We start from the raw sequence: 61,598 nt of genomic DNA, 5'->3' as shown, positions 1-61,598 counted from the left end.
CACTACAGTGACTCTTTGTGAGTTAACAAAGGCCTTCATTGAGTTTATCAGGAGTATGCCTAACGGCTGTTTCAGTTTTTCTTTTTTAACTCGTTCAGTTTTTCAGCATGTCGAAAGGTTCAATTCTAACCACTCATGCTAACTTTCCACTCAGAGTATCTCAGTGTTTCCGGGAGTACTTGAACACATCAGCAGACCAGATTTGAACCAGAAGAAAAAACGAATCCAGGGCAGCTGCTGAACCACAGCTGCACACGCTCTGATTCAAACCAGGAGGGCGCGTCCTGAAGTGTGTTCCTATTGGAGGAAAAACATCAACAGTTCATATTGAGTTTGTTAACATTAACTCTATCAGAACTAATCCTGAACAATTGAGTGAAAATTAACTTTAAGTAGGCCTACCTGTATCATCTTTGAAAACATGCTACTAAAATCTGATAGGCACACACAAAAAAAGAATGACTGTATTGTTCGTTTTTGTTGTTTTCTCTTGCATTTCCTCCTTTTCTCAAGGCTACCAAGTTCAGCAAGCTGCAAGGATTATAGTGAAAGGTTCCTGTCTCTTTTTTAGACGTCATCCAACCTAAAGTGTCTCAAGAGTCAAGAACAGCAGAATGTCAACAGGAATGTATTTTCAAATCTTAACAGAGGTTTAATCACCTTGCTGTCTCCCAATGTGTTCCCCTTCCTTTTAGGTCCAATCCTCTTTTTCTTTTCTAGCGATGGAAATCACAAACAGACCTAACAGTACATTTATTCAACCTGCAGTGGGCGTGCAGCCAAACTGAAGGTTATGTGAGGTCAAGATGTAGCCATTCCTGCTGCATAGGGTTTATTCTATTGTTGATTCACTACATTAAAGGTCTCATATTCTCCTCCTCTTCAACCAGTTTAAATAAGTCTCAGAGCTCCCCAATACATGTCCGTGAAGTTTCTTGTTCTAAATCCACTCTGATCCTGTATTTGATCATGCCTATAAACCCCTCTATTTCAGCCCTGCTCAGAACAGGCTGTTTCTGTGTCTGTACCTTTAAATGTAAATGAGTTATGTCTGACCACGCCCCCCTTTCTGGAAGGGCTTGGGTGTCTCGGACTTTCTCGCTCCATGCTCTATTGTTTACGGTGAGAAGGCAGACTCAGAGGGCAGAACAAACACCTAGCTGTGGGAGTGTCACCCACCTGGGGGAGGGGTTACTGCCCTTTGTGATGTCATGAAGGGAAAATCTCCAAACAGCCTGTTTGAGCACATTGTTTCTGAAAAGTGGAGCAGGCAAAAGACGAAGAGGATGGACTTTTCTAATCATTGGGGGGGATTGTAGACGGACTAGAGACAAATGTTAGTGTTAAGAAAATCATGGTAAAGCGTATTTTGCATAATTTGTACCTTTGAGGTTTAAAATACTCTTTTTTGTTATAAGATGATGTCTGCATGGGATCTGAGCAGGGATTTGGGATTGTCATGATTCTCATCATGGCAGCCCTCCCTTCTCATTTTGTTGTGTTGTTTGTCATTCCCTGTCTGTTTAATCCTCATGTGTCTCTCCCCTGTCTGGGCAGGGTTCGTGTTCCCAGGCGGCGCCAGGTGCAGCTAGTTGGTCATCAGGATCTCGACTACAAAGACTTCCCGCTGCTTCACCTCGGTGCAAGATTGTTTCACCAGCTCGCATGGTTTGTACTCTCTTGGCTTCTCTGGATGACTAGTTCTCGTGTTATAGCTTGCGTACCTAACCTAGTTTTTCTCCTCTGCCTTGCGCCAGATCGCTGTTCGTGTTTTGCTTCACCTCACCTGTGCTTTTTGGACACCACACTGGGATCACGGACACTGCCACTTGGAACCTCGCACTACCCCTTCCCCTTGCACTTTTGGAGTCACGTTTGGAAATAAACCTTTTTGTAAACTTTATCCTGCCTGTCTGAGTCGTGCTTTTGGGTCCAGAATTTGTACTAACCGTAACAGGGATACATTTAAAACAACCTGCTGAACAATGTTCTTTGGTGAATGCTTTAGTTACATAAATGTGCTTTCACTTTACACATAAATTAATCCTCTGTGCTTTGAAATCGGGAACACTTTGAAACAGTGTTAGTCATTGTGCAATGTTATATTTTCTAAACAGTGTTTGGTTCCTTTTTTGTTCTTTGTGCTGCGTCTTTTGTTTTCTTCGAGGTGATGACAGAGCTTTTGGCACTCAGTGTTTGAAAGAGGGACTCTGAAAGTGTAGCTACACAAAGACACTGTGGGGGAGAAAAGTAGAAAAAGAAAAGATCAGACTCCAATTGAACAACTAGTTTACTCATTAAACTGAAAGATCACATGTTTCTTTAAAATACAGTGCAAGACAGGGTTCATGTAAAGCCTCTCTCATGTTTGCCAAAACAATCTAACAAAAGATCAGAAATGTCAAATTCATTATCAAAATGATGCACTCATCATGTGACTCAAATCACATCTAATGTCAGTGATGGAGGCCTGATAATTAGAGATAATGTTCCTTTTAAGCAGAAATTACATTTATGATTAGGGTTTGTTCAGGTATGGGGACGTGGAGCTGCACACCCAAAACAAAACGAGGAGTCAGAATCAGAGGTTTCTTCTATTTTCTGCATTTCTTTGTCCAAATGAAGAACTAAATGTCATTCTATAGACAATTGGTGTTCATGCTTATCAAGAAACATGCTTATCCTTTTTTATTATGATTTTTGGTCATTCTCTGAAAGACCTTGTCAGTTGTCAGTTTTTTTAATTAGTGAAGTGATCACAGCAAGACGGTTGATTTACAAATTCTTGGCAACTTCTACTATTTTGCATTCAGCTCGCCCACAAGCAGCACTTCTTTCGAGGCTGGTACCTTCAGGTTTTCCATATTCATGGGATCTTTCCGCGGATACACATCGACGGTGCAGAGATTCTGTCAGACGCTCCTCTTTGTCATAACTTAAAGCAGCATCACACTTTGTCAGCTTTCATCTCGGGGGCATGATGGTTCTGCCTCGGTGGCTCTAAAAGCGATGACTAGATGACTTCTGCACTCGCAGGACAATTATGCAGGTTTGTCTTTCCTCCTGCAGAGTAACAAAGTGCTGTGCGTGGCAATCTTTATACAAATAGTACATCAGTCATATCTCTTTGTGCTGTCTGCTTTCACCTATTAGGACTCTATAACCTGCCATTATGTGCAGTTTAAAGAATCTTTATACCAACCTTAAAACCAACATGGAGACATTTTAAGGAGTCCAGGAGTTGGATTAATGTGAAGCCATCTGTTAAATCCAGCCCACAGTTTAAGGCTGCAAATTTTACAATTAAGCCCAAGATGTTTGGAAACCAGCTGCAATTGTATAGCAGTTAGCATCCATCCATTATCTATGCCGCTTTTCCCGTTTGGGGTCGTGGGGACTGGAGCCAATCCCAGCTGACATCGGGTGAGAGGCGGGGTTACACCCTGGACTGTTCTTCAGTCAACCACAGGGCTGACATATAGAGACAGACAACCAGACACACACTCACACATACGGACAATTTAGAGTCATCAGTTAACCTAACAAGCATGTCTTTGAACTGTGGGAGGAAGCCGGAGTACCCGGAGAGAACCCACACATGCACAGGGAGAACATGCAAACTCCACACAGAGAGGCTCCTGTCAGACGGGGATTCAAACCAGGAACCTCCTCGCTGTGAGGCCACAGCACCCCAATGCAGCCTTCAAAATGACACGCGAGGTAGAATGACTGATTCTGTGAATGGAGTCTGGGGGCTGTGAGAGGAGTGATGCAGCTGTTTTTGTTTACTTGAAGGTGCGGTAACACACCTGTCGTATCGTACCGAGTCTATTTCCCAACTCCGTTACATATTTGATATGTACAGCTGGAGAGATAGTCTCTTTACTCAGAGAACCATGGTTACATATAGTAACGTTTGTTTCAGCATCTAGTTGCTGTATATGCTTCATTTAGAGACTTTTTTTAAAGGTTTATTTTTTTTACTGTCTACCTTTATTTAGAGAGAGGACAGTGGATAGAGACAGAAATCGGAACGAGAGAGTTGGGAATGACAGGCGGGAAAGGAACCACAGGTCGGATTTGAACCCGGACCGCCCGCCTGGAGGACCACAGCCTCCGCACGTGGGGGCTTGTGCACTAACCACTGCTCTACCGGCGCCCCCATGGAGAGCCTTTTTAAGAATAAGTCTTCCACAGCTGATCGTAAAGAACACTTGAGTTTTATTATTACAGCTTGGGTTCACAGTCTTAGTTACATTAAAGTACTCAATCATGTTCATCCAAGAGCCTTTATTTTTCTTTCTTTGCCGTTACTCATGTTAGCTTACAGTGATACCACCAAATCTCCACACCACAACACGCTTCATGTTTAATGGAAACAGCTTCCAAAAAAAAAAGAAGGAACCAGTACTTTAAATTTGCATACTTCCAAAGAGTGTGGACATCAAACATCATTAATCAAATCATCAATCACATTTTCGGGCCAACAGTGTTCAAATAATGAAAACCTGTCAAACTGTTGTGTTTGTATAAATCATTGTTTAGTTGATCTATAAATGGCGACACACACACATACAAAATAAATAGATTTTTTAAAAAGCGTATAAATACTTTACATCGTCACAATACATTCTTTAGCACAGCCATCCTGTATGCTTCAAATGTCTCTGATTCAAAGGAAAAACATCTATATTATATATTAGATATATTTTAGAGCTTTGGGGCTAAAACTAGGAAGCCCTCTGAGGACATTCACCCTTAGGCCCCGTGTCCACCACGCGTTTGTTTCTGAACGCCAGCGTTTTTTTTTCAATTGGTTTCAATGAGGAGTGAGCGTTCACAGCAGCAGGCGGATGCTGGGAGAAAAAGGGGAGCGCCCAGCATCTTTTTTCCGAGCGCTCCTCTGCTTTCTTTATGCGGCCGTTCTGAGCACTTGAGTTGAAACTCTTTCAACTTTTCAGAAAGGGGCTTTTTTACTGTAAAACATACAGTAAAAAAGTGATGTCATACAGCGGCCGTTGTCCACAGACGGTTGTCATAGAGATAGAACGGACGTGCAGCGCTTTTCTGCCTGGAAAAAAACACCAGGTGGACATTACATTTTATTTTACTACATTTTTCTATTTTAATAGTTTCTTGTCGTTTTCTCGAGATCTTGACTCGTTATTTTGGGATAACCACGCTGGTTTTACCATGATAACTGGTTAAATTCAGTCTCTTGCTCCAAATGTCAATAAATGAAGTCGTTATCAGGGGGAAGCTTGTGTTGTTATCTCGAGATAACAACGTTAATACGTCAAGAAAAACAGAGCGAAATAAAACGTTTGGATTTATGACCGCTCAGGGCTTCCGTAGAAAAGAACTGTAAATGTGAGTTGGCTTCAGATATTTGTTTTTGTTTTTCCTTATTACACACAGATAAATTACCCCAGATAATAAACGGTACTTTACAATTTACAGGAATAGTTTCACATTTGTACCTCCATATGAGAAAATCAAGATGTAATGTATGTGCTGCAGATGGATATCATTTTTTTGTCACTTTAGTGCATTGGCCCTGAGGTGCAAAACACAAACATGTGTACACAGGTGGAGCACCACATCTGGGCTCCACCCTTTACCCTGCAGGGGGGAAGTCAGAGTGTTAGGAAAATGAACTTTTCTTCACGCTACATCAGAAAATAAATACTGAGAGAGCATGACTCTTAAGAACCCAGAGGATGACATGAGCTGGTTTCCTTTTCATCCTCTAAAGCTGATTTAACTTATTTTCATATTTTTGTGCTCTTAAGATCAATGGCAGTGCTTCGCTAAAGGGAATACATGAATACACAGTGTGGCAGTGAATCAAACTTCAAATAAAGAACACATCCTGACTGAACTTGGAACAGAAACGGATCTCTCTCCCTCTCTCTCTCTCTCTCTCTCTCGACCAAACATTTCATAACACCAACGAATACTCAAAATTGTCGCAGGCTTTCATCAGAGGACGACCGGCTCGGTCACCGTTTTGTTTAGTCAGAGAAAGCCGGAGAAAGAAAAATGAACAGACATTTAAACAACTTTAAATGTCTGTTGGTGGAAACCATAGACTGTATAAAAGAAGGACGGCATGACAGCTCTCCAACATTGAAGTCAAAACATTTGGCGCTCCCCCTACTGACAGCTGCAGTGTAGGTCATAGGCCCCGCCTCCTCTAAGTTAACAAATGGGACATGACTCAAACTATAAAATCAAATAAATATTTTCTCTGACGGTTTCTTTATATTTATCTTAGTTCTTATGATGCTGATTTATGTCCAATGTCTGCAAAGTTTACCTTTTCATAAGAATAGGGCGGGTATAACACATTGACTGACAGCTCTGCTGACCAATAAGGCTCCTGCAGCACTGTGTCAGAGTAAAGGAGGAACCATGAGAGGAAACATAACGTGCACTAACCAAAGAGTCATTGAACTCTCTTAGCATGAGTGTCTGCTCCTGTTTACTGTGGAATATCCACCTGATGGATCTGTGATGCCTAATCGGTAAGTCAAAAGTGTGTTTTGGTTAGAGGAAGGGGCGGGACATCAATACTGCAGCTTCATCAACTGATCCCATACTGCTCCAACTCTGGAACCACATGAGCAGTATGTTTGCTCCTGTCATAGGGGGTATTCAGGTTTAAGTTTTTAAGACATTTTTGTGCTGAGGCTTTTTGTACATGCCATCACAATGTGTGCTTTTAAGTGAGTGGGGTCATTTTCCTCTTACAGCGTGCTCTCTCAATTTGAAAGCATCACTCACTATCTCACATTCACCTCCTTGCCCTCACCGTCACTTAAACAGTCACTCCTCAGAGTTGATTTTCTCTGCTTGTGCGCAAACTGTCTGCTTACACTGACTTCCTTTGCTCCAGCGTCAGCCCGTTTTGCTGCAGAAGGAGAAGGGATAAAATGGTAGTGCAGAAATTCAGTGCAAAAAAAACCCAATGTATCTGAGAGAAAGTGCAAGCATAACGTTTGAATACAAACGGAGCAAATTGTAGTGCAAGCAGGAGCTGTTTGAGAGATCTTTATCTTTAGATTTGGAACCATTTAAACTTTGAATTGATAGCTTTACATTATGTGTACTCACAGTTTATATATTTTCTGTTCTGGTTACCTCTGGGATGCATGTTTGATTTTTGAGCAATGGAGAGAGAGCAGGATATGTGTTTTTTTGTGTGGCTGAAATGGAAAAATATGTAAATATGAAAAAAGAAAGTGGGGCAAAGTGTAATGCAAAGAGGCTTAGTGAATAAATTACCACGTACATGAAGCTTGCAAACGTCCACTGAAGCTTCAAATCCTCTGAGGAAATAAAGAATAGCAGCAGAACAAACAACAGGTTCACACAGAGACTTAAGAAACGTCCTCTTAAAATCACGTTTTTGACACATTTGACGAGAGTTGCTTCAATAATTTCATCTCATTCAACCAACTGTAATATAGTTGAATGAAACCTCACTGTAGAATATGAACCTTAAACTGTTTAGCTTTAATATTCCACATGGAAAGATGTGCAATAAATCTATTTTTCTTCACAGTTTACTGTATTTGGGGGGTTTCGCTAAGATATGTGCTCCACTCAATAGCGGCCTTACAAATATCCATGCTGAGAGAAGGAACTTAGCGATGACATCCTCTCTGACAGGCCATGACGTATAACATACCTGATGTACTCAGATGCATTAAAGTCATCAGAAGAAAACAGTCTGAATCCATACTGTGGTGGGGCTCTGGGGACGGTTCAGGGATGTTACTTTGGTTCAGACTTGATGGATTGTCATAACATTTTCTGCAGACATTTATTTTGTCCAAAAGGTTCACTGACTTCAGCACCACCGTGAGGTCGATGATTTTGGTTTTGATTGAAATATCTGGGGATAGATTATCATAAAATTTGGTTAATGGTGTTTTTTCGTCCTCAAACTTCGTCTTGTGCCAGCAGCAGGTTGACATTTTTATTTGCTTTTGCAAAATGTCTCAGTTGAGTAAATGTTAATTTACCGTCTCTACAAACACTGATTAGATTGCCTTAAACTTTGGAACAGAATTGTAATTGAATGTACTTTGGTGATTCAGAGTTTTCATTCAGTGCAAAGATTTTATTTTCCCACTTCATGACCAGACACAAAGTTAGTCCCCATTAGTCCTAACTGTGCTGGTAAATGTTTGCATGTTAAACTAAGATTGTAATCATGATAATCACTAAGTGCTTAACATAGTCAGCCTGTTAACAAGCTGACTGTAGCATTTAACTCAATGCATTACAGAGCTGCTAATTGGCTGTGCAACTTGAAGTGTGTTCAGACCCAAAGCGGAACAAATTTGTTGCATGACGCTTTTAGATATAATCACTGCAAAAAGGCAGATAAACAGCAATTTGCACAGGTAATGCAAATGAGGCAAAAATATGAAATTAGTTGAGTTACATTTTTCCAGGGTGAGGGATAAACTCCTGTTTGGTTGTGTTACTAAAGCATTTTAGCTTTGACGTTCACCACACACCAGATAAGGTTCCAAACTCCACTTAAAAGTAGTCTGCGTGTGAGCATGAATCTTTACTTTATGATGTAGTTGTTTGGAGAGATGGACAGGCGCTTCACAGCTACAACAGAACTCTGGTAGTTGGTGTCCATCAGGGAAATCCTGGTACTGATCCTAGCTAACAGGTCATCATACTGGGACCTGGTACTGATCCTAGCTAACAGATCCTCAAACTGAGACCTGGTACTGATCCTAGCTAACAGATCCTCAAACTGAGACCTGGTACTGATCCTAGCTAACATGTCATCAAACTGGAAACAGCCGGAAAGTTCATCCAGACACAGTTCATGGAGGAGGAGGGAGATGGACCCAGCTTTGTCAAATTCCAGATGTTTTTATGAAACAAGATACGACCACAAACAATATGAAAAATCTACACTGCCTGAGTGACGCCACCCCTTGGTTTCTAAAGAGGCGTTATGAAGCTGAACGATGGCAGTCCCCATATTGGAAGTGCTGACTGCTGTACCTGATCCATCTAGAAACAGACAAAGAGATGTAGCTCAGGGAGGCCTTCAGCCTCCTGGCAAACTACAACTCACCCACTTATCAATCAATTCAGCCATGGCCCTAATTATACACATTTATGCAAAACACTTAGCTCTAATATAATTAAAAATAATTAGTTATGTAATAAATCATCCCCTCCTGTGCAATGTGTACCACTAAAACAATGAGCTCTAATGCCAGATTTTTCTCAGCTCTCATGTCCATTTCTGCCGTAAAATGGGACCTAATGAGTATTCTTTGGCTTTTGCAGCCAGCCTCAGGTGGACGCTTGAGGTACTGCAGTTTTTTTGCACTTCCACAACGGCTTCATCTTTCAACACCAACGGCTGCAGCCTGGTTTTGACACGGTTTGGATTTTTATAGCATCTTGAAAGCCAAAAATTGTGGGTGTTGCGTTGTACTTAACCAAAGAATGAATCTGTTGTCATATTCATGCTGATAATGCAAGACAAGCATCTTCTTGGCTTTTGGTCTGAACACAGCTTAAACCATGAAATTTGGTCTCATAAAATATGGTCTATGATATAATCTTTAGATTAAGCAAATTAATTTATTACTATTTATAAGTCATGGTAGATAATTAGGCTTAGACTGATGGTGATACTAAGCTGTACTTTTACTACAATAAATTTAAAGACAGGCCAACTTAGGAGCTCACAGAAAAATGCACTCTAAGCAAATCTTATCCTTAGTTAACAGTGTTTTGATTCCAATATCAAGAAATCATTGTTTCCCTCCAAACTGTTGTTCATTTCAAGAAAAAAAAAGCTTTCCAGCAGCAGTTGGTGAAGCCAAAAAACACTGAGATAACGAGCCTCAGTAGTTGAAATAAACCTTTCAAGTGAATTCTGTTGAGTTTGAATTAGGTACGCTAAGGAACATTCAAAGTGCTGCATGAGGAAAAAACAAAACAAAAAAAAAGAGCTACTATAAATCCTGAAAGTCTCAGAGCTGAATCCTTGCAGAGCTTTTCTGTCCAAGGTCTTAAACCCAATGATATATCATCTCTAGACACACAGCACGCTCTTTATAAGTCCAGAAGTGTCCCGCAATGATGCAGCATAAAAACAGACAGAGTATTAATCTCTCTGGCCACAGTCCTGACTCCGTTTGTCTTCAGCAGTAGACCGACCAGTAGATCAGGTTGAAGAAGATGTACGAACCAGGAAAAAACATCCGAGAGTATTTGTCAATAGCGTGTGTGTTCTGGATGATGTTGAGGGCACGAATGCTCTTCTTCTTCTTGGTGTTGGTGGACTCACTGCTCACTGACAAGTGGACCACCATGTGTTCAGGTTTCTCAGGAACCTCGTGGAGCTCCTCCTGCTCCTCCTCGGGCAGCGGCTCCTGGGTGTATCCAGCCAGGCTGTTGGTGTCAGCCTCGCTGTACGTACCATCCAACATGGTCATGGTTCTCGTTTGGGACATACCACAGGTGCAGGGCAGGGACTGTCAGGGAGAAAATACAGTTGAAAAAATAAAATCAAGAATACAACGCATTGAAAAGCCTTGTTCTGTTCTTCCCCCAAAAAATCAACTATAACTTTAACATTAACTCACCCTACTGGACCACACTCCGTCCAGTAGTCCAGTGAATTCTCAGAGTTACACTGTAGATTAAACCAAATTTAGGAATATTTTCTTCTATTTTAGATTCTGCCAAATGGAAAGTGTGATATCATCAGCATACGGTACTATTCCAATCTGACGGTATTGGTACAGACATAAACTACACTAAAAGGAGACTGAATTAACACTTGGTGTTACCTTGCCGAACAGCAAAGACATCCTCGGGTTGGAAAGATGGAGCTCAATTAATCTTTTTGTGAACAGCTAATAGTCCAACCAATATATATCTTTTCAGGAAGAAGATATGAGTACAGAACAGTTTTAGCAGAACCAGCAGGGGTTGACTTTTGTAGATCCGACCCTAACCTTGGAACAGTTATTGAAAATAACTAAAAGTTAAAACAGGAAAATGTGATGGCTGATATTTGTTGCTCACTTTTTATTTTTCGTTAAAAATTGTGATAGTTTGGAATCAGAGTTTTTTATTGCAGTTCCTTTTTCCACCCCAAACAAAAGTCAAATATTGAAATTCACGAGGCTTTTTAGACCTGCAAGAAAACGTTTCAGTGATAAAATGCTGCATGGTGATTTGACCAATTTTCTCCTCGTAGGTAAATGTTTTATTCACGATGTCTTCTTGCTCTTTGTATTTATTTTCACTTTTCACTGCTGTTATTTCCTTTATGCTTTTACACTGATAGGTGTTTTTGTAAAGTTGGGAAATTGCACAAACTCAGGGAGATTGGCTGCAGCTTTTGAATCCGTGTGGGTCCTGTGTTGTTTAAGAGCAGAGAAGGAGAAACCTATTTGTAATAAATACAGCACGCTAACTTTGAGTTTTTCTAACAGGTGCAAGATTAAAAAAAAATGAACCTGCGATCGTGCCCGCTCTCTCAGCTTTCGCTCCCGCCGGTCCTGCACGGTGGACAGGTAGTTCACAGCGGCGTACTCCAACACAGACAAGAAGACAAAGACGAAGCTGACCCACAGGTAAATGTCCACGGCTTTGATGTAAGACACCCGAGGCATGGACGCGTTCACTCCGGTTATGATGGTGGACATGGTCAGCACGGTGGTGATGCCTGGACACAAAATACACAACGTCTACTTCAGCTACAGGAAAATGTGTTTAATCCAAAGTTTATTTTTTACTTCCAGTGTAATGGGCTGCTCTGGATAAGAAAGCTGACCTAGTACTGGGACATTAAAGTAAAGAAAGTGAAAGCAATAACATAAGCTCTTATACAATATGATGCAACATGGTCCAACAACCCTGTAATACAACCCTGTGAAACTCTCAGACAGGAAGGTGTCAATGATGTGCAGGTGAGAAGGTGTCGATTGGATTACTTGATCTAATCCAATTTTATAATCCTTTTTTTTTTCTTTTGAACAACCTGTTTTCAAGATTAGATCCAATACAATGGCTTAAATCTGAGCAGATTACTTTCAAACACATGGGACAAGGATGGGATAGGATAATGCCAGAATAGGAGTCAGAAAGGTTTCTGCTGAGATACAACTACGGACCATAACTCCAAAAAAAACAACTCTCCACATCGGCCTCTATCACCAACAACTATGCAGTTATGTTTTTCTTTGCAGCATTTGTGCAATGTTTGTGCAGGGCTTAGTTTTGGTGTGATGGTAAGTACCTGATCTAGACAGCCGTTCCCATGCTGGTTTGGGTGACTGACCTTTCTTTTTTTTGTTCTGCCAACCAGACCATCTGCCTATATTTCCTTTGATCCCTTCATTAAAACAGTATGATTTAGTCTGACTCTCTGGTTTATGTTCGACTCCGTGAAAATTAGTATTTAATTTAGAGGTCGTAACAGTGGTGCATATCACTCTCACTCTCTCTCTCCCCACATTTTCTGTCTACCTAAAGCCGTAAAGGCAAAAGCCCAAACAATACTAATAATAAAAAAAAACGACAAAAAGAACAACAGAGAGATGAATAGCTACGGGCAAACAGACATCAGCCTTGTTGTGTAGGAATGTATTACTGGATGCCTGAAGCACACACCAGACTCGGCACATGCACAGAATTTAAAGAAGGAGAGGCAGGATGTGATCATCCTGAAAGCTAACAATAGGAATACGAAGTGTTTTGGCATACATCAGACAGCACACAGTAAATTATTGCAAGCCTTCATGGAGTGACTGATGAATATACTCGGCTTCTTTAGCAAAATTGGAGATGGAACTGGATGTCATTTTCATGTTTTAATTAATATACTAAACTTGTAAACATTTGTGTTGCTGATTTTAAGATAGGAACACCAACAATGTTGAATCATGAGAAACTAAGACGACCTACAAAGAGTCGTCCTGTCAGCTTTCTGATTGTACTAAATTGAGCTTCTGTGCCAGGTGACGCCAACGTTTATTTAATATAATGACTATAGAAATGATTAAAATGCAGAAGACAAAAACAATCAAACTGCTCTTTGAAAGTTAAAATGGACACAATGAGTTTAAGAACATCCTAACCTTCAGCTGAATCTAATCAGAGCGTGAAGATGAGCCATGAAAGTATCACAGAGAGCGGAGAAAACAGGCGTCTGTCTGACAAGTACACCAACAGCCTCAGTGCAGAAAATAATTCAAAAGAAAAGTGAGACTGGAGTGTGGGAGGTTGGTGTATGTGTGTGTTTGTGTTCCCCATTGGAGGAGCTGTGTCACAGCCAGCTTTCATCATCACACACACACACACACACACACACACACACACACACACACACACACAGACACACACGCTCCTCAGGCTCGCTCAATCCCTTCAAATGGGTTTTTTTTTTTACCCAAGGAGACTCTGGCCGGCACCGCTCGTCGGTCGATCCAGAACGATACCCAGGAAAGCATCACCATAAGCGTGGCGGGGAAATAAGTCTGCAGCAAGAAGAAGAAGATGTGGCGTCGCAACGTGAAGTTGATGTAGAGACGATTGTACCAGCCTGCAAACACAACGGGCGGCCTGATTAGACAGGAGGACATGATTCAACAGTGTAGAAAACATGAGAAATAAAAAAAAACGTATTGCATGAGATTTTCTATGATACATTAAAGTGGACCCTTCTCCACCTTTTCAAACAGTCCCCTGTGGTCTAAATGAAACATCTGTGCTGTGCTTTGGTCAAAATATAACATGAATCAAGCACCAGAGGAGGTTTGTGACCCTGTATAAACCAGCTCTCTCAGAACGCTCTGTTTGGTGTGTGTGTCTCTTTAAATGCAATGAGCCCCCCCCCCATCCCTCTCTTCTGCGCGGTGTGCCGACGAGTTCAGCTTTGAGCTTCCATGGCAACTCGTCAGCGTACTCCCTAGAAAGCTTTGTAACGTTTTACAAGAACGTTTAAGTGCTTACATTCAGTGTTGGCCTTGAATCACTTGTGAATAAATACAGTTTGAGAACTGCAGAACTACAAATATAACTTCTGTTCTGGTGGTTGTGAAGTACTTAAAATCCATGTTTAGTAAGTCGAGGTCTGTACTGGTGGGCAGAAATGACAGCAGATCAAACTTTATCGGATAAAATAATCATGATGTACACAAGAACTGTGTGTGTGTGTGTGTGTGTGTGTGTGTGTGTGTGTGTGTGTGTGTGTGTGTGTGTGTGTGTGTGTGTGTGTACCTGTGCTGCTGTAGAACGCCAGGCGAGACGTCGTGTGGAACTTCTGGATGAGAAACTGCGATAAAGAGATGCGATCGTCAGTGCTGAGGGACTCGTCTCCACTCTTCCAGTACAGCATCAGGTCCTCATCAGTGTAGGCGTCTGGCGGGGGGGGGGGGGGGGAACAGAAATCACAGTCACATCAGAGTGTAGAGCATGGACTCTGCCATCTGCAGCAGAGGTTTTAAATAACTGATGTGATCTTTAGGGGAAGACGAGCAGCAACCTTGAAAACTTTTGACCATGCTGTAGATTCCTGACAGACTCAGGCTGACTTGTTTCTGCTGTTGATTTCGTTCATACCACAAACATAGAAGCAGTCTTCTTCAGTAAAGATTGATATCCTGAATGAGCTGTTGGGGCAGTGCTAAATACAGATATAAAAACATGACATCTGTGCAGACAATGGCGAGAGACAAATAAAGTGCATCATAAAGTATTGCATCGCGTCACGTCCATGGACTTTAAATATTAATGTTTGAGTGACGTCACCCGTCTGTTCCTGCAGGGGGCGCTGAAATCCCATTGATGGTGGTCTCCATGCTGGAAATGCTGTCTTGGTCTAACTTTCAGTCAACCTAACGACAGGCTGAGAGGTGGAGCTGAGGCGGGTTTTAAGCCTCCTGACAAACCATTTTATCGCACCAACCTGTCAATCAGGTCAGCTTCACGCCTTCTTGTGAATAACTTGTGTCCTTCATCAAATCAAAATGGACGAGATGTTAAAAAAGATCAACCCCCATACAGTGTGTCGATGAGCTAATCAGAACTATTTTAGATTTTTATACCAGGCTGTAAACATGTTAATCTCTGCTGTAAAAACAGGCTTTTTTTGAATGGGTGTGTATGTGACTTCCTGTGCTTTTGCAGCCAGCCTCTAGTGGACACTCGATGAACTGCATGATTTTGCACTTTTCCACATTTGCTTCATTTTTCAACAGCGGAGGTTGCTGCTTGGTCACGTCCTGTTTAAATTGTGCCATACTATTTACATAATTCATACTACTTACAAATACTTAAAGTGTAAATGTGTTTCTCAGCTTGTAGAAAGAAGATGCTTTATGAACGGTTTTTGAATTACAATAAATTGTGTTTTTGAGAATTCTTTAGCCTTCAGGATCCATGAAGCTAGCTGTTAGTGTGAGACTGAACCGTTACAAGCATTAGTATTTAAAAGATATTTAACAGCCTGATAATTTATTATCTGTTCACAACGCTGTAACGGATAATGAATAAGCGTGTTATCAGTGAGGGAGTCAAATAAACAGAACTGTGGGGACTCTGTGTATCTGTATCAGTGCTGCTGCAGTGATTAAATGGTGTAGCGGTGATTTTAATGGGATGATTAAATTAACACAGCTTTGATTAAAATCCCCCAAAAAACAATCAGATAACCTTTTTCCTCACACTCTCTGCAGCCTCTCTCTTCTTCTTCTTCTCTCCGTATAAAATAAAGACAACAATGAAAAGTCTGATCCCCTGCTGCTCTTTACCTTTCCGAGCTGGAAGTGTCTTTGTACACAGCTTTTATCTTGCTCTTTTTGCTCTTTAGTCTTTGAGTTTGAGCACACTCAAATACCCAAATGTCTACCGCCAGAAAATGGTCGATGTTTTGAAGCTGCACTTAATTCAGAGTCGAGATTAAAACATCAGAGGGAGTGTGCGTTTACTCTTAAATGTGTGTGGAAGCTGTGTGATGTGGCCTCTGGTGTGTGCCGGGTGTTTCCTGGGAATATCTTTGATGTCTCTGAAACAAAGCTGTTAAAAAGACACCGAGTGATGTCTCTCTCTCGCTCGGGATCTTTCCAGGTAATTGACCGGCCTTTACACCTCTCATTATTTCTGAGCAAGAGGGTAATAATACTTTAACTAAAGAGGCCGGCATGACCTGTTATTTTGTCATTATAAGGGGGGAGGAACATCTCATTGCTTAGGAGTCATGTGATTGGTTGCAATGAAACGTCCCTAACGCCCAGCCTCCACCATCGGACTGTGTCGTCCCCTCAACCACCGCCGTCCTCATTCATGCACGGCCTGCTCTGACCTCCACCTCAGCGGCAAGGAAGTGTGGACAACAGGAAAGCGAGGAATACAAAGGAGAAATCCTCCATGTTTTTTCACTCCCACCTGCCCTTTGCACACAGACACTGTTATGTTTTTTGGGAGGATGCAGTGTACAAGGAGACAAAACACTTGCTGTTCCAAGGCCACAAGTTCTGAATAACGAAGGATCTGCACTGGCAGACAATTAAAAAAAACATTAAACCGCATACATACTTTTTTCCATTCTGTAAAAGTGACACTCAAGTCTCTTGAGCAGATGGCTTCTGGTTGCACTCGAGGTCCTGGTTTTTAAACTGGCACTCTCTCACACACACTCAGTAACACCAGTAAACACAATCTTAGACGCAGCTCAATCATAACAAAGATTCCCTGTCAGCTGGAGGTCTGCAGATGTCTCGTGCCTACGTGTCTGTCATATTAGATTAAACAGGCATGCCTGCTGTTGCCATGGTGATTTCGGACACAGTCTGTCAGTTTGCACGATCGGGAAATACATTTCCAAAGACGAGGAATCGGGTCGTGGCTTTGATCTCACTGTTTGAGTGAGTGTGTGCAGTCGTACGATCAGAATATCAAACATGCCAGAAAACCATCTGAATAGTTGGGCCCAACTTGTTGGATACAACACAAATAAATTGTCTCAATCTGCCTGAAATCACACAGTGTACGCCAAGCTTTAGAAAGGCATCACTTCCTTTGTTCCACGTATTCAGCTACTTAACAATCTCTCTTCAGACATAATGAACTAAGGACGTCTGACTTTACAGACTTAGAAAAAACTGAGCAAATGTGCAATACTGTGTTTATCTAGAAACATGTTTTTTTATTGGTTACATCTGCACCACAAAGGACAGCCATCCAACTCAATGATGAGAAAATGTTTGTATATTTATCTACATATATCGATATCCCTCACATGTATCTATGCAATGCTTTAGTGATGTCTACATGCTGTCCTGATGTCTTTTATGTCTTTATGCTCTTGATGCAAGGCAAACTCCCTTTGGGGCGAAAAAGGTTTTATTAATACATTCAAGTTTTTTGTCTGCTGCTTTACGAGAACAGAAAAGAGTTCACAAAACTCTAGCAAATGTTTTACTTTTTTAGGAATAATTGTTATTATAGGGCCGACTGATATGAGATTTTTGGGGCCGATATTGATTTTGGCATGTAAAAAAATCTGATACTGATATATCAGCCGATATCTTTCTTAGAGCTTTGTTCAATCTGTAGAGATAGATAAACACATTTATTGAATTAATCCCTCAAATGCAGTTAATAAACACTTATTAACACACACAGACAAAGACAAGATGGTCACTCAACTGGAAAAGTAACTGCGCATGTATGTGCATCACCGCTCGGCGCTCTGGAGAGTGATGATGCTTGTTATAATCCATATAGCGCCCTCTGCTGGTGACAGCCAGACAGAGAACTGCTAGAGAAATTAAACGATACTCAAATTAAATTATATTTGTATGTTGAATAATTCTCGTAATATCTGCTCATATCTGCGATAAAATTAGCCGATTCCAATAGTCACTTGATACGCTGATAACGGACGATATTATCGTTGGGCTGATTAATCGGTCGGGCTCTAATTCTTATACGATGTATTTTAGATTTTGTTGTCCAAATGTCTCCTCATCAGGAGTATCTCACACATCTCAAATAGATTTAGAAGCACTAGATTGACAATTCCCTGATTAAAAATGTAATTTATGCTTCACCCTGCTGTGATACTCTCGCCTCGTAAGGTCGATGCAGGCGGGTTAGAGTGGGTGCTGGTGGATAATTACCTCAGGTTAATGTTTGAAGTCTATTTCAGTTTTCAAACTTAGATATCAATGATATCTGTTTTCACTTCAAAGCTGCATTCATGAATATCTGACCTCGGTGTGATACCTCACCTCTGAGATCTTTTTTTAGCGTTCTGACTTTAAACTATTTTTCTGTTGCTTTCTGAGTTTGTTGAACTCTTCTTGTCCCTGTTTTTTTTCTGCTTCAGTTCAGTGTGATGATGATAACTGACTGACTTTTTCCTCAAATATAACTTGTAACAGAGACATATGACATCTCTTTCGTAGCATCCACGCTGTTTGTCGTTGTTTTTACAACTTTCAGACTTTCTGACCTGAGAGAACGAGAACACACTGAAGTCTGAAGAATAACTTCCCAACTTGGAGACTGGGACCATCCGAGGAGTGAGCTGAGGTTTTTTTTAAACATGTGTCCGCCGTCGTTTTTTCAATGACTTCTCAACAAATAACCAGTTTGAGTTCATTCCTTAAAATTGTAAATAGATTGTCTAGAAGAACTCTTTTAGGGTCTCAATCTGTAGAAGAGAAAATAGTTCATTTTACTATTCCTCTTATTTATTGAAATCTCTAATGGATCCAGCAGTGTCCTCTCTCATGGTGTTTTATCACATCTGCTTATTTTCATGAGGTATAGACTATACTGTATAGTAAGTATGAATAAAAAGAGAACTCACAGCTCTCCAGCTCCAGCGAGCAGGTCTGAGAGTCCAGAGGGAAACGGCTGAAGTCCATGTTACAGGCGGCCGTCACTGTCACTCTGTGAAACCACACAAACAACAACAGACACATGCAGTGAGAACAGGTGTGATGCTGCAAACATTTATTCACCACATGATGGCAAGTCAAAATCTGGATAATCTGCAGGATGTTGTCGCTCGTCTTCTGTGGCCTGAATAACAAAACAAAGATTTTGTTTATTTAGGGTCAACATTTTGTGTCAATCAGGACTGGCAATCCACCAGCTCACACACGTCTGCTTTCACCATTAAGGAAGGCTTAGAGAACAACATGTTGGAACTCGGTTTGGTGCCCTTTAGCGCTCCTTTAGATGCAAAGCACAGCGGCTCTCCTCTGAGCTTCCTCACCTTATCTCTAAAGCTGAGCTCAGCCGCCCTGCCGAGGAAACTAATTTGGCCGCTTGTATCCGCAATCTCCATTCAGTGACCACCCTATAGGCTCATATCCATGACATGAGGGTTGGAACGTAGATTGAGTGGTGAGTAGAAAGCTTGGCCTTCTGGCTCAGCTCATTCTTCAGTAGTCCAGCACAGCGTTTGCAGTAATTTACTGCTGACACTGCAGCAATCGGCCTGTCAATCTCGAGATCCATTTGACCCTTACTTGAGAACAAGACCCTGAGATACTTGAACTTCTTCGCTTGGGCAGAGACGAACTTCCCATCCTGGGGCAATTAAACCATTTGGGATGAAAATCCAGATACTGTCTCAAAGAAAACACCCAAATGTGTGACAGAATTTAAAACAGGGACTTTGTCTGCAGATGATATGCTTGTTATCTTTTAAAACATCTATTTCAGTTTTTCCTAACTCTCACTCTATTGAGCATCTCATTTGGAGCCCCTCGTTGATCTGTTGATTTCAAAGTTGACAATGAACAAACTGAGGCTTTTCCTGTCACCTGATCAGAACAACCTTCTGATCTCTAATCTTATATATATATATATATGTATATATATATAATATTTCTGATCCAGGTGAGCCTACAGATTTTTGTTCATGTCGTGTAGAGATGCTCATTAAAGTGAGCTTTAAGACTGACATAAATCACATGAAATGCAGAAAACATAATCTAAAAATATTTCACAAGTTTCCACATCATGGATTTGGAGCCGTTGAGTCGAGCTGAACTACAAACAGAACTTCAAACGCTGCAGAAAACTTCTCTGTTATTCTTCCAGTCTCTGCGGCTGCACCACGCAACAGCACAGACTCGTCTCATGTGAAGAGGAATAAAAATGTAATTAAACCATTTCTGAGCAGAAAGGTTCACGAGTAAGAACGAGGATGAGTTCACCTATAGAGATTTCTCTGAACAGCAGGTGAACGTAATGTTAACAGGAAGTCAGCAGAGATTCAGATGTAGTGCTAAAACACAAATACACAGTTGAATAAATGAATGTAAATCTGCAAACAGACTTTTTCAAAAAAATTTCAAAAATCAGAGCCGGATTAAGAACAGGGGAGACAAAGGCAAAAATATATACGTGAATAATCCCTGTTCAATCACTCTGTGAGTGTCAGTATGATGGAATATCTTTTAGCTTCTGGTTTGCTGTGAGGCATAAATCATCTCAAAATGTATCTCCTTAAAAGCACTTAAAGGTCCACCCAGTAAGATATCTACTGATAGAAATGTTAAACTGACCTCACTATATGATCAGACATTAAGGAAACATGCCATGTTGAAGTGCTGGCTTCTCTGACAACAATGCAGCAGCCAGTATGTCCTCCTTCTAACTTTAGATTCTGCTCCTGAATGCTCTGGATTTGTTTGGACCAGAGAAGGTAGGCGGTTTTAAGACACCCCCACACGGAAGTTTTGGACGCCCCTCAGTTTGCCAGATATGAGAGCAGTTATCAGGTCAACAGGTGTTGCAGTGATGGAAGCGGGCAAGAGAAGTGGTTCAGATAGAAGTGATTGTACCCGACCTAAAAAGCCTCTGCATGTTTCTAATAAGCTCCACGAGCAGAAACGTGCTCAAACTAGGATCAATATTGGAGATGATTTTGAAAAATGGAGAGAGGTTAGAACACAGAAAGGTTTACAGACCGATGCAGAGCTGGATAAACACTGAAGCTTCAGTGTCCACCACATGGTGACCTGAGTGAGCATCGACTCTAGAGAGGAGGGGGGGAGACAGCTCTCTACAATGTTTAGAATTTGGACTGCAGTACCTGTTTTAAACACTAGGTGTCAGAGTTAATTTGCTCCTTTAAGATTGTGATTAAGATAAGCACTAAAAGTCATTATATTTAAGGGGCTCCATGGGTTTTCAGAGAGTTTTGGAGCCCTTCTGCATGAAAGAACTGCTAAATTATTCATACTTTTTCAGCTCTTATTTGACTTTCCCACTGCCTGGGCTGCAGCCTGCAGGTCAATGCAAACACAAAGCTGACCTAATAAGACTGATCTATGCTTTGAAATTCAGATAAACTTTATACAGATTTGAATTTGGATTATCTTGTAGCAGTGCTACTGTTTGCAGGATATTAAATCAGGCATCACAAGCGCTCTATTTCTGTCACATCTTTAACAAAAGGAATCTTTTACAAGGAAATGTTGTCGCTCTGAAGATGTTTCCATTTGTGTTACTTTGTCAGCAGCAACAAATACTACTTAAATACATTCAATCATTGCAGCCTGTTTTTCTACAACATGTATTTTGGGAGTTCAAAGTGCTCCTGACTTCCTTCTATGCATTGAAAGTGTCCTTAAGTTTTACAGACGGACAAAAAAAAGCAAGTTACTGCTCTTTTCAGTGGTGAATATTCTGCTTAATCTAAAACAAATGGACCTCTCTACGATAAGAGGTTCCTGCTCCTGAATGCATCCTGATCTTCAGCTACAGGTTAGAATTGTTTTGTGTCAACACAGTTTTCAGATGAAGCCAATTTAACAACCAAGAAATGTCAAGTGCTGACTGCTTTTATCCAAAGTGTTATTGTAGAGAAATGTCGGAATCAGAATTTGTAAAGCAACAGATGAAAACAAACAAATAAAGGTCAGGCAGCTCGTTTTGGGTTATCATCCAACAGTCGGAGTTAAAAGAGCCGAAATACATCAAACTGGACTTGGGGTCATTGAACAATTAAAAAAAAACAGAGACTGTAAATATGAATGTTTGAAGCATGAGTGACGTCACCCGTCTGTTCCTGCAGGGGGCGCTGGAGTCCCATCGATGGCGCTCTCTATGCAGGAAATGCTGCCTTTACGCTAACTTTCAGTCTACCTAACGACAGGCTGAGAGCTGGAGCTGAGGCGGGTTTTAAGCCTCCTGACAAACCGCTACATCACGCTGTCAATCATTTCAGCTATGGCTACAAATTTACTGGTGAAAAAAAAAGCTTTTCAGATTTATTTTGGATTCAGGAGGGATATGCTGCAAAAACAGGATTTTTTGTAATCATGTAAATAAACACACAAACACAATATTGAACAATGTTATCCCACGTCCCACATTTCTCTCATGCCGTAAAGGCCTCTATGATACATATCGTGCATGTGGGAAAAAAAGACTCCTAAAGACTTTTAAATTGTCTGTTACCAAGAATTACAAAGTGCACATGTAGTCCTTCCTGTTGTGTATTTGTATGAATCAGGGAAAGAAATCAACGCGGTGATGCTGGTGAACTTGTCTTCTGCTCAAATAAAGAATCAAAGATGATCTGAGGGCTTTGAGTAAAGTTGGTAAAAGAATTATGAAGCAGATAAAACCTCAGCAGCAGTGATCCTTTAAAGCAGCAGATTAATGCTCTGATAATATTTGTCATTAGGACTACAGACCTGAGACTGTAGAGGACGTGTCCGTCGGGAAACACGCGCAGCATGATGTTGTCCGTGGTGGTGTCGTGGATGAACGACCTCTTGGAGTGCACAAAGAAGACATCGGGGACCCAGATCTTCTTCACCAGGCGTCCGTCGAACGTCATGCTCTTGTTGGTGCTGCTGCTGAACGACAGGCGCTCGTCCTTCCAGTAGTGCCGCAGGTACAGAGTCATGGTGAAGTCCTGGACGAGATACAGGAGGAGAGTGTATGAAGGAGTTTGGATTTAAACAATACAAAATGAAATGACTAAAGATAATGAACTCATTATATTATCAAAACTGTGGAACTGCCTCCTCTCATTGATCAGATCTACCCCTATACGGTATGATCAGACATTAAGGAAACATGCTATGTTGAAGTGCTGGCTTCTCTGACAACAATGCAGCAGCCAGTATGTCCTCCTTCTAACTTTAGATTCTGCTCCTGAATGCTCTGGATTTGTTTGGACCAGAGAAGGTAGGCGGTTTTAAGGCACCCTCCACACGGCCGTTTTGGACGCCCCTCGGTTTTCCAGATGTGAGACCAGTTATCAGGTCAAACCAACAGGTGTTGCAGAGATGGAAGCGGGCAAGAGAAGTGGTTCAAATGTAAAAATTAGAGTTGCAGAAGAAGAATCAGAAAGCGGCCATACAGGACTTAGCCAACACTAACAAAGGATGGATAAAAATGTGTAGCAAATCTTAGGTAGATTTTTAATTTCTCTTTAAAACAATTGCATGATTTTTCTTTTACCCTGTCTCGTTTTCCTACCTCACTACTTCCTCCTTTCAGCTCATTTCAGTACATTATTATAACTGTGCATGCTTTCATTTGCTTGTGTATCTACATATTAAATTGTAAACTGTAAGTAATTCAACAGCTACGCAGTCTAGCTTCTCTTAAAAACCGAACCTTTAACTCACATGGAGACAAACACAAGTCACAGGAGCAGAAAAAGCAGAGACGTCTGTTGCCGCTGCAGACGATCAAAAAGCCAGTCAGCGGGGAGACACTGCTAACTGTTTTTGGTTGTCAGCATTTAATTAGATTTGGAGAAAATCCAGCTTTTCACAGCTTCACAGATTAGTACAGAGTCTGAAGAGAATCGTCTCCGTTCACAGATCGTGTTAAATGCTTTGAGTAGAAGTCATTATAAAATCGAAAATTATGTTTATTAAATTATCTCCACATCAGTTTGGGACTTGCTGCACTAAAATAAGCTCTTAATGAAAACACACACACATGTCTGATTGTGTGAGGATTCTGGATTATTAAATGTATGCAATAAAAACAATAACATACTGTCCATCTTACACTATCTCCACTTTGGAAAACAAGCCAACATGCTTTAAAGAGTGAGACAAGTATGCCGTTTAAAGTCCCCTACTTTCTAGTTCCTCGTCCGTCTTTGCAAGCGACAGAGAGGAAAACCGGTGTAAAACGATCGGGGTAAAAACGAAGCGGCATGTTGCGGTGGTCTCTCACAAGCGGGTAGGACACTCCAATAGGAAACAATAGAATCAAGCTGATTTGGTCGCTGACGCTTGCTGGGGTCACGTACTGTTATGACAAGCTGTAACTCTTAGTCTTAATATAATTAAACAAATATAAAAATAATCATCCCCTGTAGAGCAATACATTAGATATTCAGACCTAATTAGTTTGTTGAGCCAGGCTGTAAAAATGTTTATTTCTGCTGTAAAAATTGACCTTTCACAGCCCTAAGACTTAAAGTGGCCTAACGTGGACACTCGAGGAACTTAAGTTATCGTCACTTCAACGTTGGCTTTATTTTTCAACACTAGAGATTTCCGCTACGTGTAGGACCACAATTTTAAATCATTTTCACCAATTCATGGATTTGATTTTGCTCTTCCTTACCAAGTTATCATTTATATTGTTTATCACGTTTGTTGTTTTTATTACTTTTTGACGGCTGCTGTTTCAGTCCCAATGCACCTTATAAGGCAGACATGCATTATCCATAACTTTCACATTTATGCAGGTGGGTAATGAACAGGTACACTTACCATATCAACCTCAGAAATACTGTCCAAGCTCTCCACCTGAACGTCCACTCCTACAGGGATCGCAGGACCTGTCAGACAAAAGTTCATCATAAAGTTACTGAATTTAAGATTGATGAGAGGATATCTGAATTTAAAGAGGTGGCTGTCTTCCTTTGCTTGGTTCACAGCTACAAGGGGACTTTTAAAAGGTGGCACATCATCCATTACATGGTAATGAGTTGCAGTTTCATGTCTAACCTTAAAATCCTCATGACTCCTCAGATTTTCTGCAGCTTTTATCTTCAAGTTTGCATGTGCCTTTTGAAGTTTCCAACATGTTTCTGTCCTCATTTTTTAATGACTTCTCAATGAATAACCAGTTTGAGTTAATTCATTAAAGGAAGACCGTGCGACTTTTTGATCCAGTCTATGTCGCCCTTGAGCACCAATTATCTAGTTGCAATTACCTGTGTTCTGCATTGTTGTGTTAGCATGCTAATGTTAGCGCTCTTTAGTTAGCTCGTAGCTTCATATTGCACATAAATTGACACAGAATGAGCGTGATCTAAAGACACTTACATGACATCCAAATAATCAGTGAGTATGTTCTTCTTCTTCTCTCTAGTTCTTGACTAAAACAGTTTTTATACACAAGGGGAGGAGCCGGCCATCCCGTCCATGTAAACACGGCGCTGACAACAACACAGCCAGCAGGACTCGAGCTTCTCCCTCATTGTAGGGGTTGTTTTTTAAAATTTTGTTTTTATTAAATGTTTTAATTGGGGTCATTATGAAATCTAAAAAGTAACCTTTTACATGCCAATTTGTTTCACATAATTAACTTTCTTTTTCCACAATATGTTTTTAAAAAAATTCAACATACTAAAAGGTAATGTGATTATTCTACTATTATTATTCCTGTTAATAACAGGCATCAGCAATAATTCAGTCTGTTTCATGACTAGTCAGCAGCTAATCACAGGAGCTTTAAATTGAAGCTGACAACCATCAGACCTGCAGTGCAGAAATCTCTGTTGATGAGCAGGTATGACACAAGTTCTCATTAATCGAGACAAAAATGACATATTTTGTTTTCAATCAATACACAAACTCATTTATTGCAGCACACTTAAGTGTAGACATTCAGTTCCTTTCCACAGGATGGTAAGAGATCACTTAATCTATTGTTAAAGAACAATCTCTTCTGTACATCCTCTGTCATAAAGAGGCAACATTTACAAAGTCAGTACAGGGTGGGAAAGATTAAAGGGCAAAGGGAGATTGTTAGTGATAAAATACTAACAGACTACACTGTCTGCAATCAGAATGTCAATAATACAAAGATAAATAATTGAGCATTTCTATTTTTTTTCCGCAAAAAAACAACTGTGTTGTTAATATTTCGTAAAGGTCTCAATTCATTCTCATCCTGGGTTCAGGTCAGGTTTTAATCTATGCAGTGCAAATTCATTATTTCACAATATTAATGTTTCTGTACATGTAAATTTAAACCATTCAAAATGCACCATGTTAAAATGATTTCTTCATTCAAGATCTGTATTTTTATGTAGGCTATTTAAACAAAGACAAACTCCTTGACATCACGTCAATAATTACTTCCATAAAATAAGATTTCAAAATTGAAATTACACTTACGGCATCCAAACAGATTTCATTATGCACAAATAATATTTCAATATTTTCAGTTGGATATTTTTGTCATTTCCACGGTCCTAGGAAACAGTCTCTATGTGCACCAATATGGCATATGACACCAGATTGCCAAGAGCTATTGACATGCATGAAACCACACCAAACTGATTTAAACCACCCAAATACTGACAAGTTCAGTTAAAAGAAAATTTAGATTAAACACCCTGAAGCGTGTTGAAAACATATAAATGGAAAACAGTCTTTCCTATTGAGAATGCATCTATTTTTTCATGATAACTTCCAAATATTGCAAAAGAAAAATAGCCTGGAACACACTATACTGAAAAGAGGGTAGGGGCTCATTTACTATACTGTCTCTGTCTGTGCATTTGCCAGTGTTTTGTTTTATTAGTGCATGCAGCTTGACACTTTATTCCTCATGAAACTCAGTGCTGAACTGTAACTTCTGAACATATCTAATGGGACTCTTTGAGTTGAGCTTATCTCTCGTGGACATCCACAGAATTCCTCCATGCTTCCTCACAAATGCATTTATTAGTTTTCCTTTTTCAATTAAGTATAATCTAGAAATTATTCTAAGGCCAGAGAATGCCCTATAGCAATTTTATAGTCACCTTTTGACTTTTCAGAGTCTGAAAATTGCTTTATGAACCCTGGGTTAAAAACATGTACAGTTAGATATAAGATAAGTAAGTTATACATATAATATTTACTGTACATTCACTTAGTTTATAATTAAAATGTCAACTATGAACTTAAAACAAACAAGATCATTTATGGCACACAAATATTTTTTATGTAAAATTTTAAAAATGGAAAGAGTGAAGGGGTGGTGTTGAGGGGTTTGGGTTGGTGGGGCAGACGTAGGTGGGTCTCTGAGGCTTCTGGAGGAATGATTGGTTGTCCATTCATAGATAGAACACTGGAAACACAGAGGAGTCCTGCACTGTGAAAAAGATTCATAAGACATGTGTTAGTGTGGACATAGTATTACAACCTTTGCATGATATCTTCACCTATAATAAAAAGAAAACACATATGTAAAGTCATCTTAAGTTTATCAGCACTTACTTTGCTGTGTGACAGCAAGGTGCCTATCGCTCTCCAGCTGGTCCTGTAGTCATCCATCCTTCACATCTGCTCTGGAGTAAACATGTCTTCTGTTGCCATGGGAATCTTGGGTGTCTCGTCTTGGCCTTCTCCATCGTCTCGTCTTGTGGGGGGGTTGGTACATCTGAGAAGCAAACAAACAACAGTATAACTAAGTGTGCTAAAGACAACATTTGCTTTTTATTTTTAAAAAAAAGTGGATATGAACATTAGATTCCTAATGTTAGACAGTATAAACTTACCTCTGTCTGCTAGTCACCTACACCTAATTTATAAATCATGGTTACGTGCAACACAGTGAGGACAATAAACAGTGTTTAATTACCTGTGCATGGAATTATCAGCTGTCTTTAAAAACTATTGCTATTAAATATTACCTTACCTTTGTCTGGTATAGCCACCTGGACCGTATATAGACAAATACACAACAACATAACAAAGTAAGAAAGAGTAACTATCTCTGAGTCTGCACTATTCCAGAAGTTGATTTAAACTATCAAAAAATGTGCCTAATGCTTGTACAGTACTAACAGCATTGTCTGCCAGACATGTGGAAAGGTTTCTGGGGCTTTGAAAAGTCCTGCCAGACACAAAGATTCCACTTTTCACTTCCTGGAGTAATCAGGGTTGTCATCCAAATCAGAATAGCTGTCATCAACCACAGGGGGATACTCCCAGAATCCTCTTCTTCTGTAGGAGCCTGAGGTGGATGGAGCGGAGTCCATGTAGCTCTCCTCCCTGCTCCTCTTGGTGGAGGAGCTGAGGCCTGAAGTGAAAGTAACACACCCAGTCATACTCATACCCAGAATCCTCCCTGAACCAGCCTGAGAAGTCCTCCTCGCCCTCGTCCTCGGTTGCCTGTTCCCTCTCGTCCTCACTCTCCTCTTCACTCTCCTCTTCGCTCTCCTCTCCTCTTCGTACTCCTCTCCCCTCTCCTCTTCGTACTCCTCTCCCCTCTCCTCTTCCCACTCCTCTTCGTACTCCTCTTCGCTCTCCTCTTCATGCTCCTCTTCATACTCCTGTGGTCTCCTCTTCAACCACAGGGGGATACTTCCAGAATCCTCCTCTTCTGTAGGAGCCTGAGGTGGATGGAGTGGAGTCCATGTAGCTCTCCTCCCTGCTCCTCTTGGTGGAGGAGCTGAGGCCTGAGGTTGAGGGAGCACTCTCCTCGTAGTCACACCTGGGCCTCTTACCACTTACCTGCTCTGTGAGGATCTCCTCCCTGCTTCTCTTGGTGGAGGAGCTGAGGCCTGAGGTTGAGGGAGCACTCTCCTCGTAGCATTCCTCGTAGTCACACCTGGGCCTCTTACCACTTACCTGCTCTGTGAGGATCTCCTCCCTGCTCCTCTTGGTGGAGGAGCTGAAGCCTGAGGTTGAGGGAGCACTATCTTCTGATCTTGAAGGTGAGGTAGGATCTTCTTCCTGTGGATGTCGGACAGTCAGCAGCTGAGGAGGAGCATCAGGAACAGGAGGAGACACCTGCTGCCATCTCTGGTAGAAATCCTCCGGGAACTGCCGGTCCAAAGGGGAGAGAGATCTGTTGTCCTCCTCTTCATCCTCGAGGTCCTCTTCAGAGTTATGCATGGATTCAAACCCAGAATCCTCCCTGAACCAGCCTGAGAAGTCCTCCTCGCCCTCGTCCTCGGTCGCCTGTTCCCTCTCGTCCTCACTCTCCTCTTCACTCTCCACTTCGAACTCCTGTTCGCGCTCCTCTTCGCTCTCTTCTTCACTCTCCTCTCCATACACCTCATAGTACTCCTCTTCCCACTCCTCTCCCCTCTCCCCTTCATACTCCTCATCATACTCCTCTTCGCTCTCCTCTTTGATCACCTTATCCTCATCTTCATCCTCAGAGGACACTGGAGGAATGTCCCCTGGTCTGGCTTCCTCTTCTACTGTAGAGGAGGAATCAGGGTTGTCATCCAAATCAGAATAGCTGTCATCAACCACAGGGGGATACTCCCAGAATCCTCTTCTTCTGTAGGAGCCTGAGGTGGATGGAGTGGAGTCCATGTAGCTCTCCTCCCTGCTTCTCTTGGTGGAGGAGCTGAGGCCTGAGGTTGAGGGAGCACTCTCCTCGTAGCATTCCTTGTAGTCACACCTGGGCCTCTTACCACTTACCTGCTCTGTGAGGATCTCCTCCCTGCTCCTCTTGGTGGAGGAGCTGAAGCCTGAGGTTGAGGGAGCACTATCTTCTGATCTTGAAGGTGAGGTAGGCTCTTCTTCCTGTGGAGGTCGGACAGTCAGCAGCTGAGGAGGCGCATCAGGAACAGGAGGAGACACCTGCTGCCATCTCTGGTAGAAATCCTCCGGTAACTGCTGGTCCAAAGGGGAGAGAGATCTGTTATCCTCCTCTTCATCTTCATCCTCGAGGTCCTCTTCAGAGTCATACATGGATTCATACCCAGAATCCTCACTGAACGAGTCTGAAAAGTCCTCCTCGTACTCGCTCTCCTCTTCACTCTCATCTTCACTCTCCTCTTCGTTCTCTTCTTCATGCTCCTCTCCCCTCTCCTCTTCATGCTCCTCTCCCCTCTCCTCTCCCCTCTCCTCTTCATGATCCTCTCCCCTCTCCTCTTCATGATCCTCTCCCCTCTCCTCTTCACTCTCCTCTTCATGCTCCTCTCCCCTCTCCTCTTCGTTCTCTTCTTCATGCTCCTCTCCCCTCTCCTCTTCATACTCCTCTCCCCTCTCCTCTTCATGCTCCTCTCCCCTCTCCTCTTCGTTCTCCTCTTCATACTCCTCTCCCCTCTCCTCTCCCCTCTCCTCTCCCCTCTCCTCTTCATACTCCTCTCCCCTCTCCTCTTCATGCTCCTCTTCATACTCCTCTCCCCTCTCCTCTTCGTTCTTCTCTTCATGCTCCTCTCCCCTCTCCTCTTCGTTCTCCTCTTCATGCTCCTCTCCCCTCTCCTCTTCGCACTCCTCTTCCTGTTCCTCTTCGCTCACCTCATCCTCATCTTCATCCTCAGAGGACACTGGAGGAATGTCCCCTGGTCTACCTACCTCTTCCTCTGCTTCCATGTCATCCGAAATCCAGATTACTTCCTCCTCATCACCAGAGGACACTGAACAAATGTCCACTGGTATACCTACCTCTACCTGGTCCTCCTCCTCCTCCTCGTCATCCAAGACCCAGATGACTTCCTCTCCATCACCAGAGGACACTGGGGGAGTGTCCTCTGGTATACCTACCTCTACCTCAGAATCATCGTCGTCCACGATCCTGATGCTGATCATCTCGGGGAGGCCGTCTGCTGCAGGGCGTACCACTGAGGGAGACAAAAATAAAGCATCAGTATACCTGATTTCAAAATGTAACAACCTCTGATTAAATAACAACATCTGTGTAAAGTTAGCACTTCATTTGTCTGTATACTGACTAAGATTGCAGCCTAAACAATCCCAAACCAGCCACAAACCTTAGGCCCTTTAACAGTGATACAAAATATTGTGACGCTCTACTATGATGATTTTTTTAAGCTGCGTTCATGCAACACTTGATGAAAGCCATACTTTTTTTTCTGCTGGGAAAAACATACATACAAGGATGTTCATATACATATATACACGTCAGAAGACCCAGGTTATAAACTAGAAATCTACAATTTGGTCATTTTTTGAAGCCTTTTATAGATTAGTCCTGTTTTACTGGTGTATTTACATACATGATGGATAAACAAACATAACACTGACAAATGTTACAATTCTAGGATTTTCTAAATATAGGCAAAATAAAGTCTACTTAGAAGAATCTCCAACCAGCTCAGAGCTTTTATATAGAAGGGACTATTTTAAGGGTAGCTGGTTTGCCTCAGTTAGCAAATATTTCTGTATCAAAATTGCGTATGATGATAGGCCACTGTATCAAATTTGATTCAATTTGATTTAATAAAAAACTCAATTGAAAGCATGAATTATGACATTGAACTCAAATATAGTAGGCCTAAATGAATATAAAACCCATGATCGTAATTTGATGTAATGAGAACAGCTTGAAAATAAAAGCACAAGATAATTCAATATTATCTCCACATCAAAACAAACGTACTGAGATAAGAACGTGCCTAGTTACTGAAACTGATGTTCTGACGTCATGGATCTCGCTAACGATGGTCTCCATGGTGCAAAACAAAATAATATATTTAGCATTTTACGAAATTTGGCCTGGTCGCCATCTTTTTCAGATAATTTATATTTCATTTCTTAACAAAATTGTTGCTCTTAAACAAAAATAACAGTATTTCAAATCACTCCGACACTTCCTAATTAACTCCACAATTGGCGCGCTAAGTATTCAGACATTACAGTGATCAAAAGGTTTTTTACACAGTAAAAACAGTGAGAAAATCAAAGTTCACCTAACATTTGTTTTTTCATTGAGGCCTAATAACATCATGAGAGCTCTCGACTTTAAATCTCAAATTTAAAAAAAGGTTTGACTGATAAAATGTTAGAGCGTTTATGGAGATTAATAAATTAATCAGTGAAATGTCAATGGTAAAAAAAAAAAGGTCACATTTGACATACCTCCACCGCTGTCAGACAAGACTTGGGCGGACAGGTGCTCCTCGTCCATCACCGGTCCGCTGAAGGCGATCTCCGAGCTCTTCGGTGTCCCCGATAGGTGTCCCACTGAGTCCAAGAAGTTCTTTTCTTTCCTGTTGTTTTAGAAGATGTGTTCTTGTAGAAGATATTGATGCAGCGCTTTTAAATAGTTAGCTTTCCAGCAAGGTCTCGCAAAAGGTCAACTCTCGTCAAAGTTCAATTGCAAAAGGGGAACGTAGAACGGTCAGCGGCCCTTATATAGCCTCGGTTGGTGGTTACCATGGTGTTTGATGACGCGCGTGCGTGAGTGCGTGTAAACCAGTGCGGACAACAGCACGAGCCAGAAAGAGACGATAATGTGGCCTCTTAAGAGAAAACTTCTTCAATACTCCTTAATTGATTGAGGGACCACAATTTCCATTTTTGATCTATTCCTCTACATCAGGGGTGTCAAAGTCCTATTGGATCGGGGGCCGGATTTGTTCAAATGAGACCTCAAGTGGGCCAGACTAATTTTGCAGACATCACTATAACTCAACACATGCATATATAGGCTAATGTATGATTAAAAAAAAGACAAAAAAAGATACTTGTATAGAAAACTGCATGTTAACGCATAAAATGTAAAAGTACATTAAGCAGAGGGGTTAACTCTGTTATTGCAAACTGCACATGGAAATATTTAAATGTACACCATAACAGAAGAAAAAATCAATTATGTTTTGTTTGAGATTATTATATTATATTTAAATATTGCTGTTCAAGGTTATACAAACTTTGACACAGGTTATTCTACCTGCCCTGGGATCAGTGCATTACTAGAGAGAGAGAGAGAGAAGATCTGTGTGTGTCAGGTCACAGCACAGTTTGCACTCGTTAAGGTTCATCACAGATAAAACCTGCTCACATCAAAAAGTTATCACAAACAAACAGAGTGTCTTTGATGCAAGACTGAAGTCATCTTCAGGTATTTTAGTGTTAGGCATTATAAAATGATAACATGTTTCCAAACCAACAGACTTGAGTCCGTGTGGAGTGCAAGTTTTTCAACTAAGTAAACTCAGTTAAACGACCTTTGATATGAGTCTGGCAGTCCGTTCTTCTACATGTCCGCACTATCGTGATCTAACTCTGTCACTGACTTTTTATGCGCCATAAATCTGTGCCATCTTCGTGCGCAATTCGAGGAAGTATTTTAGCGCTGCTCCACGGTTAAACCAGCGGACCTCTGTATGATCGGACAGCCTGTGTGTGATAACGTTTTTGGATAAGAATGAAATGTTCAGTAATAGTTAGATTTTTACGTTCTGATGAAAGCTGGTGATAAAGGCGCAACAGCAGTCTACTGCATTTAGAAGTGATGTCGCACTGAAACTTTTAGGTGATCAACACAACACGTTCACCTCTGGGTGACCTAAAAATGAACCATCTGTAATTAAAATCAGTTAATATTCATTTTAATTTACTGTTTTTACAATAACCAGAGGTAAAACTAGTCGGGAGATGCATCAGGCTAAACGCCGGTATCCACAACCTACACTTAGTCTGGATGTGTGGAGACGGTCTGGGCCATTACGCATGACGGAGAGGATTGTTTTTTATTTGTACGAGCAGCTCTTTGTGGCTCACTCCATAGGAAGCTTTGTTATCATGAGTAAAACTTTTGTTTTACATCAGTCAAGACAGGAGAAACTGGTAAGAAGTGTGCACAGAACTGAAGACCGTCATGATGCGCGCGCAGTGCAGCGGTGTGCCTGTCGTTAAGTCCCGTAGCTGTGATACGATTCTGGCAACTTGTGAGCAAATAAAACTAAAGAAATATCGCTCCTTCGATCTCTCTTGAAAACCTGCATTCAGTGTCACCTCTCTCAGGTGTTCAGCCTGTTTGCTGATTAGCGTAATGCAGGAGCAGCTCGTGCGCTCGGCCACTCGTCTTTTTTATGATACTCCCTGCTGAGAAGATAATTCAAAGTGCCCCGTTTAATTCATATTCGTATCATGATATCAACATTTACGTTGCTCATTATAGGTTTTAATACAATTCGGGGAAAATATGTATTACAAATATTTAATTTATAAAAAATCTCAAAATATTTTTCAATACATTTCCTTCTTCTTCCCAAAACGTCCCGCGGGCCGGATGAAACCTGCTGTCGGGCCGGATACGGCCCGCGGGCCGTATGTCTGACATCCCTGTAGACAGTCATGACTCAGAGAGACATTTACACAGGATAGACTTGATTTATGCTGTATTTATGTGTAACATGTTGCACTATCTTCCTTTAATTGTCCAAAGATATAAATTCTGTTTTTCAGAATTGCACATCAGTCAGCTGTCAGTTCCCCATGTTTATGATAATTTGTTTCTGTTCCTTCCACACAGATTCAAGGACTTAAGTCACTCTCTTGTGTAAAGACAAACGAGCCCTGCAGGACTCGGGGTGAAGTTAAAAGAGAGTTTAGTGACAACTGGCCCATTTACAGCTGCACTGTGTGACGCATCAAGCCGGTATCGATCTCATAAATGGTCGCTTTCCAGTTGACCAAGAGTTGCTCTGAAATCCATAAAGAGCAGCACAAACAGGGGTCACTCTGGGATGAACTGTGGTGACGGCAGAGCAGTATGCAATTAGGGATAATGTGAAGCTTAGGGTCAGGAACATAGACTGTGTAAAAATAGAAACTGATCCAACCGGATCGGTTTTACCTACATCCCCTAATCCGTAAAAAGATCAAGTTTGAGTGTTTGGTCTAGTCGATGATGCAGAAAATGTGTTTATTCAAACATCTATCCATGAAAGATAATAAAAGCAAATGGCACTTTGCTGTGAAGGAACAGCGGGTACCAACACGAGTTATGAAACTCCCCCTCATCCTCTTTATGTTGACAAAATAGTTCTCTGTCAGCATGAGAGAGCAGCTCCATGCAGAGTAAAGGTGAAGATCGGCTCTCTTTTCATGTCACAATGACTGTGACTGAGAGAGAACAGGAAAAATAACTTTGTGAAAAAAGAAAAAGAAATGTGAAACATCTTTGAAATAACTTTGTTGGATTTTAGTCATCATCGCCAAGGCTACAGAGCCACAGACGGTAAGTTTTAACAGTTCACTTCCCTTGAAAAGCTGAACATCTCAGGTGGTCAGACCTTGTCAAATGAGCTAACGGTTGGAACATTTGAGGAGGCTGCAGGGTGAGCTGGTCCAGAAAATCGTCTTTTGCAGACAATAATCAGCTTCCACAACTTTTAGTAGGCTCTGCTCTCCAGAGGTTGTTGATTATACTTTTAGATCTACCTTGAAGTCCGGCCTGTGGCTCCTTTCTCACATATGATTCTCCACTCTCTTCCTCCCTTCTCATTCTATCATCTGTGCTGTATATACATAGAGGCATAAAAAGCCCCCCCCCACCAAATAAAAGAGAGAAATAATTGGGGGCCCTACAACCCGCATTTACCATCATTATGTCCACCATAGTCCTGATGCTTACTTCTCTTTCTCTTCCTTTTTATTTGGTGGCCTTTCATCGACAAACTTTGGTATTCTGAGCACGGCAACAATAGTCAGGGGGGCCCCCTACTGGTCCGGGGGCCTCAAGCAGTTGCCTCTGATAACGACCTTCTTCTGTAACTTCCCCATTCTCAGATACGACTGGCTTACCTTTTCATTTGGTCATTGACAAACACGTCTTGGATAGGACAGCTGAAGAGAGAAAGGAGAAGTTCGGGGGAGAGAGTGGGGGATGACATGCAGCAGAGGGCTTAGGCCGGATTCAAACCCAAGGCCGCTGCGACGAGGACTCCAGCCTCTGTACATGGGGTGCATGTTATAACCGCTAGGCTATCCAGCGCCCCCATTCATCCATTCTTTAAAAACAAGAAAACCCCAAGCAAGAGAGAGCCGTTAACATCAGACAAGTTCCCAAAGTAAAAACACAATCTCACAAAGAAAGCTCACTGTAATGTTTTGCCTGTGACTCATTCGATCCTATGCTCCAATGTGCCGTACATGTAGTCAGTAATGAGGTACAATTTGTTCTCATATGTTTCACATTCAGAATCACAATGGATTTCTGAAAGGGTCGATGGACCAGCATTTCGCTAAAGTTTCCAGCCGCACACAACAGTCCACGTCTCATTTCAAAATCTCAATGGAGCTGAGGAATCTTCTTCTATTACGAATCATGAAAACGCAGCATTCATGTGCTGACATCCACATAAGTCACCATAGCAATGAGAAGTATAGACAAAGCGTTGGGGTGAGTCCTCCATATTTTACAAACCTAACACGCATTTCTGCTGCATACCTCAGACGATGAGTCATTAATGACCCGGTAAACTCCACCAGATCGTCCTCTAGAAGTTCCTGTTTTTGAAACTTACAGGCTCAGATTGTAACTTGAACAGAAAGGACACACAGTGGTGAAGTGGTTCCTAAAGAAGTGGGTATTACTCTTAATTTTCCCCCCAAACATTTTTCGAAGTATCCCATCCAGCAGAGGAGAAACGGCCTCTGTCATAAACAGCGACATGTGAGACTCCATTTGCATATTTAGTCAGTGTGTAGCCAATTAGAGACTGATGAGGGAGGGTCATCCCTTCATCACCCCGGGGAAAGAAATTCCAGCATACTACTGAATATTGTCAATCAATCATTGGTGTGAATCAGACGGTATTGTATATCATGGAGACTGAACAAAAAGTGGGTATGCTCTGCACTACACCACTGCCTACAGAGACGGAACCATTTTGTTTCAGAGACTTGTTCCATAATCTAGCCACTAGAAGGGATTTGTTGCCGACAGAGACAAAAATGGAAATGTGAGCCAGAGTTGGAAAGAAGAGTTTGTTGTGTTGGATCATTAAGCATTGAATAAATCCCTTAAAGTGGACATGATTGGAACAGATTTTCAAGTTATCAGTCATTTCTACTCCTTCATTTCGAAAAATAGTGCCCAGATTTAAACTCTGGATCCTGTTCCTGCCTCCCTGTCAGCTTTTGCATGTTCATCTCTGCAGTAAAACCCCTCATCTGTTGCTTTCACCGAGTGTCTCGCTTGTGTCTGCATTTGGGTCCCATCCCTGCATCCTTGCGCTCACCAACCATCACATTTGCATCACACATTTTTTTATTTACTGTAGCTCAATGTGAAATCATGCCGTGACAATTGTGACGGCCAGGAGTGACATTTGGCCCACTTTCTGAAGTGTGATTTTCAACTTGTGTGAAATCCAGGAATTAGAAGCTGTCTCGCTTTTGCCGTGTGTGATTGAGGGATCACAACATGTTACATAAATCCACCGGAAGTGGATGAAGTGACCCAAAAACAGATGTAAATTCTGTTTCTGGGAGAACAAGTTCATTCACATTTTTTTTTACTTTTTAAAGAAGTTTTAGTTTGTGTCCTGGAGGTGCTGCTGGGGTCTTCAAGGTTTATTAAACTGTACCTGCAGGAAGCACGAGTGCTCTGTTTACATCCTACTCTTTGTTACTTTAACAGGATTTATGTCGATGTTTGATATCATGCATCACCCTATGTCGCGACCTCTTATCTCCGCAGAAAGTTAACGGCGTTACATGTGACCTCTTCTCATCTCATCTATCTCATCTGAACGCAAAGCACACTGGGAGCTTGAGTGGAGGTAAGATTTACACAGATTTGAACCACTTTGCATCACTTATGTATACAGTCTGTAATCCACAGAGATTAGCAGAGACGCTAAATGCTAGATTAGAGTCACCAAAGCTCTTCAAACGAGGGGCCGTGGAGTCCACTGTGTGTTTGGGATTACTCTTCACTTAAACTGCAACAATGCATCAAGTGTTACTGTTCTCCTCACGTCAAGGATAAATGCTCGTCTGCTCTCACAGTGAACTCATCAACCACTGCTCGGCGTTTTCAATATTAAGATATTCATCGAGGAAAAGGAGAACGGCTCTCAAAGGGGAGCTCGCTCCGTTTTGTCTCCTTATTTCTAACGCTCATCTCTTGTGCACAATCTCATCTTTAATATCAAAATGGACCCTAATGAGTTTAAGATATGGTGTACTTTTTCATGGTGACAACGTTGCATCAATAATACAAACAGCAGCAAAAGGAATAGCTGAACGCAGGAGAAATGTTGCTGTTAGTTTCTGAATGTTGAGACAGGACTGAGCATCTCTGATTTATCCCAGCAGTCTGCAGTGATTATTCAGGATATTCAGAGCAGCACTTTGCAAAGTTTAAACGTTTCGGGGTCAAAAGAAAACAAGGTATTTTTCTTTAAATAGGACAGGTAGCTTGTTGCCAAGAGAAACATTAGCTAGAGAGACGTCAGAGCAGAGAAAGAAGTCTTTGCACTATTTATTTTAAGACTACAAAAACGTTTTAAATAGGCATTATGCTGTCTACATATTGGCACCATGCATCCTGAACTCCTGTATGACGTTAGTGGAATGATAAATGTACAAACATCTACACACCATGGAAGTGACAATCAGCAGATCTCAGAGATGGAGAATGAACTAATCCAGGACTCTATCTTTCATTATCACAGACTATAGTTCCTTGTTATGAATATTGAATTTTCCCCTGAGACAACTTCTGCAAAAACAAGTTAAGCACTTGTGCTTTATGTGGACGGTGCATAGATAAATTGTGTTGTGAAAAGTATAATCTTAGTTATCATTCAAATTCATGACTTCATTTATTGTTATTAATGATCCTCAGCCGGCGTTAAGGTGTACCTTTGATTTATGTGACAGTGATGACATCATTGTCAGCGGCCAGCAAGTAGTGTCCGATAGTGTTGGAGTCAAGACCACACTAACCAAGACCAAGACATACCTGAGACCAGAAAGCTCCGAGACCAAGACAAGACCAAGACAGTTAGGGATCGATACCAGGACCAAGACAAGACCAAGACAGTTAGGGATCGATACCAGGACCAAGACAAGACCAAGACAGTTAGGGATCGATACCAAGACCAAGACAGTTAGGGATCGATACCAGGACCAAGACAAGACCAAGACAGTTAGGGATCGATACCAAGACCAAGACAGTTAGGGATCGATACCAGGACCAAGACAAGACCAAGACAGTTAGGGATCGATACCAGGACCAAGACAGTTAGGGATCGAGACCGAGTCAAGACCAAGACAAGACCAAGGCAGCTGAGTTTAAAGTCCAGTGAAGGATCGTGGTTGGCTTTGTGTCTTAAGGAATCTGAATAACTAAAAAGCTTTATAAAGGTCAGACATGGATATCCTCAGGTTTATAATGTTCATCACTTTCTAAGTGTGGTTCATCATCAAGACTTTGATTGAATGTAAGTGAATTTAAATGAAAACTAACAGGTTATTAAATCATTAGACGTCATGACAGATCTGTCTGTAAAAGGTTAAAAGCAGAGAAGAGCAGACAGCGCTGCAGGCTGAACTCTAAAAATATATTAAACAGTTACAGTCAAACTGAAGTTAATCTACAACTAAACATCCTGCAGCTGGACTCATAGCTTACTGTTTGTAGGTCATCAGCTCATTGAGACTGAAGTTGAGTCATTTTTTTCACCACTGTGCAGCCCCATCATCAGATCATGGATGTAATAAACACAATCTGAGTCACTGCTGTCATTTCAAAGCCTTGATTACCGATTGTAAAAAAAAAAATACTGTTATTTTTTTGCATCCATTCAATTGAGGGTGCAGACATTTAAAATGCAGGTGCAATGCGTGCTTCTGCACCCTTGTAGAACCGAGCCTAATTTGAAGGGAAATGTCCATTTCATGATCACTGCAGAATATTAACTGTCAATGCAATTTCCTGTTTTTCATCTATCATGTGCACGTATGTAGAATATTAAATTCCAACATGATTAAACTGTTTAATTCAGTCTACACACAACTGGCTGCATTGTGTTGGTGTGAGGACAAACAGAGTCATGGATACAGAATACAATGTGGGCATCTCCCTGAATGTTTCTCAAACCAATCTCTGAAGATAGAAACTGTAGATCCACAGGTGGATGTGATGTAGATCCACAGGTGGATGTGATGTATCTCACTGACGATCAGAGAGAAAAACAAACAAACACCTGCAGCAGATGTAGGCTAACAGGAACAATTCATGTTTCCTCTAAATAACTGATACTTGATTTATTACCTGCATGCATAATTTCTGCAGGAGACGATAAACTTTAAGGACAGGTTGTGTTTAAGCCGTGAGCATTCTTCTGCAGGAACAGGAAATTAAAGTCCCACATGTATGAATGGTGTTCAGTGATTCTGCCCGCAGCACTGTTTCCGTTTTATTCACACAAACACAGCTGATGGATTCATGTCTCCTCCGGCTCTGTAATTCAATCACACAAGAGATGTTATCAAACTGTTCCTTTTTTCTAACACATTTAACAAAGTGTCAGAATTCAAACAGCCCTGAAGGTAGAAACAGTGACAGAATAACTTACGGTTCACCGTGCATGCAGGTAAGCTACATTTAACTTAAAGCTTAGAGCCCAAATGATTAATCACAGCAGAGATGATAAAACTATTTCTGCTGCATGCTCACAGTCATTAGTGATGTGACGATGTCATCAGGAGAACACGATTTGTCATTCAGAGCATCTCCACAGAATTTCAGCCCTTCATTCAATTCATGGTTTGTTGTTGCACATAAAAAAATGCTGCTCTGTAATTTGCTGATGTTTACATTTTGGATGGTTGCCTCAAAGTTGTCAATTTAAAAAAAAAACATAATGCAAAGTTCTGGCAGCACTTCATGTTCTCTTACGTTTTAGAAGAAGTTGCTCTCCTTGGCTATGTAACTTGTCAGAAGGACTTCTATTCTTTATCTAATGTGGCACATCTCCTTTGGTCCTTCTATCTATCCATCATCTATACTGCTTTTCCCATTTGAGGTTGTGGGGGGCTGGGGCCGATCCCAGCACACCGGCTCCTGTGCTTTTGAATCAAAAATAGCAGTTTAAGCTGCATCTGACTGATTTGAGGACATGGCCCCATGTCCAAAAGGTTTCCTGTTCCTTAAGACTTTTGCAATCTGATAATTGCAAATAATCGTACAACCATTATGAAGAAGTTGGAAATAATTGCCCGTGTAAAGTCCAATATTCTTTCTTTTAGCTGCTGTCTGGTCTCCACCACATCCTGAGATAATTATGCCTTAGATGTTGTTGAAGATGTATCCCTTTAGCTGCTGAATGTTCCAGTGTATTCCCCAGCAGGTCTCTGTGACATGTCTGTCTGCTCTTAACGGCTGAGCAGATGGTGTACAGTCACTTCTGTTTTTTAAAAGGAGGTGATCGCACATCCAACTATCTCTTGACGTACGTTTGTAGGACATCAAACTATCACATTGAAAAGAAAGAGTCCTGCACACTAATCCTGCTCGACATCACCAATTTAATTGAAAAAACCACAACTTTGCGGTCCCTCTGAACCTTTGTCAACTCACTTGAGGGAAATAATACTATTTTCAACAATTTCCAGTGCTCTGGCTCTGTTAAGGACAAAAGGAAAACGCCCCAGAGGATTCCTTACTTTCCTTTTGTGGAAATAGATATTTAATCCTCGTACAAAGTCGTCATAACAGACCAGAGTATGAGTGACAAGCTGCTGATGACAGAATTTTCCGTAAATAAAGAACCACTGCTGCACTTTTACAGCCAGCTTTGGACTCCTCTCATTCCCGTGTGTGTTCTCCAGTTGGGACAAAGTGTCATTTGCAGAGTAACAGCTGTCTGATGGCGTAACAGATTGATGCCTGTGCTAATCTAAGCTGTAAACAGGAGGAACCGCTGCCAGCTTAATCTGCTCACCACTGCTGGAGGCAGGACTTGCCCTGCGGCTATAGGCTAGGCTAGGCTAGGCTAACGCTACAGGCCAGCTGAATTACACACATACACACGCTTACTGTAAGCTAAACTACTATCAACTCAAAATTAAGCCGACATCACCAGATGGTATTTGGGTGCTACTGACCTAACATCCAACACTTATAGCTTCAGCTAAAAAAAAACAGAAACTGATGATTGACACCCAGAGAGAATTATAACATCTTCAAATCTCTGCTCGTGCCACAAAAGTCACTCAGCTGTGCAGAAATGTAAAAGAAAAGGGCTTGATCCTGCTTGACAACATAAAGCAGCTGGATCTAACTCAATGAACTGTTAGAGTTTGCTTTGCTAGTTGTGACAGGCGTCATACAATCTTATAATTAAATCAGCTCACTTCTGACTTCAAACTAACAGCAGCGGCAGCAGTCACAGATGTTTGGCAGATATCAGCCCACGTTACTTTAGGACGTGCGGGGGATGACTTTCAACCCCTTCATTTTTAATATGAGTTTTTAAAAGCCTCTGTTTTGGCTGTCTGTGCTCTTAAGAGAGATGCATCAATGGTACGTTAACCTTTTCATCATGCAGGACTAAAAGGCGAGGCGCGGCTCGGCGGCAGAGCTCCCACGATGCAGCGTGGAGTCACTTTAAAAGACAGAAAGCGGTGAGACTTTCCCCTTAAGAAAATACTGAACTTTGTTGGTGGAAGTTTCTTTCAGGGGCTTACATTCCTCAAGGTTTATGTAAATGATTTCACAAAAAGCACATTGAGTCCTTTGGCCTTTCATCGCACACTTTACAGTAAAGGCAGAAGAAGAATCTGATTTAATTGACACTATGCAATGGAATAAACAGATTATATGACATCTAACACTTCAGGGTTTTAACTTTTTTTATAGAGAGTATGAGTGAAATGTTCCAGGAGTCAAGACAGCCTCATTGAGTATCCTTTGTAACACTGACTAAAAGTTCAGCTTTGACCCATCACATATTCAAACAGTCGTATTATTACTGTGTCAACTCAAGCTGGACGAGTGAATAGTTTGCAACACACAAGAAAAGCTCATGAGTTGTGTGCTGACCAGTAGGGTGACCCCAAAAAACCCAAGCTACATTTGGATATTTACTGTATTAGAGGCGGGGCTTAAGTTACAATCAGCTATTTAGGCTGTTGGCAACAGCCTCTTAGCTTTCTTTCAAAAACAGTACACCGATATTACATTTTATTTTGTTGTACTTTAAGTTTTAAATAAATACTCTCTGCACTTATTTTTTCTCAGAATACAGTATCTTAGAAAAGGAAAGAGACCATCAGTATTTGCAAGCAAACTTCTGCATACTGTCAAACTTGGATGGGCTTAACTAGCATGATTTGGAACCGAAATATTGCCAAAAAAATGGTTTGCGATCAATTGTGACTTTGAACATCATATTTTTGATTCCTCTAACAAATTTAACTCTGAAGATGTACAGTCTATGTTACTGAAAGTAGATGTGCGTAGTGGAGATAGAAAGAGTATATACATGTCATTTATTTGCATCAGTGTGCGCACAAACTTTAGGCCACCCCTGCATAAGTCAGTGCCCCAGTTCGACCCCCCCAAAGTCAAAAAAGTCTGGACACGCCCCTGGTGCTCACAGTGTAGGGTCTGATTGCAGAGCACAATCTGAGCACTCACACTGTACGTGTACAATCCTTTACAATAAATGAATAAATCAATCAGGGTAATCAATATGTTTCATGCAGTTAAAGCAGGGATTGTTGTTAAATCTGTCAACACTGATATCACGCCCTGCAGACACTCACTCAGTCTCACTCACATTCACTGTATTCATCTTCATTAAATTATATTAAACCAACACCTGGCTGCTACAGAATAAACACACACCTGTGCACACATCACACTGATCGATTAAAACTTAATTGTGTGACGTTTGTTTTCCAACAGATGTTACTTGACCTCATCCATCGTCTGTGTCATCGTCTCTTTTTGAACTTTATTTAAAAAAACTTGCATTTTATGAACTTTCCCAAAGTTCCTCTTCGTACAAATTCTGCTGTCGGGTAAATTATAAATATTATAAGTGAGAGGCAGCACATTGATGTAGGGATCTGATTTAAACTCACACTCAGCTTCTTCTACACAATCATGATGTCTCAGAGAAGCAATTTTTTCTATTTACTGAGCAGTCTTCTTCGTGCTTCCCTGTGATTGGCTCGTTGTACCACGGCGATGAGATGTCAGCCGGTGATGTGGAGTACTTAATAATCATTCTCTGATCTATTTCAGAGATCTAAAACTGTTCTTGTTTTGCACTTGTCCCATTAAAGTATGTCACAGTCAGCAGCTCCTGTCAACCCTGACATCGCTGCAGTGGAAATAGATCCACAGAGGAGATGTTGGAATTTATACAATACAACCTATACCAAGAAAATGTACAGTACATAACCCGTGCAGGAATGAGATTAAAAGATCAGAAGGCCATGGACTGTACTTACAAATTGCATCCCTAAAGGCACAATGTTGGCGTCCCGGTGAGTGAATTCACATTGCATTACAGCGTTGTGGAAGCGTGACAAGCCCAGCATGCAGGCACACAGCAGGACGACTCTCCATCCCTTGTTGTCACACATTGCACGAGACCTATCGGGGCCGTTAGAATCCCGCCTTCAAATGGCAATCTGTAATCATTTACTGGCTGCAATTGGTGTGGAAAAACAACGCCTGTTGGTATTTTTTTTTATGCTTCACACCTCGAAAATCTGCACAACTAGAGTCTATGCATGTTTTTGTAAATTCTGCTAAAGGCCAGGATTCAATTCCATAGTACGTACAAGAACAAATCCAGAACCTGATCTCAGTGAAAGAGAGAGAGAGAGAGAGAGAGAGAGAGAGAGAGAGAGTGAGAGAGAGAGACATCGCACTGACTCCATCTACATCATCAAATCTCAGATTAACCACAAGTATCTGGATAACTGGTCCTAAAGACAACCACCAGCTAAGTATTGGGAGCATTGTGTTGTAGTGTTATAAAGTATTCAAACCATTACAGAAAAATGGAAGTAAACATCTGAATTGAGCTTGAATCTAGCCGGCTACATGTTTAGTTTGAGAGAGTCAGACGCCCTTTGTAGATCATCAACTGTCATAAATCTGATGTCACCTGGAGAAGATGACGTCGTACATACTGTGGATGTTTGCTGCTGTGTGGGGGAAAATATTCAAGTCCTGTGGGCCTGAAAAAAACAGTCACTGATGTGGTTTGAGATTGCTTTATCATGGACCAGCTGTTTGCTGTCTGTTGTTCCACAAATGCTATCGGAGCAGTTAGCACACAAAATGTTCATAATGTTTGCATTTGCTAATTTATTTGCTACTAAAATAGACAAAAAACTTTAACAAAGCTAACTTCATCATTCAGCACCAGAAATGTTCAGATGTCGCCAAATAACCCCAAACTGTTACTGTTACACCAATCATATGCCTTTGAATGTGTTTGCATCATGGTATGAGTCAGTGAGCGGACGCAGCCATAGACTCATGAACAGTAAAGAGAAAAGAAAAGGATTAAACACAGGATCTGCCGTTGACACAGTTTAGTTTTCAAAGAAGGAAAAAAAAATCCGGTAAGAAAATGTATGCACAGTGTGTGGAGGTGGAGCCACGTCTATGATGACTTTCTATAAAATAATCGTAAAAGAATTACGCAAACAAGAAACTCCTGTTTTCAGATCTTTGCCGTCCATGATGCCCACACACAGTCACAACATTTACACAAAAGCTGTTTGTATGTATCGCCATCATATTGTCAACAACATAAATGTACATTTGTCAGAGGTCAGGGCTGTAAGCTCCATTAAGCTTTGACCTCTGACCTTACACCCAAGCTTATGTGCCTTGTCACCCTGTTTTACACCACATGTAACAAAAAGACTTCATCAGCAGACGTACATAGCGCAGCTTAGACTTCCAGAGGTTCTGGTTTATATTTAAGATTATTTTAAATAGGATGCTCTAAAAACCTCTCCTGTGTCATCGTTTAATATCTCATATTGATGACTGAAGCTTTTAGGTCAAATGGAAGAAGATTTAAAAACTGTGTCTATGTTGTGTCCCGACATCAGACATATAGACGTCTGTTAAATAAAGCTGTGTGCCTTTAAGGGTAGGGTGGAGGTTATATTAATGTGATAGGCTGCGTGAAACAACCTCCACCCCTGACTTTATGACCTCCAGTAAATCCGCAGCGCTGCTAAGCCCCCCTCCTACATTTTCTGAAAAGCACACAGAGCTTTGGTGTATGGTTAACAGATCATAACATGAGTCCCTCTGCAGCGCAGCACATACATCCAGTGATCCGGCTGATGGGCTTTCTCCCTCTTCCCCTTCAGCGTGGATTATCAACGAGCTTAATGTGTTATCTTACTCTGGATTAAGAGCAAAAAATACACCCCACACGGAACCCCCCCCCCCCCCCCCCCCCAACCTCTGTGCACCAAAACACTCTGATCCACATCTTCTCAACATGTACACACATGCACATCTGCAATATGGTGGTACAGTGATTACTCAGCAGCAGCACAGATGGTACAATCAGGGTTTACATTCCACTCAGGGTTATGATATGAAAACCAACAGGTGTTACCAGTCAGCAGGGAGACATGTTTGTATATTCAAACTAGAGCTGTCAAATGATTACATTTTTTAAAAATTGCAATCCAACGTTGAAATCAAAACGTTAGTCGGGATTAGTCATAATACTTTATTTAGCATTCATGCTCTTATTTTGTGTTTATGTACCGTCTTAAGACAAGCGTACTCTGTGCTTCCTGTTTGGATACAAATTGCTTCTTATCCAACCAAAAGATAAATAAGCAAAACTAGTGGTCGACCGGAGGTTACGACATTAAAGGATCGAGATGTGAATGAAAACAGCTAAAGGGAACTGAAAGTGAAATGTTTGATGTCAGAAGGTGGATATCGTCCTTCAATTTTGTCCGCGGCTTGTGCTTAATGGTGCTTAATGTGTTCTTACTGATAACTCTTTCGTGTGAACACGAGTGTAGAGGGGTTGGAGGTGTGTCTCTGGAGGAGACAGAGGCTTCAGTATGGAGGAGGTGTGGCCAAACTGAAGTTTGTTTTGGTTTCATGCTGGAGCTCAAGGGCGACATCTACTGGATCAAAAAGTCACACATTCTTCCTTTAAGTATGTCATAAAAATACAGTGTTTCTAAAAACTATCAACATTCAGAAGACTAGAAACTCGCTTCGACTCTGACAAACAAAGGCATTTCTTGTCCCCTGACACAGACGCACGCTGTCACCAACAACAGCCATTACAATTACTGATGGTGTTGTAGCTCATAAAGAGGCATCTGTGTTCATCCGACTCTGTTTCGTAACAAGCTTAAAAAATCCTCAAGGGAGCTTTAAAGTATTACTCAATATGAAAATGAGAGTTTGAGCGCACGAGGAGGCGTCGGCCCTTTGTAGGGACACAGGTTGCAGGATCAGACTCTTTATAATACCTCCAGCTTAGAAGGCTGCTCGGAATCCAAGCAACTCCTGAGCTATTTATAGTCCCCCCTCCACCCCTCCTACTGTGACCTCCCGCTGCATGATCTGCCTTCCTCTGAAGTACCATCCCTCCATACCTCTCAGGGAGGAGAGGCGACCTCACAAAACGACCGTTTCATCTCATTCTCAATAACTTCACAGTGAGAAGATTCAAAGATTCATCCCTTCTCCATTTGTGTCAGAGCAGAGGTGTGGGTGTTAAAAAAACAGCACCCAAATGTCTCCCTCAAAGCTCTGTGGACTTCTGAGCAGACGCAATGAGACTGCTCAAAAGAGAAACAAGAGGCGCACACTTCTGAGCGTATCAGCAAAGACTGAGCCTTGGGCTACCTTTTGAAGCATCTCTATCATTAAACATCTCTATGTGTAGATTAAGCACCCAGCCTTGAAGAGATGTGAAGGCATGCAGATTAAACAAAGAGTGTATGAAACATGGTGGGAGCACAGAGCAACGCAAGTGGGATTTTTAAAAGATTTGTAAATTGGAGAATCATTTTGGAAAACTTGTACATCTATCGCACTGAGAAATCATAAAAACACAAATCAGGAGATTAGTGACATTGTCGGTCTGAATTAAAACTCTTTATATCTGTCTGTATGAAGCTGTCAGAAGCTGGGGATGGAGAAGGATAAATGTGGATGATGGACAGTAGGCTGGAGAAGCTCCAGGCTTTGAGGACATTTGGGACAGTGGCAATCAAAGATTCAAAGAATGTGAAGAATTTCTGTTTGCAGGGGACGAGGAGGAAAAACAAAATTGTTTAGTCCCTCAAGAACACTTCCAGAAGATGTTGTGTCTGGGAGCACAGTTCATCGCTGCATTCACAAACGTAAGCTGAAACTCTACCATGCAAAGAGAACACATCCAGAAGTGTTGCTGCCTCCTCTGAGCTCGAGGTCATTTAAAATGCACTGAGGTAAAGTGGACTTGTATCCATCCATTCATCTAAATATGGCCGCTTGGGCCGCTGGGGTCGGTTGAAATGCTTGCGGTGTCAACTCAGGGGTGAAAAAAACAGCAATGTGTAATGTTGTGACCCCTACATGTTTTGTCCATACACAAGCCGAGTCTCATTTTAGGACTACCGGCCCTCACCTTGGTAATCTGTGCAGACCGATCAGTCCTGATCTGAAATGAGACGGTTTGGCCTACAAAGAACTCCCGTTTGCATCACCAGCTGTCCCCGTCCTCACCTATGTTTCTAAGCACTGCCTCTGTTGCCTAACCACCGACAGCTGTACCAGAACTAGCTAACATAAGTAACGTCACACAACTTAATGAAGGCTCCTATTTTCAGTCCGCCAGCTTGTTTGAAATGGGGGGCGATGAATCTTGGGAAAAGTGTTGGCCCATGAAGGACGCAGCAGATGGATCCTTCATTGGCCGGGAAAAGTAGGACGCATTTGAAGGAGCCTTAGACACGCCGCTTAGACACGACTTCAAATGTAGCCCCTCAATAATTGGGACAGTCTATATTCTGATGATAGATGCCATAAAAAAGCATTATGGGAAGAATCCAGGAAGTACAGGTCAGGTTATACTGGCCTCTGCTTGACTGATGGAGCTCATTTCATGTGTCCCTGATGAGTTTCAACCTCAAGGACGAGTGAATCTATTTGGATTGAGGCCAATGTCAATGATATTTGATCCATTTTGTATACAGACCCACCACACACCTCAACTTTTGCTCTAAAAAACCCCAGAAACATTCATCCTAAAATGCCTAAGAAAACCAATCAAGTTGAATGTGGATAAAAAGTTCCACATCTCTGAGTTTGTCTGCAGCATGCAATTATCAGTAAAACTTTTTATCCCCAGCAGAATGATGAGGCATACATGGGGACTATGTCCACTGATTGAACACAAGGGGCGCCATTCTTTTAGAAAGCGGAGGAAAAAAAAAACAGATGTGAAGAACGTCCCTCCAGGGGTGTTCTGAGAGATCTGGTTTTCAAGAATGGGACTGACAGATGAACTCACATATGGGCCGACGGATGAAAAACATTGAAAACATAACGCCTCAGGCAACAGCTGGATCTGGTACAGAGACATTAAAATGAACTTCTAAAATCTGATGAATAATAGACTCAGAGGGGATGACAAAATTAGAAACAGCCAGCGATAAGAAGCTTTCTGTCTCTATCAGCATGAGAGTGAATCAAACTCTGCTTATTCCCTTTTTCGAAAGCTTTTGATCACATTTGATCTTTTCAGGCCCTTACAGAGTTTTGTGTCCCCGTGTGTCTGTGATCATGATGAAATGTGTGTGAGTGTGACAGTAAAATATCTGTGAAACTATCAGGGGAGCACTCCACACCTACCTCCAAACGCTGGCCTCATGGTGAAGTCATGATCGTCTACTTTGAGCAGATGCTCCGTCTTCATTTTGCGAGACTTGGTCACATCTGGAGGCTTCTTTGCCAACGAGCTACAAGAGATCAAATGGACATATGTCAGGTCAGGGTCCTGCAGAAAGACTGGCTTTAGTTTGGAAGAGATAAAAATTGATGTAGCAGAACTGGAGGAATCTAGCTGCATGATTGTACACAGAGCAATACAGAATCAACAGCATGGCAGGCTCTAAACTTTGCAGAGGACCACAACGACGGTCCAGGCATCATTGTCTACAAAAGATTTCAGCGGAAGTCAAAAATATCTGCTGAAAGCATGTCTCAATAACAGAATGTAAAAGTAATTTACCATCGTGGGGTTAATAAAGGATATCTTCTTCTTCTTCTTAAACTGAACCGACCTCGAAATGAAAATCAGTAAAATCTGTTCTCTGTTAAAAACTAGTGATTCACAGATCTTCTTACACAAACAGATTGTCAGGAGTCCAACTGACAGTCACTGATTGTATAGAAACTTTGATTTCCCTGCGTTTTACGAGCAAAACATGTCAGCTGTTATAGGAGTTAAGTGTGGAGCCATGAACGACCTATAGTTGAGGTTTTGTATTAAAAGCACACATAATTTAAGCTGTTGTTTTTCCTTTCATGGTTAAGAAAATGCAAATACATATTTCAAGGCTAAAACTGACTCCCAGGCTGCACACATCCCCCTCCCTCAAACTGTGTTTGTGTCTTTGTTGGAACACAATCATCAGCAGTGAGGTTGTGTGACGCTTGTGAATCTAATTAGACCTCACACTGGGTTAAATCAACTCTCATTCATCACAGCATGCATGTTCTCTGCCAGCCAGCAGAAAAGATGAGATAAATGTTTTGACCCCACTGACTTTGTGTCCATTTGCTATTTTATAAACCCTGGAGCGCCGAACATGTTGTGCGTCAGAAATATCTTTACTCATATTTTAAAGGGAAACCTTTAAACTCCAAATGTGGATCAGTGAGACTGACTTACCGCTGTAAGGCTGAGGCAGGAGAAGTCTGAGTGAGGCGCCGCTGCATGCTCTTTAAGTATGCTTCTGATTTTTAATCACATTTTGATTTTTCCAGATTTAGGATTCAAGTTTGTGTTTCCATGACGATGAGCTAAAAGTAATGTCAATCAAAGTCTAATTGCTGTGTCTAAAATTCACCAACATGCTATTTTTAACACTAATAAAAGTATGTCTGACACCTTAACATGAAGCCATTTATATGTGAATGAATACTATGTCCAGTATGCAACGAACTGAATACTATGACATCATACATATACACTTATCAAATGCAGTGTAGTGGAATAACAATGGTTGGTTGTTGATGGTGTATAGGCAGCAGGTCGAGGGTAGCCGACTCCAACAGACTCAACAAATTGAACCATGAGGCGGGGGGGAGTGGGGGGGACGGGGGTGGAGCTGCACTCTGACCCTCTCTCTAAGGCTGAGCCCTGACACCCTCCAGAGGAAAGTCATTTAGGCCGCTTGACGATCTTTTTCTTTTGGTCACTACAAATTTCTTTTTTTTTAAAAATATTCATAAAAGATAAATAAACACAGTTCCTCGCATAAAGTATTTCTAATTTTGATGGTAGCATTCAGATTCTAATTCTTCATAAAAATGGGAATGAAGTGTGGCTTTTTAGAAATGTTTGAGAGTAAAACGATTTTTTTCATTTATTTATACAAAGCAAATAAACAGTCTCACAGCAGGGTGCTGCAAGCAACAAAGATGGCAGGATAGAGGCGGAGCAACATGTATGAACTCTATTTTCCAAATATGGTCTGGCTACAGAGAAAGACTGACCATATTTGGCTCATATCGCTCTTTCCAAACCCAACACAGTTGTAGCAGATGGCTGTTCAACACCGGTCTGGTTCTGCTCGAGGTCTCTGCCGTTTGAAAGTCAGATTTGTCGTTCAACTGTTATTTTAAATGTTACTTACTAGTGCTGATCAGTGCTGGATCAAATAAAGAGTCTAGACCTGCTCTTTTTGTAAAGTAAAGAGATACAATTTGTAACGAATTGGCGCTACACAATAAATATTGATTGATAATGTATTTTACCCCCGCTTTCAAAACAGGAAGCTTTGTTGACATAAACTGAAGCTTACAGTTGATCAGATGAAGATCAGTGCTCTAAGACATTTAAAGTAACAACATTTTTGCTCATTCATCCACCCTGACCTCCGCCCTTCTAATTTAGAAGCTCATGCTGCTCCTCCTGACAGACACCTGTCATACCTCACACCACCACGAGAGGTCTTTGTCTGGTTAGACAGCTGCTGAGCTTTTCTGGAGGAGACAGTTTGTCAAAGAGTCCTCCAGAGCCACACACTGTCTGATGAGCTGCTCAGTGTCCTGCAGGCAGCTTCACCTCCTGCAGAGTGAGTGAGTGTGTGTGTGTGTGTGTGTGTGTGTGTGTGTGTGTGTGTGTGTGTGTGTGTGTGTGTGTGTGTGTGTGTGTGTGTGTGTGTGTGTGTGTGAGAGTGTGTGTGAATGTCTGCTGCAGCACTCAAAGGCTTCCTAAATTCAGTTTATGCAGATATTTGCCTTATTTGAACCATTTAAAATGAATATTTGAGGATTGTCCATTTAGTCAACACGAGTAATAATGAACACATATGTTAATCAGAGTGTTAAAATACAACCTGTTGCATGCCTTTCCACATAGGCTAGAGAGATTGCCACACCTCATTCATGCAGCACACAAAGTTCAGGCTTCAAACATGATTTATGTATGACACTAACATGCTAAATGAAGGAATTATTTTCTATCAAGGAAGTTTTAATAAAGACTGTTGTATCATTTTGTGTCAACAAACATCCACAATTCATCTTTGACTTTTTGCAGGTGAGATTTTATCTCCTGTTTAACTTCTGGGGCTTTTGTTAGCCTGTCATCTACTCTAACTCTAAAATTAAAAAAAATATTTCAGTGAATCCCATGTCACAGATCTTGCTCCAAATTGCCGGCTGTTATTCTGTCTGGTTCCTGGAAAATATTGTGTATAATGAAAGTAGAATATGAGGTGTTTTATTGAAATTTTGAGCATTTATCTCCTTCTCCATGTTTTTAAAAATCATGTATTTATTGTATTCATTGTAGTTTCCACTTACATGCCGTGCTTTTGGGTCTCCACAGTCCCGGTCCATCTCTTCACCCGGTGTCCGTGCTTCCTACATTCCCCGCTAACGAGCAGACACAGAAGTAAAATCAGAGGTTTGGTCACATAAGGCATCCTGACGGCGTAAATCCACAGGTGAGTCCCGTAAAAGCGTCCTTCAGTCGATTCATTCCAGCAGCGCTCAGCCGGCAGCGCATCATGCTCAGCAGTGGAGGAGGAGGAGGAGGAGGAGGAGGAGATGATGGAGGAGGAGGTGGAGGTGGAGGGAGGCGTCCGCGGTCATGGCATCAGTCCGCCGCGCAAGGCTGATGGAGAGGAATGTGCGCGCGCGATCATACTCCAGTCTGCATCCTCACGAGAGAGAGAGAGAGGGGGGGGGGGGGGGAGAGAGAGATTGAGAGAGAGAGAGAGAACGAACATCTGTAGCCTGCATGCTCCGAGGGGGGGGGGGGGAGAGAAACACACACACACACACACACACACACACACACACACACACACACACACAGGGATTATTTGCAGCCTGGCGCGTGGCCCAAGAGAGGCCGATTATTTCTCGCCGTTGTAAATAAAAACCTCATCACAGGATACACGTTTCACTCCACTCAGGGACATGCTGCTGCATTTTTAAGGCAACCATTCATTCAACAAATCACAAACAGGAGTTGTATCTGCAGCCTCAGATTCATGATGATCTGATGTCTAAATGTCAATATTTATGTGGTTTCCACTTTCTGTACAGTCAATATCTAATTAACATTATGTATTTGAATGGGGCGCCTAGCGGTTATGTCACATGCCCATGATGTAGTCCTCATCATTGACCATGGGTTCGAATCCAACCTCAGCCCTTTGCTGCATGTCATTCCATCAGCTGCCCTATCTGATAAATACGTATTTTATGTCCCACTCCAGACTTACTAAAATAATATTCAGTTAATGTTTATTCTCAAACAAAGCGTATGGGGTTAATGGCTGCCTATAAATACAATAAATGGTAAAAAGCTTGCAGTAACAAACTGAGGTGGTGGGTTTAACTGTAAAAGACTTGGATTTCTTCCAGAGTTGGGTCCTGGCACACCCCAATTAATCCCGACCTCTTTATCCCAACCTCCCTCTCGTCCCTTGAGTCAAAGATCTGCTCTTTAAATCGCTTTAGTCCCGCCCCCACCAGAGGGAATCAATTAACTGCTCGCCATTGACTTTGAAGAGCATGAAGGTGTTTCCTCGTTGCTTTCTTCCCCTAACAAAAAACAGAAAAATGTTGAAAAAAGGCTGCTGTGTTGGGGGTAAAAAGTGTTTCAAAGTACCACTTTATGAACACCTGATCGGAGAAACAGAAGCTTTAAGAAGACAAAATCTGTCACTGATAAATCGGGAGGGATCAGGAGGAAGAATGTGACAACCATATCCCTGAGCTAAAATGTGCACGGCCTGCCTGCTTTTGACCTTAGTGTGGTTAAATGATGATGTTACCTGCTGGTTCCATCAGAAAGCTGTAAATGTCAGAGTACTTAACCTCTGTCCATGAAGTGGGATCATTTAATTTCAGTAAAGCCATCCAAGGAGAGAAGACACAGAGACAGAGCAACAGTACTGAGTTTGAAATAAACTCTATGTTTGCTATGTCTTAGCTTTTCAGTGCAGATTTTTCTCCTCTCCATTTTGCATGTTTTCAGTTAAAAACAAGTACTGATCTGTCCCTATGACCTGTCGTCAAGCTGCCATATGTAGTCACTCAGTATGTTTGCAGTGCACAATGTTACAAAGAGTTGATTCAGCTGAATTATTCAAATAAATGAAAACATGTTTGTCTGCCTTTAATTGTTCTTAGTCGAATTTCTAGAAGTCATACTGAAACCCCTGTTGAATGCAGTTGGGGCTTGATTTACTCTTTCATGAACACACCACAATCTGTCCCAAGCTGGCCTAAAGGTCTTCTGAGCATGCTCCACAACCGGGCTTTGACCCAGAAGACGAACAGCCTGGTTGTCTGCCTTCAGATATCACGATGAGCACGAGGGAAAGCATGCATTTTATTTATGGCAAATGTAAAGTACAGTATGTATGAATTGTACAAAGTTGTTTTTCCACAATTTCCCAGTTTGGAATCAATAAAGTAAATCTATCTAAAACGGTCCATGTTCACACCATTAGAGATGCAACCAGTTTGTCGCTTGCTCACTTTGTTCTGTCGATTGTTTGGTAGGTAGGCCAGAAGAAGGTCCAATAGTAACTAGCTGAAAGGGGGTACATTGCCTGTATACTGTATCATATGGTAAAGTTGAGCTTGTATAGGGCTTTTCTAGTTGCTTTTACACCACATGTCACACCTACACATTCACACCCATGCTATGTAAATTATCCATCAGTATGGACTAACCCCATTCATACGCCACTGACAAAGCAGCAGGAGCAACTTGGGGTTAAGTGTCTTGCCCAAAAACCCATATAAGACATGTAGATGCAGGAGCTGGGGATCAAACCCCCACCTTCTGGTTGAGAGACGACTGGCTCTACCTCAGAGCCACAACCGACCCTTTAGAGTCGGACATACTTCTGTCAATAAATCAGTTGTCTCCAGGAGTTTGTATACTGGGACATGGGCAGCAGTCCAATTAAACAGCCATAACTCTCTGACTGTCACTTTGCTCAGATGACAGCAGTGTCCCTTTCCACAGGGACTTCCTGTTTGTGGCCCCTACCCAGCCTGGAAAAGGTCCTCTTGTCTGAAGCTTGTTTGCCAACATTACCGCCTTGAATACATTCACTGCAGTCCTGAAAATGTCCTGACTTTGTCTGGTTTCAGATTTGACTGTTTGTGTGTTTAGAAAGCAGCCGAATATGTTCAACCAAACTGCCAGCCACTAGTCAAGAGTCTGTGTCGGGAGGTAATAGTCTGAAACATTCATGTCGAGTGAGTGGGCAGTATAACTTAACAATAAGTACATTATATTAAGTACACATCATACACTGATTGATGTTTATGAGTCGTGACTGAGACCTGATGGAGAATATTTATTCTGAGGGAAAACTGTTTTCTGATGGATCGGTTTAATGATCAGTACAAACTCAATGGTTAGGGCAGATCATGTTTTATACTTCATGTTAATGGTTTTAACTGGTGTACCACTTGTCTGGTAAAGAAAGGAAAATGATTAAACAGTATTCAAGACATCATTGTTGTAAATGTTAAATTAGATTTAGGAAAGGTCTGGATATATCCAGGATACAGATTTAACATATCCACTGCAGAAACTACATTCATCCAGTTAAGAAAGATTAAAGTGCTGCTAATGTTTTCAACCAAAAGGAAACTTACATTTCAAACCAACAGCTCAAACTGTCCACATGTGTGACATGCAGCTCCATTTTTGTCAAAAAGTTTGTAACAGGTGAGCTGGCTGCTTTTACTGGCTCTGAAGCTCCGCCCATTCAGGAAAAAGGCGGGCAGGAGAGTCAGAAGAGGAGGAGCAGGAGGAGGAGGAGGGATAATTTATAACACCCATGACTATAAGTTGTGAGCATCAGTTTACTCTGAACACAAAGAAACAAAGTCAAAAGATAAGTTTGTCAAACATTGTGGTAACTCAGATATTCATGTTACTGAGTCAAAATCAAATCAACTTTATTCATACAGCAGCTTTGATGAAAATAACTATTTTTTGCAAAGATGGGACATACGATCAAGAGAATAAAAATTATGAATGAAATATGACATGAATGAGGGACGCTGGTAGAGTAGTGGTTAAAGCGCATGCCCCATGTACGGAGGCTCTGGCTTTACAAGCGGGCAGTCTGGGTTCAAATCTGACCTGTGGCTCCTTTCCTACATGTTGTTCCCCACTCTCTCTGCTCGATTTCTGACTCTAACCACTGCCCGGTCTCTAATTATAGGCATGAAACGCCTCCCAAAAATGAATGAAGCAATAAAAGGTCAAGACAGAAAAATCCAAAATAAATAAATGAACTCAAATTGAACACCGGCTGTGATCAAATCTGTGTAAAAAGACAGTTGAAAGAACAGACTGAGGCAGTAACATAACTCCAAATCAAAACCACATTTTAAAGAAGGGGCCTTTCCATTTATTTTAAAAAGAGATGCCTCTAAATCTCGAGGCGCTGAGTCTAATAACACTGACAGGATACCCGGGAGCGAGGCTTTAAAAGATGAAGCTGATGATATCTAGATTTGTATTTTTGTCAGGAAATTTGTAAGCTGTTCTGTCCTCTCTTATCTGAAGCCTGAAGTCGTCTCTTTTCAAGTAAAGAAAAATCCCCAACAGGTAACGTATCATAATTCAGTAATTTGATGTCTGACTAGAATTGAGCTGTTTTCAAACGTGCCCCTCACAGCAGGAGACTCTTTCCCTGACGTACAGAAGGAGGGGTTTCAGGAGCCTGGACATGAAGTCAGTCCAAATTCAAAACATTAGAGAATTGTTTGAGTGCTCCTTTAACACTTTATGGACGTGATGCCTGAACCTGAGTGAGGACAGAGATGACAGAAAGAGGAGTGTGTTTTCCTGACCTCATAACCCTGTTACCAAAGCAGTCAGGACGTTGTGTAATTCACCCCCATCCCTCTTCGCTTTAGCCCTGATGATGCAGCGTCCAATATTTCACATCAGAATCAGAATCTTTGACTCGTCATACCAACGGACATTTGTCCACTTTACCTCAGTCCATTTTAAATGACTTTGAGCCCAGAGGACGCAGCAACACTTCTGGATCTGGTTTCTACAATGTGTTCTCTTTGCATGGTAGAGTTTCAGCTTACGTTTGTGAATGCAGCGATGAACTGTGCTCCCAGACACAACGTCTTCTGGAAGTGTTCCTGAGCCCATGCAGTGACATCCACAAGAGAATCATGTCTGTTTTGAGGGCCGTCTAAGGGACCAAAATGATTTTTCCACTGTCCCAACTTTCAAAAGGTGTTGCTGTCATAAAATACATAATGGTCTTTTTTTTCTAGTGTGTTAGTGTTTTAAAGGAGCAATATGTAACTCTGACACCTAGTGTTTAAAATGGGTACTGCAGTCCAAATTCTAAACATTGTAGAGAGCTGTCTCTCCCCCCCCCCCCCCCCCCCCCGCCCCCCCTCCTCTCTAGAGTCGATGCTCATGCAGGTTATCATGTGGTGGACACTGAAGCTTCAGTGTTTATCCAGCTCTGCATCGGTCTGTAAACCTTTCTGTGTTCTAACCTCTCTCCATTTTTCAAAATCATCTCCAATATTGATCCTAGTTTGAGCACGTTTCTGCTCGTGGAGCTTATTAGAAACATGCAGAGGCTTTTTAGGTCGGGTACAATCACTTCTATCTGAACCACTTCTCTTGCCTGCTTCCATCGCTGCAACACCTGTTGGTTTGACCTGATAACTGGTCTCATATCTGGCAAACCGAGGGGCGTCCAAAACGGCTGTGTGGGGGTGCCTTAAAACCGCCTACCTTCTCTGGTCCAAACAAATCCAGAGCATTCAGGACCAGAATCTAAAGTTAGAAGGAGGACATACTGGCTGCTGCATTGTTGTCAGAGAAGCCAGCACTTCAACATATCATGTTTCCTTAATGTCTGATCATATAGTAAGCTCACTTTATCATTTCATTCAGTAGATATCCTACAGATTGGTCCTTTTAATGTTTTGATTCTTTTAAACATTCATAAATCAATATTCTATAACCTTGACCTCTTGTACTATAACGTAGGGTTAAAAAAAAAAGAGATCAGAAAAGATAAAGTAGGCTACATCTGTTATTCTAAATGCATCAGACAGATTTCATCAAATTGAAGTGAACAAGAGATTGGATCAAATCAGACTGAACCAGCATTGGCTGCTTACCAAAATGAAAGGACTCAGATTTGAACTAAAAAAAACGACAACTTTACATCCGTACCAGTGAGAATCTGGGGCAGCAGGTCGGCGTGTGTGCAGGATGGAGTCAAATAGAAAGATGACTGAACCTTGAAGCTTTTACACAACACAATCTGTGGCATTGATTTCAACTGAAAAAAATGAGAGAAAATGAAAAGGATCCATTACTTACTGCAGAACATATTTTGTACAGAGAGCTTTTGCTTTTTATTAAACCTGTGTGCAAAAATATCCTGTAAGAGCTTTATGTTATGCAGTGAAAAGCGAGCCGGGAACATCAGTGAACGTGAACATGTTGAAAAAGGTTTAGGCTTGGTTGAGTTCAAACCTCTCAAACCCATTGTGCAAAAAAAACATAATTTTCATAACGAAGGTGAAACACATTAAAAGCTTTGCAGCTCTGATTTATAACAAAATGAGCTTTCTTTAGATTTCTGTGAGGCAGAATCTGGACTTTGTCCTCTTCACATCCTCCTCCTCACTCTCCAAGTGTCACCATTGTGAGGCTGAAATGTGCAGAACTGAAATGCCTCGCTAACATGGATGTCATGCATCAGTGAAGAATAAACTGTATACAGCTCAATGTTTTATTCTATATGTTTTTTGTTTGCAGCATTTAGAAATTGCACATAGTAAATGTTAACATTAGCATATTTTAATGTCAGAAAGACAAGCCTTCATTGACAGAAATAAGGAAAGAGATATGACATTATGAAAAGCATTTTCATGACTATAAGGCCAACTAGCGTTTTTTCCGTGCTGAAAGGATCTGGCTGTGCGCTCGGTAGTGTTTGCATGAAGCGTTCGTGATCTGAGAAGAAAAGTGCTACACATCCATCCTGTCTCTATGACAACAGTTGTTGAAAACGGCCGCTGTATGACTGACAATGCTCCGTTACTTTTTACTGCATGTTTTGTTCAAAAAATAAGGAAATTTGTGTTCGGTAGATTATTTCTTTGTTGTAACAATGCTTCATGGCAATAAATCGTATACCGTTGGACAGCCTGTTTATTTCCCTTTTACAGTAAATGGTGCCACAAAGGAACATCCATTTGTGGGATAAGCAGCAGAGCTGAGTGCGTGGGTTGCGCCCATGAAAAACTTGATGATTGTATTTCATTGATATGTTAAAATTAGCTTTTTTACACTCACCATAGAAACAATGGTTGATGGATGGATGGATAGACAGATGGATGGATGGACTGATGGATGGACTGATGGATGGAGGGATGGATGGAGGGATAGATGGATGGACGGATGGATGGATGGATGGATGGATGGACAGATAGACTGATGGATGGATGGATGGATGGACTGATGATGGATGGACTGATGGATGGAGGGATGGATGGATGGATGTATGGACAGATAGACTGATGGATGGATGGACTGCTGAATGGATGGACTGATGGATGGATGGATGGATGAATGGACTGATGGATGGAGGGATGGATGGATGGATGTATGGACAGATAGACTGATGGATGGATGGACTGCTGAATGGATGGACTGATGGATGAATAGATGGACTGATGGATGGATGGCAGAAGCCCTAACTGGACATAGACTTTAGACTTTATTGTCCCCATGGGTACATTTATTTTCACAGCACCGTTTCTGTCCAACAAACACCAAAGCACAGTACAAACACAAAACACAAAACACAGTGTATAGAACAAACAAAACAACAATCAAGAAATTCACACTCTGGCTTGTTCAGAGAGGCCTTTTGTTCAGAGCAGCTATAACAACAGGGATCAGGCTCTTCCCACCTCAGTGCTCTGTACCTTCCTCCTGAGGGGAAGTGGGGTGAGTGGATGTGTGATGTCCTGTTCTACTGAGGGTGCAATGCGTGTGATGGCCCTGTTGTTGAGCTCTGTTAGGTTGGGTGGGAGGAGACCAATTATTCTTGCAGCTGTGGTTGTGATGCGTGTGAGTTTGGCCTTTTTTTTTTTTCTACAAATAACATGTTGAAGACGCAAGTGGAACAGTACAGTAGGATGCGCTGGATCATGCTCTGATATAGCAGGATGATATGTAGGGCAACATAAAGTCCTTTCAGTTTGCAGATGACTGACATGCATCCATATGCAACAAATAATTTTTGTTTGTCTCGAGAGCTCAACTTAATTTCCTCAGGATAATAAAGCTTGTGTTCTAATGATAACGGGATCATATTCGGGGTCAGTGTGATAGGGCAGACCACCACATGCTTTTGCTGCCCGCATCAATGAGGTTAATTAAACCTTTTTCTATGTTTGTTTTGTGTTTCTGCAACTCTGGGGATGCAAGATAAATAAGTGGAGATCTTAAAAAAACTGGAAATTATCATAGCGAAAGGGAAAATAATTGTAATGTGGATGCATGTCTTTAAGCATTTACCTTTATTTTCCTAATTGCCGTGGTGACACAGATTCACAGCATCCAGATGCCTCTAAAATCTGCACCTACAGAGCTGGATGCAGATGTTTCCCGTGATGACTCACCTAACATTCACTGACTCAACGACATCCTTCTCTCTTCATCACCCACCCAGCCATCATTCAGATAGCAGCCTCAGAGAAACGGTGCTAATTCTGGATTTCTCTACCCCGCTCCGCTCCCCCTCACCCAAACACGACATGATCCAGCCCGTCGTCAACACCGCCACAGGATGCATTAGGTAGCAGTTTAGTCTGGTGTCTGCGTATTAAAGGGGGAGCAATCC

General features: G+C 41.5%; 1 protein-coding gene across 1 annotated transcript; it reads right to left on the bottom strand.

Annotated features, from left to right (window-relative positions):
- Positions 1 to 4,163: 4,163 nt before the first annotated feature.
- gabrr2a (gamma-aminobutyric acid type A receptor subunit rho2a) lies at positions 4,164 to 53,315 on the bottom strand. Its single transcript, XM_061063191.1, has 9 exons — positions 53,008 to 53,315; positions 49,825 to 49,931; positions 24,786 to 24,853; positions 22,734 to 22,957; positions 18,884 to 18,966; positions 14,287 to 14,427; positions 13,457 to 13,609; positions 11,523 to 11,731; positions 4,164 to 10,529 (listed from the first exon to the last, which is right to left on the bottom strand). Exons 1-9 carry the CDS (start codon positions 53,127 to 53,129, stop codon positions 10,197 to 10,199), a joined length of 1,440 nt encoding a protein of 479 aa, XP_060919174.1. The 5' UTR covers positions 53,130 to 53,315; the 3' UTR covers positions 4,164 to 10,196.
- Between the last annotated feature and the right edge of the window lie 8,283 nt (positions 53,316 to 61,598).

This window comes from Labrus mixtus, chromosome 18 (assembly GCF_963584025.1).
Source record: "Labrus mixtus chromosome 18, fLabMix1.1, whole genome shotgun sequence".
NCBI classification, from domain to species: domain Eukaryota; kingdom Metazoa; phylum Chordata; class Actinopteri; order Labriformes; family Labridae; genus Labrus; species Labrus mixtus.
Note: the sequence above shows the minus strand (reverse complement) of the source record. Positions and strands in the feature narration are given on the sequence as shown.

What these genes read in the sequence shown, in the direction of transcription:
- gabrr2a (XM_061063191.1), bottom strand. Translation starts at nt 53,129, where the DNA reads ATGCCTTATGTGACCAAACCTCTGATTTTACTTCTGTGTCTGCTCGTT. An exon ending in GTATTTCTGAGGTTGATATG is followed by an intron (nt 22,958 to 24,785) that starts GTAAGTGTACCT and finishes TATCTCGTCCAG; the next exon opens with GACTTCACCATGACTCTGTA. An exon ending in CTCGCTGGAGCTGGAGAGCT is followed by an intron (nt 14,428 to 18,883) that starts GTGAGTTCTCTT and finishes CCCCCCCGCCAG; the next exon opens with ACGCCTACACTGATGAGGAC.